The sequence below is a fragment of the Sciurus vulgaris genome, assembly GCF_902686455.1.
Source record: "Sciurus vulgaris genome assembly, chromosome: 1".
In the NCBI taxonomy this organism is placed as follows: Eukaryota; Metazoa; Chordata; class Mammalia; order Rodentia; family Sciuridae; genus Sciurus; species Sciurus vulgaris.
The window spans coordinates 122,502,346-122,566,775 of record NC_136461.1 but is presented as its reverse complement, the minus strand read 5'-3'; the positions used below and the strand labels follow the sequence as shown (position 1 = coordinate 122,566,775).

At 47.3% G+C, this 64,430-nt stretch overlaps 9 protein-coding genes and 1 long non-coding RNA gene across 20 annotated transcripts; 5 read left to right on the top strand and 5 right to left on the bottom strand.

The window, feature by feature from the left end:
* The first annotated feature begins 607 nt into the window (after window positions 1-607).
* Window positions 608-1,935, top strand: APOA2 (apolipoprotein A2). The gene is made up of 4 exons (XM_079123810.1): window positions 608-690; window positions 860-934; window positions 1,205-1,337; window positions 1,718-1,935. Exons 2-4 carry the CDS (start codon window positions 883-885, stop codon window positions 1,836-1,838), a joined length of 306 nt encoding a protein of 101 aa, XP_078979936.1. The 5' UTR covers window positions 608-690; window positions 860-882; the 3' UTR covers window positions 1,839-1,935.
* A 2,355-nt stretch (window positions 1,936-4,290) lies between these two features.
* On the bottom strand, window positions 4,291-7,528 carry FCER1G (Fc epsilon receptor Ig). The gene is made up of 5 exons (XM_079108812.1): window positions 7,369-7,528; window positions 5,414-5,505; window positions 5,221-5,256; window positions 4,794-4,814; window positions 4,291-4,649 (listed from the first exon to the last, which is right to left on the bottom strand). Exons 1-5 carry the CDS (start codon window positions 7,415-7,417, stop codon window positions 4,587-4,589), a joined length of 261 nt encoding a protein of 86 aa, XP_078964938.1. The 5' UTR covers window positions 7,418-7,528; the 3' UTR covers window positions 4,291-4,586.
* Window positions 7,529-8,013: 485 nt separating this feature from the next.
* On the bottom strand, window positions 8,014-17,319 carry NDUFS2 (NADH:ubiquinone oxidoreductase core subunit S2). Its single transcript, XM_079108398.1, has 14 exons — window positions 17,172-17,319; window positions 16,456-16,562; window positions 14,698-14,888; window positions 12,235-12,355; window positions 11,928-12,040; window positions 11,499-11,573; window positions 11,251-11,328; window positions 11,036-11,121; window positions 10,711-10,830; window positions 9,440-9,569; window positions 8,883-8,978; window positions 8,625-8,708; window positions 8,434-8,491; window positions 8,014-8,251 (listed from the first exon to the last, which is right to left on the bottom strand). The coding sequence occupies exons 1-14, from the start codon at window positions 17,264-17,266 to the stop codon at window positions 8,214-8,216; spliced, it is 1,392 nt and encodes a 463-aa protein (XP_078964524.1). The 5' UTR covers window positions 17,267-17,319; the 3' UTR covers window positions 8,014-8,213.
* A 3,214-nt stretch (window positions 17,320-20,533) lies between these two features.
* On the top strand, window positions 20,534-29,701 carry ADAMTS4 (ADAM metallopeptidase with thrombospondin type 1 motif 4). Its single transcript, XM_079141758.1, has 9 exons — window positions 20,534-21,608; window positions 22,707-23,030; window positions 23,283-23,415; window positions 23,916-24,086; window positions 25,182-25,468; window positions 25,576-25,762; window positions 26,234-26,409; window positions 27,589-27,764; window positions 28,445-29,701. Exons 1-9 carry the CDS (start codon window positions 20,931-20,933, stop codon window positions 28,869-28,871), a joined length of 2,559 nt encoding a protein of 852 aa, XP_078997884.1. The 5' UTR covers window positions 20,534-20,930; the 3' UTR covers window positions 28,872-29,701.
* A 4,862-nt stretch (window positions 29,702-34,563) lies between these two features.
* Window positions 34,564-36,059, top strand: LOC306666476 (2-oxoisovalerate dehydrogenase subunit alpha, mitochondrial-like). The gene is given in 2 exon segments (XM_079148615.1): window positions 34,564-34,821; window positions 34,824-36,059. Coding segments are annotated over 2 exon segments (984 nt in total). The 5' UTR covers window positions 34,564-34,697; the 3' UTR covers window positions 35,684-36,059.
* Window positions 36,060-39,608: 3,549 nt separating this feature from the next.
* B4GALT3 (beta-1,4-galactosyltransferase 3) lies at window positions 39,609-45,231 on the top strand. 3 transcript variants are annotated; one of them, XM_079108408.1, is made up of 8 exons: window positions 39,609-39,720; window positions 40,504-40,682; window positions 41,079-41,353; window positions 41,883-42,118; window positions 42,695-42,885; window positions 43,003-43,125; window positions 44,209-44,313; window positions 44,448-45,231. In XM_079108408.1, exons 3-8 carry the CDS (start codon window positions 41,092-41,094, stop codon window positions 44,716-44,718), a joined length of 1,188 nt encoding a protein of 395 aa, XP_078964534.1. In that variant the 5' UTR covers window positions 39,609-39,720; window positions 40,504-40,682; window positions 41,079-41,091; the 3' UTR covers window positions 44,719-45,231. The 3 variants fall into 3 exon arrangements, with proteins under 3 accessions (XP_078964534.1, XP_078964533.1, XP_078964535.1); XM_079108407.1 differs by having other exon boundaries at window positions 41,056-41,353; XM_079108409.1 differs by having other exon boundaries at window positions 39,668-39,720; window positions 40,608-40,682; window positions 41,056-41,353.
* A 96-nt stretch (window positions 45,232-45,327) lies between these two features.
* On the bottom strand, window positions 45,328-49,883 carry PPOX (protoporphyrinogen oxidase). Of its 8 annotated transcripts, none has more exons than XM_079108382.1 (13): window positions 49,746-49,883; window positions 48,796-48,889; window positions 48,507-48,641; window positions 48,251-48,366; window positions 47,934-48,066; window positions 47,562-47,706; window positions 47,271-47,461; window positions 46,494-46,554; window positions 46,199-46,317; window positions 46,015-46,125; window positions 45,766-45,915; window positions 45,591-45,633; window positions 45,328-45,509 (listed from the first exon to the last, which is right to left on the bottom strand). In XM_079108382.1, the coding sequence occupies exons 2-13, from the start codon at window positions 48,880-48,882 to the stop codon at window positions 45,367-45,369; spliced, it is 1,434 nt and encodes a 477-aa protein (XP_078964508.1). In that variant the 5' UTR covers window positions 48,883-48,889; window positions 49,746-49,883; the 3' UTR covers window positions 45,328-45,366. The 8 variants fall into 8 exon arrangements, with proteins under 8 accessions (XP_078964508.1, XP_078964509.1, XP_078964506.1 ...); XM_079108383.1 differs by having other exon boundaries at window positions 48,796-48,886; XM_079108380.1 differs by having other exon boundaries at window positions 48,796-48,997; window positions 49,746-49,880.
* Window positions 49,460-50,275, top strand: LOC306642971. The gene is made up of 2 exons (XR_013758760.1): window positions 49,460-49,598; window positions 49,763-50,275. It is a non-coding gene; the product is annotated as an uncharacterized lncRNA (long non-coding RNA).
* Window positions 50,276-50,306: 31 nt separating this feature from the next.
* USP21 (ubiquitin specific peptidase 21) lies at window positions 50,307-56,113 on the bottom strand (the record flags this gene model as incomplete). 2 transcript variants are annotated; one of them, XM_079108374.1, is made up of 13 exons in its annotated part: window positions 50,307-50,448; window positions 50,646-50,760; window positions 50,846-50,953; window positions 51,172-51,250; window positions 51,529-51,615; window positions 51,797-51,900; window positions 52,142-52,206; window positions 52,709-52,864; window positions 53,055-53,166; window positions 53,385-53,505; window positions 53,660-53,719; window positions 54,489-55,109; window positions 55,911-56,113. In XM_079108374.1, 12 exons carry the CDS (start codon window positions 55,086-55,088, stop codon window positions 50,358-50,360), a joined length of 1,698 nt encoding a protein of 565 aa, XP_078964500.1. In that variant the 3' UTR covers window positions 50,307-50,357. The 2 variants fall into 2 exon arrangements, with proteins under 2 accessions (XP_078964500.1, XP_078964501.1); XM_079108375.1 differs by lacking the exon at window positions 55,911-56,113 and adding an exon at window positions 55,831-55,893.
* A 618-nt stretch (window positions 56,114-56,731) lies between these two features.
* Window positions 56,732-60,874, bottom strand: UFC1 (ubiquitin-fold modifier conjugating enzyme 1). The gene is made up of 6 exons (XM_079108730.1): window positions 60,680-60,874; window positions 58,412-58,479; window positions 58,115-58,178; window positions 57,701-57,777; window positions 57,386-57,476; window positions 56,732-57,179 (listed from the first exon to the last, which is right to left on the bottom strand). The coding sequence occupies exons 1-6, from the start codon at window positions 60,800-60,802 to the stop codon at window positions 57,099-57,101; spliced, it is 504 nt and encodes a 167-aa protein (XP_078964856.1). The 5' UTR covers window positions 60,803-60,874; the 3' UTR covers window positions 56,732-57,098.
* Window positions 60,875-64,430: the final 3,556 nt, after the last annotated feature.

Genomic DNA, 64,430 nt, shown 5'->3' with positions numbered 1-64,430 from the left:
GGAAGGGCAGAGGCTGTTTTCTGAATCTGTTTTTATTGGGGGAAGGGTATGCTCATTGATCAACAACCAGGAGGTCATTCTGGGCTCCAGGTTGTTTTCTCCTCCCGCCTCATTACACATTAACTGAAAAAAGGACAGAGTCAATCCTGCCTGCCCTCTGACCCTGACTCTTATTTCCCTAACCCCCATTCCCTTCACTGCTGCCCCTAATTTCAACTCCTTTTTGCTTTTTCTTTTCCACAATACTTATGTTCAAAGTTGCAGTGAAGACAAGTAGGGTTGGGAAGATGAAATCTACTCAGAAAAGAGATAAAAAGATCAAGGACCAAGGGCTTGATGTCAGAGCTTTTCAGAGAAAGGATTAGGAATCTTGCTTCCCTGATGCATACAAATCCAAAGATTAGTAGCCCTGATCCCAAAAGAGTAAATCTTAAACAGATTGACATGTACACTTGTGACCTTCGCTAAAGTCTGTATCCTCTGCTTCTCATTCCATCACCTTGAGTTCCTCATTGCTTGTCCTCTCCTCCCCCATTTCTCCAATCTGTTTACTCCCAATGGTCCCTCCCCCACTCCAGATCTCCCCAGAGTCTCTATCACCTGACAGGGGGTGGTGAGATGGACAGGTATATAGCCCTTGCCTTTCCAGGCAGGCCAGGAACAGACACCAAAGACAGAGACGTTGACTAGGTATGGTGAGAGAAAAAGAGGTGTGGGCAGCATGTGAGGAGAACTGGGCTTTGATGATAGAAAGGGAGGGAACCAGGTTGGAGTGGGCATCTGGATGTGAGATCCCTGGGGAGGGGATGAAGCCTATTTGGCTTCAGCATCCTTCCTCACCACCAGCATTATATTTTAGGCCACCTTTCTATTGTCACCACTATGAAGCTGCTTGCAATGACTGTGCTGCTTCTTACCATCTGTAGCCTTGAAGGTATGATATGGAGGGAGGGGGGCAAAGAAGAACAGGAGGTGATGGTCCTGGCTACCCATTGTCTGTGTTTCTGTCACATAGTCTGGCAAACACAGGGCTCAAAAGGAAGATTATTTTCTCTCTGAAGTCCAGAAAAACCATCCAAAGATTTCTCTAGATACCTATTTGGAAAGGGGGCTGAGAGCTGGGGTGGGGAATGGCAGAGGTGTGGTGGGAGACCAGGACTCATTGCTGGGGACCCAGCTGAGAAGAGTGTGCCTGTGTATCTAGGGGCTTTGGTTCGGAGACAGGCCGAGGAGCCAAGTCTGCAGAGCCTGGTCTCTCAGTACCTCCAGACTGTGACAGACTACGGGAAGGACCTGGTGGAGAAAGCCAAGGGCCCAGAACTTCAAGCCCAGGCCAAGTAAGTATCAGGGGTAAGAGTGAGATCATGGAAAGAAGGAAGAGAAGATGGGAAGTCTCGCAGGAGACTGAGTTCAAGGGTGGGAGGTAAGAAGGATTAGGCTTAAACTGGAGAGAAAAATTCTTCCATTGCCCATAGATCCCGTGTACGTTTTAGACAGGGGCAACAGGAAGTGATCCCTGTATTTCAATCTCTAGGGTCTATCATTCTGTTCAGTGGAGGGCTTATTCTCCTCCTAGGTGCTTTACCATACCAGGATTGACCAGCATCTAAGTTTAGAGACCTAGGTCATTTTGCTCTGACTTCCTACCACCAACAAGACCCCTCCCTGCCAGTCATTAGGTTTCTTCACATTGACCTCTAATCCCTCCCCTATCCAGGGCTTACTTTGAAAAGACGCAGGAGCAGCTGACACCACTGGTCAAGAAGGCTGGAACTGATCTGATTAACTTCTTGAGCAATTTCATGGACCTCAAAAAAACACAGCCTGCTGAACAGTGAGGTGACCCCGCCATTTCTTCCAGCCCCAGGGACCAGGCCTAGTGTCCCTCTCCCTACCTATTCCCCATTTTCTACAATAAACGTGGAAGGAGTTGAATTGTGAGCCTCATGTATTCGGGTGCCTGGAAAAAAGAGTTGGGGAGGAGTAAGAGGAAGGAAAAGATAAATCTGATTCTAAAAGGAGAAGGGTTTTGGCATGGAAGGATGGAGAAAGGGTTGAAGAGACAAATGATTGAAATGACAGAGCAGTGGTGTATGGTGTGCCTGTGATTCTTCCCCAAACCCAGAAAATCCCCTACAGACCCAGTCATGGTTCTATTGTGGAGTTACAGTGCCACTGTATAGATATGGAACTTGTGAAAGAAAAGAAGTATTCATAAACTCAATCCCTAGATTTCTGAAGTTTATAGGAAATGAGAGCACCCTTCAGAATTTTCCCTTAATTCTTCTATGAAGAGAAAAATTTCTCCCAAAATTGAGTCCAGTGATGTAACCCAAGGCACTTTCTTTCCTTATGAGTTAGGGGAATATTCTGTTTCCCCTATCTCACAATAAACGAGAAACCTAGTTTCACTCCTTTCCCCAAAAATGTTCTATTTCCTCCCTCCATTCAAAACCTCTGATCTGGACCCATTCCAAGTCCTTCCCCTACCATTATCCAGGCACTAAGAACTGCCCTAGTAGCCATCTTAGAGCCTAGTAGCCATACTAGTAGCCATTAGTAGCTATTTAAAGACCTGACAGTTATCTAACTTGGTGTACATAGTAGAGTAGAGAAACTGTGATAGCTGGATTAAATCAAAATGAAATGGATATCAGACTGGGTTGACAGGGGGAGATATACAATCCTAAAATGGAGGGTCTGGGGAAATGAGGTATTTTCCAGTAAAAATGTATTCCCACTTTATTTATTTACAGTACAAGGAACCAAACCCAAACTTGTCACACATACTAGACAAGTATTCTATCACTGAGCTACAACCTCAGCCTCCTACTTTAAAACAGTTATTTTCTCTATTTCTAGCTACTCAGAAGGCTGAAGTAGGAGGATCACAAGTTTGAGGTCCGCCTCACCAACTTAGCGAGACTCTGTCTCAAAATAAAAAATAAAAAGGACTAGGGTTGTAGCTTAGTGGTACAATATCCAGTATCAAATTAATTAATTAATTAATTAAAACAGTTACTTCCCTACCCTGACTCATTTCACATAGACCATCTGAAGTCATCTTTCCCCTGGAGAATGGAAATGGCTCCAGTTTATTCTATATATTGATCAACCTCCTTAATCTGTCCTTCAAGATTCTCGTCATTTGTAATGGTTCCCCTACTCTTTTTTTTTTTTTTCAAAATATCTACCTTTTCTCTTATGGCCAAATGTAAGAAATAAAGATTTCTTAGTCTATCACTTGCAAGTTTGAGAAGTATAAGTTACTACCCAGTACAAAGTGCTGCTCAGGACAAGGGGTTACTGGAAGCTTGGAAACCCTAGACCCATTCAAGAATGACTGCTGCATTAAAGGTAGAACCGGCAGCATCTCAGGAAGTTTAAATACTTCCAGGCAGAGCTTCCTGGCAGTTCTGGAAACAGAACAGGCACAAACAGGGATTCCTTAGTCACCCGCCCATGTGCTTAGGGGAGATGACCTCTCATCTGGACCCAGTTTGTTTCCCTTTGCCTTAACCCATCTCCAATCCCTATTTGGCCCTTTCTCTAAAGTCCCTTGTTATGTGTATGTGCTACTAGGGATTGAAGTTAGGGGCGCTCTACCACTGAGCTACATTCCCAGATCTTTTGATCTTACTACTTAAGTTACCCAGGCTGCCCCAAACTTTTGATGCTCCTGCCTCAGCTTCCTGAGTCACTGAGATTACAGTAATACACCACTGCATCTGACTCTCAAAGTTTCCTTTAGCCTTGGAGTCCCCCCAAAACTCAGTTTCTATAAAACCTTCTATTAGGAGCTTCACATAACCCTGGTTATTCCATTCTTTCTTCACGTCTGACTTTTCAGATGTGCTACTTCCCATGGGCATATACTGGATTGGTACTATCTTGATTGGTGACAATCTGAGATTAGACAGACAGGCACCCCCCGCCCCGCACCCAACAATTGTCAATTGTCAGACACAGAAAGCCATGTTGTGTACAGAAGCCATTTCTTAAGTTCTAATGTCTCCAAACATGCCTACATTCCCAACACAGAGTTGGTATATAGGGAGTGTACTCCCTGCTCCAGCTCTATCTCAGAGCATCTGGGGGTCAGAGTTCTCACCCCTCACCCACCTACAGTCAATATTCATCCCTCGTTTGAGAAAAGTAATTTTAAGTTCATTAAACTGTGAGTTCTATAAGGTCAAGAACTGAATTTGCTTTACTCAAAACTGTTATCTTCAGTATCTTGCCTAGTGCCTAGTAGAGGCTGAATAAATATAAGATAAACAAATGAACAAATAGAGTATAGTCTGTGGCAGCTTTATTGAGGATCTCCCTTCCCATTGTTTAACAGGAGTTGGGGATGGGGAAGGGAAAAAGGGTGGGGCAAGGGAGTGAGACTAAAAAATAAACACCAATGAAGAGCATCTGAGCATAAGTCTTTAAGAGGGAGGAGGAACCGCTGGTGTATATTAACATGGGGACTAGCATCATTTTAGGGGTAGTCAGTTGACATTAGGAGTGTGGAGGCATATGCAATGCTGACAATGAGGGCTGGGAAATGAACTGAAAGCCACAGAAGAATGTGGCTAAAGCTATTGGGGTGGTTTCTCATGCTTCAGCGTCTCATATGTCTCCTGGTTCCGGGTGCTCAGGCCCTGAAGGTGAGAGTCAAAGGATTGTCGGGGGTTGATCTCACCCCAGGAACCCCACCCACCCCATAGATCTGGTCCCTCTCCAAGGTCACCCCAAACCCCACTCTCTTCTGCAGATACTGAGATGGGGAAATCAGGCTCACTCACCGTGTAAACAGCCTCTGATTTCTGTAGAGAGGAAAGGGGCAAGGGATTACAGACTCATATCTCTTTGAGGACCCCTCAGCATCTTCTTTCCCACATAGGGAGATATCTGGGTCAGGGTCAGAGTCAGGGTTCGCTGCCTAAGGCTAGAGGTTTGGGACATGAATGCACATTTGCCAACATGAATACAAATACAACCTAACACACAACTCTCTCACGCATTCATTATCACCCTGTGCTTGATTCTTCCCTGTCACCTGTCAGACATTTAACTTGTGGCTTGGCTAACTGGCAGGGTAGGTAGTGTAAGGTACTCAGGTGTATAAAGATCAGTACAGGAGATGCATGCCCTCCCAAAGGACTCAGACCCTAACTCGAGAAGGGGAGAGTTTGAAAAAATTTTAACACCCAGGTGTGGGAGGGTCCATACCTCATAGCTGGCTATAGCTGCCTTTCGCACCTGGATCTGAAGTGGAGGAAAAGTAATCAGTAAAGAGGAAATTAGAGGCCAATCCCCTTCCCTCCAAGCTTTGTGGGAGAACCCCTTGGGTTCCCCTTCCTCCAATCCATACTGCTGCCACCCTCCCACTTCTCCTTCCAGCCCTCACCCCACTTTGCCTTACCTTGAGTCGACAATAGAGCAGGGTGAGGACAATACCATACAAGAACAAGATGGCATCCAGTATATAGCAGAGCTGAGGCTCTCCCAGGGCCGCTGAGGGGATAGAGGGTGCCAGGGGGTCAGGGACACGGTGGTAGGATCTGGTGCTCAGAGGAGAGAAGGGAAAGTGCTCTGGGAAGTAGGACAGACTTAGAGGGGATCCCTTTTAGGAAAGAAATCTATGTTCCTCTCTGGACTCCTATTTCTCTTATTTTTCCCTTACCATAGACTAGGGATAGGATAGAAAGCATGAAGTGTTCTATTGCAGTAGGACTTACATGCACCAAGAGTTGAAGATTTCTCCCTCAACCCCAACACTCTTCAGCACTGTGGTTCTTTGGGCACCATTGAGCACTTCATCTACCTCAAGGACCCGTTTGAGTTCACTGGGCTGAGACAAAAACCTCAGCCCAGAGGGGGAAGGGGAGGGAGAGGCAGTGGCAAATTTCAGCTTAAGAAACCACAGTCTCCGCTAAGTCCTGTGACCTGTGGCTGAGAGCTGGACAGGAAGGATGTGAGCTGGGGAAGGGAGGGAAGGCAATTACTCTATTATTGGTCATCTCCCAGGCTCAGCCTCATTGCTTTCTATCCCACAAGACACTTAAATATGCAAAAAACAAAGTGTCCACTTTGCTATGCCTACCACTGTCCCTGCACATGGAGCTGGAGAAATGACCACAGGCTCAAGGGAATGATCACAAACTAAATGCAAAATATGAATTCCTCCTCCTGCTACTCAGTTCTGTTACTCACTGTGGGCCTCTCAGAGGGGAAATTTTGTATGAGTTTAAAAAATCACATAGGGTCTGGGCTTCCAAGACTGTTCCCAGCCCGTATCAGAACTAATACCATACATATGATTAATATGGGCCAGTACTGACATCAGTACTTTTTATTCTGTAACAATATTGCATAAATCTCAAAACTACCTTGTGAAGGAAACATCACCATTTTATGGATGATGAAACCCAAGCTTTTGGAAAAGCTAAGTAACTCATTCAGGGTCACAGTTAAACAAGAGACTGGAACTAAGATCTATGATTTTCTGCCTCCAAAGCTTTTCCTTATGCCCTGGGGGTCTGGCCTCCCTCTTCATTCCATGACAGCAGATAAACAGCTCACTCCATCCTCTTCTCTACCTCAGCTGGGCTAGTGGGACTCCTCAGGGCCCTCTCTTTGGAGAAATTTAAAAATTTCTCCAGTTTCCCTGAAATTAACCAACTCCCTCCTCCCCAACACCCAGCTGACACAAGCTCTGTTCAAAACAGAGACACCTTCCCAGCATAGACACCCCAAAGTAAACAAAAAGTGAGAGTTCTTCAGTCAACTATAGTCTTAGAGCTAGAACCTTGTCATTTGTGCCTGTATTTCTCAGCTGATGCTCAGGTCTCTATAAACAGGCCTTTCATACAGTCCATCTTCCTATCAGCTGGTGCTGCAGTGATGATCCACCAAAACAGCAATTATGCCTGTTTATCTTGAATACCCCTTGCCTTGTTCCCAAACTCAAGGACAGGCCTCTGCTCTCTAAGAGGGAGCTTTGTATATTTATAACTAACTAGAGACCAACTCCCAGAGAACAAAACTAATGACACCACAAAGGTAATGCCGATCAGGGATAATGGAGCTTTTTCCCAGACCAACTCATCAAGCCACACAAATACCTGCTTTCCTACCAAACTGACAGTTTCAAAGCAATCCTGAAGTCAGTCTGGAATGAGGTAGGAAAGGTACTAAAATGAAGGAGTACCCTGGGTGGCACCTGGACAGGACCAGCCTCAGGATCTCTGTATCTCAGCCTTGTGTCCACATGCCTACCACGGACCTCCCTCCTCCCGACCCTGACTCTAGCGGTCCAATACATGCCCATGATTCTCATACTGAGGCCCAGCTCAGTGACCCTCACCACACTCTCACCTGCTTGTTCAACCAAAAGGAACAAAAGCAAGATCACTGCTGGAATCATCTTGGGCCGGAGTCTGAGGGGCCCAGAGCTGGGATCGGACGCTGACAGCACTGCGCAGCTGTGCTCTGTGAACAGTTCCCTGACCACAGAGTTCCCCCCTTCCTGCCACGCCTTCCCCCATGCTTTGGCCCCTTCCCCTTCCTGCACTAGAGACTGGGCGGCTCCCGGAAGGGCCAACTAGGGGAGCTGGGAGATCTGGACTAAGCCTCAGCCCTTTGATGATCAACCTCTTAGCCCACGGAATGAGGGCACTCTCATGCTTGGGAAAGGCTGTCTACACTTTCACCTTTCACTCCGCCCCTGTTCAGAGACACATCTGTATCTGACATGATAAACTGTCCTTCAAGCTTCCCTCTATACCCTTTCCTTCCCACTTGAAACTATACCCAGTCTTGACTTAAGGGGTTTACCATTCTGTGTGGACATTGAGGTTAAGGCAGAGGGAACTGAGGGAAAAAGAGGAAATGAGGAATAGAGAAGTGGAAAGGGCAAGAGTCAGCAAAGGGGTGGAGATGAGCAGGAAAAATTGCTAAGGCCTAAGTGTAAAAGAAAAACAAAGTGAAAGACAGTAAGATACTAAAAAGACATACCAGGGGCATAGGGGCCGCAAGGCAGCTAATTTATTATAATTTTTCCTTTTTAGTACATGCATAAAGTCTGTACAGATATATATGTGTGTGTGTACACACACACACACACACACACACACACACACACACACACAGCCCCATTTTCAATGAGGGACAGGATCCACAGAGGAAGCTGATAAGCAGGGCAGATCAATGCTGTTTCCCGCTCACCGATCTACTTCTCCAAACACAATATCTTGAGTCCCTAGGTCAGAGGATAGAGAGAAGTGATGTTACCAAACAGCAAGAACTCATTACTAAGTCTAAGAGACGGAGGCCTCAAGTCCATGCCACAGTCTATGCTGAACAGGGAGTGTTTGGTTTCCCAACCAGAGCCTGAAACCCCTTATCTAAGATACCTCCAGTAAACAATAGGATGCCTCATACCTATGATGGCAACGACATCTGCCAACATGTGTCCCTTAGACATCTTGTCCAAACCAGCCTGGAGAGATGGAGAGAGCAACAGTGTGAGCAAGAGTAGAAGGAGATGGAAGGAGATTTCATAAAATCTCAGCCAAGATCAATAAATTACAGATTAATTTATTAACATTAGAATCACTGGGATTGGTTCTTACCAGGTGGGCAAAACCAGGAGCCTTGATCTTACACCGATAAGGGCGGCTACTGCCATCAGACACCAGGTATACCCCAAACTCACCCTGTGCAAGGAAGAAGGTTGAGTGCCTCTGTTAATAGGAAGAACATTCTTTCCTGCCAACAAAACTTCTCTGTTCATCCTCACATCTTCTTACTGATGAGTGAGCATTCTGTTGTATGTTGATCTCTGGCTACTCACCCTACATTTGGTCTTTCCCCTCCCTTCCTCTCCTCACCTTGGGGGCCTCAATAGCAGTATACGTGGCTCCTGGAGGAACTTGGTAGCCCTCAGTATACAACTTGAAGTGATGAATCAGTGACTCCATGGAAGTCTAAAGGGAGGAAAAACACACCAGTAGTAAATCAGACAAAAATTCTGTCTCTTGAGCCTTCCTCTGGCACAGAAAATAATATGCCCTCAGGGAGTCTAAAAACCAACATGGAAGCAGAGAAAACAGAACAAAAGGGCTACAAGAGGCTCAGAATCTTATACAATGTGCCAGGCCTGGTGGTACACGTCTATAATCCCAGCAACTCAGGAGTCTGAGGCAGGAAGAACACAAGTTCAAGGTCAGGCCTTTGTCTCCAAATAAAAAATAAAAAGTACAGGGGAGTAGCTCAGCGGTAGAGCACTCCTGGATTCAAACCCTGACCCCCAGTACTAAAAACAAAGCAAAGAAAACTTACACAGTGAATTCTTTGAAAAAGCAAAAATAGAATTGAATCTAAGGCTATTCCTCCCAGGCCACTGATTCCTTCCTGATACCCCACTCTCCGTTTCCCTGCAGCCAACCTTCATCTCTGCTCGCTTAGGTGGAGACACTTTAGCATCATCAACCTTGATCTCCCCAGAAGGCATCTTGTTCAGACACTGTAAGATGATTCGAAGGGACTGGCGCATCTCCTCCACCCGACACAAGTACCTGAAGTAAGTGAGACAGACCCAGAACAAGACCCAGGTTGAGGAACAGATATGGGCCTGGAAAGATGACCTCTGGTTGACCTCAAGATAGTCAGATAAAAGGTCCCCCCTCTTTTCTCCTAATACAGCATCTCTGCTTCAAGTGGTTATTCATATAAATCCTGTAGTATTTTGACTCTACTAGAGTCTTTCCCCAAATCCTCTTTATTTTCTCTGATGATGGGCTGTAGTGTTTCCCTCTTTATCCTCTTAAACACTTTCTTAGACTAAAGAATGGAGGAGATGGGCACAAGGGCAAATGCCTGTAATACCAGCAACTTGAGGCTAGAACCTTGCAAGTTTGAGGCCAGCTTTTACAATTTACCGAGGCCCTAAGCAACTTGGGTGCCCTGTATCAAAATAAAAAGGGGGCTGGGGCTGTAGCTCAGAGGTAGAGCACTTGCCTAGCATGTGTGAGGCACTGGGTTCAATCCTCAGCACCACATATAAATAAATAAAGGTATCATATCCATCTACAACTAAAAATATTTTTTAAAATAAATAAATAAATAAAATAAAAGGGTTGGGAATATAGTTCAGTGGTAAAGTTCCCTTGGATTCAAATCCCACTACAAAAAAAAAGAAAAAAAAAATGGGGGAATCAAATGGAAAAACAAGCAAACAAAACAGAAAAACAACAGCAGCAAATCTTACTCAGGGTCAGTGAAGAGGAGTGGAATTTGAAGCTTAGAATCTAGTGGAAAGAGAACGGGATCAGGCAGATTCTAGTCTTAACCACTACTAACAGAATAATCCCAAGCTAATCTGTAACTTTTATGCCTTAGATGTCTCAGTCATAAAATGCAGCCCAAACTAGTTCTATCTAAGACAGGAAGTATAAGGGTAAGATAAGGTGCCATGTACGTGTAATCTAGTTTGGGGATTTTTTTGTTTTTGTGTTAGGCACTGGGGACAGAAACCAGGGCCTTGGAAATGTTGAGCAAGTGCTCTCTCCCTGAATTACACTTCCAGCTCAAGCAACTTAATTTGACAGAGGAGCTCCTACAGGTACTGGAGGTAGAGTAAAGAAGAAAGTAGCAAAGAGAAAAGTTAAGCAGGGACAATGAGCTGGACAAGGAACTGAGAAAGGATTGGGGACTTACCTATCATAGCAGTCTCCTCGAGAACCAATAGGAACATCAAACTCAACCTGGTCATAAACATCATAGGGCTGAGTCTTCCGCAGGTCCCACTGGATGCCTGAGCCCCGGAGCATCACTCCACTATAAAATAAAGAGCATAAGGACTACTCTTCACAAACCAAGAAAGGAGACACATTATTCCTTAGTCTCCTCCTTCCCTCCTGCACATTCTGGGTGTGGGATACAAATTCAGAAAATGGCAAGGAGGGTGCCAAACATTCTTTCAAGCCACATACTTGAACTCCCCACTCCCATCTCCACCCCTAAAAAAACAGTATTATCCTACCTAAAACCATAGTTAAGTGCGTCTTCTGCTGTCACAACCCCAATGTCAATAGTTCGATTTCGCCAGATCCTATTGTTGGTCAGCATCTATTGATCAAGAAAACTGATGCATTAATGCTCTTTATAACAATCTTATTTTCTTTACAATTGGAAACTAAAATCCCACATGCCCTTTTAGAGGGAAAAAGATTTTTTCCCCATTGATTTCTATCTTACCTCCTCTACCTCATCAATCCGAAGAGAGAAATTCTTAGAAAACTCATAAATGTCATCCATAAGTCCAAGGGGTAGGTCCTAGAAGACAAATGAAGGCAATACTGAAGAGTTCAGTCTCCATTAAGGAGAACCAGATAAGCAACTCACCCCCAGGATTAGGTTCCATCAACCAGCACTGCCCTCCAGCGGCCACAGAGGGAAGAGGCCTATACTGGAGGTTTGGGAGGCAGGGAAGCCCACCCACTTACCTGGTGCACTCCTCCTGGGCGGATATAAGCAGCATGCATTCGGGCTCCGGACACTCGCTCATAGAATTCAAACATCTTGAAAGGACACACTGGGAATTAGTGACCCCTAAGTCTAACAACATGATGGCCCACTATACCACCACCTTCTTTTTTTTTTTTTTTTTTTTTTCCTTTTTCTCAGTGCTGGGGATGCCAAGTAAATGCTCTACTAAAGCCACATTCCCCAGCACCTACTACCCCCATTTTCTGCCTTTTTTTGCCCGACTAACCCTTGTGATACAGAGTTCCTAAGAATATAACTCACGTAAATATACCTTTTCCCTCTAAATGTTCTCTCCATGTTGTTTCTCCTTTGAATATCTTGTTTCCTTCATGCCCTCCCTACTTTGTGCTCTTCCTCCCCTATTCCTGTCCTCACCTCCCTCATACCTTCTCCCTTTCTTCAAACATCCAGAAGAAAGGGGTCATGGCCCCAATGTCCAGGGCATGTGTGGTTACAGCCATAATGTGGTTCAAAAGTCGTGTGATTTCTCCAAACAGCACTGTGGAGAGGCAAAAACAAGGAGAACAGAAGGATAGAGCAGCCAAGGATTCATCCTGAAAGCAGTCTGGGCAGAGCCTGGGGTCTGAATACTGAATACGGAGCTTGGGTTCAATGTTCTTAAGGCAGAGAAGGGATAGGGAGAAGGCATGTGCCTTCTCATAGTGGGCAGCAAGAGTAAGTGGCAGAGCATACCTCGGATCCACTGTGCCCGGGGAGGAGGCTGGATGTTTAGTAACTTCTCCACAGCTAGCGAATAGGCCTGTTCATTACACATCATGGACACGTAGTCTAGTCGGTCAAAGTATGGAAGGGCCTAGGCAGAGGGAGTAATCTAGGTCATATCTAACAAGCCCAGGAACCCATAGTATGGCTGCCAGAAGCCTTCCTTCCAGTGGACAGGAGCCCCAGCAAGGCAGGATGAGATAACCCAAAAGCTAGTTAGTATGCTGGCAAATGTTTCAAAATGGCTTTCCAACGTGAGGGGAGGACCCTGATTTGCCATGTTTGTCAATTTCCAGAGTGAAAATATTTCCACTTTTAAGATATCAACTATGTAACTGAATGCAGCATTGGGAAGAGCAGTATATGGCATTTCTAATACAGAAACTCAATAGTACTTCAAAGGCAGTCCAGTAAAATGTAGTAATAAAAAAATAATGAATTTCGAGTATTTCTTTTCTTTTTATTTTTTTTTAAATTAGTACTTTTTAAAAAATATTTAAAGATATTTTTAAAAATATCTTTGTTGTATTTATTTATATGTGGTGCTGGGGATCAAACCCAGTGCCTCACACATGCCAGGCAAGCACTCTACCACTGAGCCACAACCTCAGCCCTCTTTTTAATTTTTAACGTATTTTATTTATTTACTTTTGGCATTGGGGATCGAACCTGGGTGCTTTATCACTGAAGTACATTCCCAGTTCGTTGTATTTTTTTATTTTGAGACAGAGTCTCACTAAGTTGCTGAAGGCCTAAGTTGATGAGATCAGTCTCAAACTTCAAGTCCTCCCGCTTCAGCCTCCTAAGTCCCTGGGACTTTAGTGTACCACTATGTCTGGCTTAATGTATTTTTTAACTAATACACAAAAACATAAAAATCGTATACATTAATAAGGTATAATATAATATTTCCATACGTGTATGTCTTTAATTAATAAATTATCATAAGATTAAACTTCTTTAAAAATCATGTTATTTAATTTTTAATAATGTCTGTGTTCAATAACTGGCTCACAAAATTCCCTGAAAATTTAACAATCAGTCTCTTGCTAGTCAATATTAGCTGGCACCAGTGCACCATTGTCAACAGTCCTCTGGCCCAAGTGACACTCTGCCAAAGAGTGGCCTAGACTACTAACTCTGTCTGTTTTCTCTTAAGTCTCTTAAAACTGAGCTGGGCACAGTGGCACATGCCTGTAATTCCAGATACTTGGGAAGCTGAGGCAGGAAGATTCCAAGTCCCAGGCCAGCCTGGGCAACTTAGTGAGACCTGTCTCAAAATAAAATTTAAAGAAATAAAAAGAGAGAGAGAGAGAGAGAGATGGGCAAGGGATGTAGTACAGAGGTAGAGCGTTCTAGAGTTCAATCCCCAGTACAAAAAAAAGAAAAAAGAAAAACTGAGATGTTGAAGGAGAAAGATAATCAGTTTTAGGAATATTTGGGAGCAAGAGATTTAAGAAAAACGGAGCACCAGTTAGAAATAGTCCTTCCCCCAGAAGGCCAAGAAACTAAGTCCTAACTGTCTGCTGAACCATCTTCAGCTTCCAGGAAAGAGGTGGAGCTAAAGTATCTCTTGTTGGGACAGCCTGTTCTTATCCTGATGTCACTGTGACGTGGGATAACGGTACAGGGGTTAACCCATGGATGCTGGAACGAGAATCCATCGCTGCCTATGATTCTCTAGAGGCATCATGTTCTAGTCACTGTTCATCCCAACACAGGGCTGAGTCTAAATCCTAACCCCACCATTATGTTTTCAGGACTTTTCTTCATGACAGTAAGAAAAAAACTTCAGATTCCCAGATCCAACTCCTTCAAATTTGACCTTCACCACTTAGGTCACACGGTTCTCCTAAAAATGGCAAACTGTCACAAATCCCCTCCCAGTGACTCACTCAGTGTTTCTAAAACAAACTTAGACAGCTGGAAGATACAAGAATCAGCTGTTAATCCTAGAGAGCTGACGTCTTTCTCCTCTTTCTCTGCCCTTTGGGACACTAGCTTTGACGCACTAGTATAAGATCAGGGAAACTGAGGCATTAGGGTACTAATGGTCAAGGGGTGAACCAAGTTACCTATAGAAAAATTGAGACTGTGGCTCCAGGCCCAAAGCACTGCTGCTGGACAAGTCAAATCCAAATGACTCAAGCATTCCCTAACATCATCCTCCATCTTCCCAACCAAGACTATCCTAAAAACCTCAATGCAGGGCTGGGGAGATAGCTCAATCGGTAGAGTACTTGCCTTGCAAGCACAAGGCCCTGGGTTCAATTCCAAGCACCACCAAAAAAAAAAAAAAAAAAAAAAAAAACACCTCAATGCACTACCTTCCTCAACATCTTCCTTCTCTGAAGTTTTGGGGCAGCAAACCCTGCAAGGTCCCAGGCTAGAACCCAGATCCCATCAACAGACCCCTGCTCCCCCTCTCCACACCTGTAAATACGTCTTGTATTCAATGAGCTTCTCAGTGCCTCGATGTAGGAGTCCAATATGAGGATCACACTTTCGCACCATCTCGCCACTCAGTTCCATCACTAGTCGCAGTACTCCATGGGCTGCTGGGTGCTGTGGCCCAAAGTTCAGGGTCAGGTTGGACACCATTTTGTCCTTTGGAGGGTCCACATCTGAGAAGTGGCAAATGGTTCAGAAACAAATGATAATTCCCTTGGGAACCTCCAACAGACAACAAGGACTTACTCTCTCCCTATAGATCTTCCATCACACTGTCCCATACCTTGTTAATTTACTAATCACCAATAGAACTAGGAAAAGGACCATTAGAAGGGGAAAAAGGGAGATCTAAACTTTCCAACAAGAAGGATCATGAATCACACTGGGTATGATAGAGTATGCTTGTAATCCCAGCAACTTGGTAGGCTAAGACAGGAGGATCACAAGTTCAAGGCCAGCCTCAGCAATTTAGATAGGCCCTAAGCAACTTAGCAAGACCCTATCTCAAAATAAAAAGGGAAGGGATGTAGCTCAGAGTAAAGTGCCCCTGCCCCTGGGTTAAATCCCTAATATAAAACAAACAAACAAACAATGAATCTCATTTTATGTCTCCTAGAACACATATTTAATAAGTATAGAAAATAGTTACATAACCCTTTTCTACTTCTTCATTTTTTTTTCTCCCTGGTACTGGGGATTGAACCCAAGGGCATTCTACCACTAAACTACATCCTCAGCACTTTTTATTTTTTATTTTGAGACAGGGTCTCACTAAGTTGCTTAGGGCCTCACTAAATTGCTGAGACTGGTCGTGAACTTGAGATCCTCCTGCCTCAGCCTCTCAACTCTCTGGATAACAGGTGTGTACCACGGCCCCCAGCCTTGATCTGGTTTTGATCTCCCTATACCATAGTTTCCTCACATTTGGGATAATACTCTCAAAGGACTATTGTCAGGATTAAATGAAATAGATATACAAAAATGCTTCACAGCTGTGTATGGTGGTGCATGCCTGTAATCCCAGGTACTAGAGAGGCTGAGGCAGGAGAATTTCAAGTTAGAGGCCAATCTTAGAGGATAACTGGATAGAGGACACCATCAGTGGCAGAAACCCAAATAAGTAGATTCCTAAGATAATTAAGGTCTAATACAATATAAATATGAAACAGAGTGATAGCAATGAAAATTAAAAGAGAGAAATGACCTGATATGAAATATTATGAAAGAACCTATGTAATTTGATGACTTACTAGACAAAGATGTAAAAGGCAAGAGAGAGAAAAGTCCAAGATGACTAAAAAGTTTCAATTCTGAAGGACTAGGAGAAATGAGGGTATCACTGATCAGAATTTTAAAAAATAAAGAAAAGAACTAATTTCGATGGGGAAAAAATATGGTTTGTATTCAAGTAGGTTACATTTGAGTGCCAGTGGGGAAACTAACTTGTCCAGATGGAAATGTATTAAACCTGGAAAGAAATGACAATAAATATTGAAATTTGGTAGGAACCTTTGGGTAATAACTAAGACCTACTCTTTCTTTTCTTCTGGAATATCTTTCTTTCTCTTCTCTACCTGACAAATACCTGTTATTATCACTAATACGTTTGTTGAATTGGGTAGTGAAAGAAGCAAATACGTAGAGGCTAAACTTGCCTGAGACAGAGGGCTCAAGAGCACTTAAGAGGTCAGCATGGGGCAGGGATGGGTGTGGCTTGAATCAGTGGTTCTGGATACTCACCATTCCAAGGTGGAGGCTTCCAGTGTGCTGTTTCCTTGGTGGGGTACATGACAGCTCCCCCAAACTGCTCAGCCCATTCCACATCTGGCTGCCATTGCCGAGCGCCTCTGGAAGTTAAAGACACATTTTAGACAAAGTGACCCATGATTGGTTCCTCTGTTCCCATTCACTCTCAAGTAGGCCCTAGGAAGGGTGTCCTGGATTCTACAATGCCCTAATTACTGACAGAGATAGTGTAGCTTTGGCAAAATAAGGTAGAACTTTAGAGGTTCCGCTCCTACTAAGACTTATTTCTGGGCTCATTCCACCCAGTGTATGCAATGTTGGGGACCCTGGCTCCTTCATATTTTCATCACATTCACATTCCCTTGGATGGGTTTATTCAAAGTCAACGTAAGATAAGGGGGGGGGGGCAGCGGTAAGTGAGGCGGTATTCTGGTTCCGTGGCTGTGCTCTGCTTAGGTATGACAGGAGAGATGCAATCAAGTTGTCTCCCACACCACTATTTTCACCGCTGGCACAACGAGCTGAAGCCCCTTCCTCAGCCGCAGCGGGAGCCACTACATCTCGGAGCCTGAAAAATAAGGTCCGGGCAAGGGGATCACAGGCCTGGGTCATTCTTTCCTAGGCGGGGGTCACTGGACCCATGGAGTGTCCTCATCTTTCAGAAACCCTATCCTTGAGGAGAACATATCGAGGACTGCCCTCGGTCTCACCTGCTGGGCTGAATCGGCAGACGAACCCCAGCCCCGGGCCGCAGCGCCTGGGTCCCGACACCCCGGAGGCTGCATAGGGCCCTCAGCGCCGCCATCTTACCCTGTTGCGGACTGCGGGAAGGAGAACCGGGCGGAAGTGACTCCTGCGCGCCTCCTTGTGGGCTTCTGGTCTATTGGCACAATAGATCCACCATCATGGAAGCTGGCAGAGCCCTCAACTACGAACCTGACAATATCCGGGTTTTGCGACTTGGCTTCACTTGCGTTTAAATAACGGTGAATGTCGCCATGTTTACTTAGGGCGGTTTCTCCCACGGTACTTGGTTGGCTTTTCGGGAAGTGAGAGAAAGAAACTTGCAACTCTAGCAGGGGCAAAGTTACATTTCGTCCTTTCTGGCAAAGCCCGCCTACGTGTACCTTGGAAAATGCCCACTTGGCTCCGACCCTGGCTCACCCTCGCGTGGAGGTTCCTTCCACCTTGGCTGTGGTCCTGCTGTTCTACTCTGCATCCTGCTATCCTGGGGTAGCCCCAGGCTTTGCCAATAACCTCCTTATCACGGAATGCAGAAGATTTGTGACAGGGAAAGCCAACTAATTTCTATATGTCCCAAATGAGGATAGGGATAGGGGCCCAAGTGCGCCTGGGTAGGTCCAAGAGCTCCCGCCAAATCAAAACAAAAACAAAAAAGGAGTAGGATGCCAAGGCCACCAGCATTGGTGGAGGGGGATGCCCGGGTATGTAGAAGCCACCTCGTCCCTGATTGGGGAGGGAAGGTCCTCCATGGATGACCAGATATCCTCTAAGCTTTCTGAACCTACAAAATCACGGACCCACAAAGCTCCCCTATAGATGCTTCATACCCCACTTCTGTTCTGTCAGTCTCCCCCCCACCCCATGTCTTTCTGTGACTCAAGCCTCGGTAGTAGCCAAAAGCATAGAAATGTAATTGCATCAGGACTCTGATTCCAATTCTGTATGGACAGAGTTTTCCCATCTTGGAGTCTGGTTCCTGTCTCTCCCTCTGCCTCCAAGCCCAGTTCCAGCTGGGCCACCCACCCTCTGAATTTGTACAATTTCCCACCCTGAGAGTGGAAAGAAGCCTTCCCCAGATCTCCCTTAGGCAGGGTCCCTGGGACACAGCCCACCAGCAGTGCAGCAGGGTGGAGCAGACAGACCAGGGGAGTGGCAGAAACAGAGAATTCTTAGCTGCAAAGAAAAAGGGGAAAGCCAGACTTTTAGCATGAAAATTGACCTATTGGGAACTGTACCAAAGGGTGGGTCCAGATCCATGGCTGTGGGAACTGTCCAGGACTTAGGATGGACAAGGCAGCCCCTGAAGAATCAGAACAGAGTCTTGGACCCCTTACCCTCCACATTCCTCACCCTTTTCTTTGCCCTTCTCTCATTCTGTAGTTGAAACACGAAATATGTTGAGGAGGAGTGGGGGTGGGGGGATGCTATATTTATTTGCCTTAATCCAGTTTAGGAGAAATCAGGATAGACTCTGGGCTGTTTGGCCCTGGGGACAACTTGAGCTGGGACTGGGGTGACTGCTCCTGGGGGGCTGCTTAGGACACTGAATCTTTTGTGCCTTCTCTTCTGCGGTCAACACCCCCCCACACACTGCTGCTGCCACTCTAAGGCCCTTTGTCCTTCACTGCTTAGTCACCCCCTTTGTCTTCATCTCAGATGGGGGGATGGAAAGTAGCAGTAGGAGCCCTCTGGTGATAGCTCCTCTTGCCCCTGCCCCTTCTAGTCTCCCATCCCTTGTTTGATTTCTCTAGCCCCAGCCCCTTCCTTCCCCTAGGATCAGGGAGGGTCAGGGCATGTGGTGGGTCAAAAGATGGGTCTTGCAGTTACTATGGGGTGGGTGGTACAGGAAGTGATAGGCACCAGATCAGGTATTAGTGACCTGGGCAGGAAGGGAGGAGGAGAGGAAGTATTCTGGCGGATATGATGTGGGGGACAGGAGGTGACATGGCAGAAAGTGATGAAGGGAATGGGAGCAGGGGGAAGTGATTCCCCTCTGGGAAAGGGAAGGGACTGCTGACTACATTCTCCTTCCTGGGGATTTCCTGGGGAAACAAGTGGCCATAGGGTGGGATAAGCAGAAATTGCCCCTACTTCTGAACCCTTCACTTCCTTGCCTTAAGAATTCACCCTAAGACCCCTCTTCTGAGTCACCTCCAATCCAGAACCAAAGAAGTAATTTGCTTCCTTTCTCTAACACCACCCCTCCTCCCCAGCCTAGCCTCTCTCCTTATCCCAGACACACTTCACTCTTTCCCCGCCCCATGGAGAATGAGAAATCAAAGATTACTAGATATTCCAGGAACTATTGGGTTTTCAGGGCAAGGTGGGGACAGAGAAGAAAGCCAGGTGGGGATTTCCTAAGGTTGACACAGGATAATTCTGAGTTCTTGAGAGAGCAAGTCTTGCCTATGCTAGGGGCTTGCTGACTTGAAGCCAAGAGCCTGGGGGAAGCTACTGGGAGCTGGGCCAGGGAAATGGGGAGTCAGGAAGCGGGGAGGGGGGTCCTGAGGAGGTGGAGATGGAATTGCTGCTCCAGGCTTTGTGGGGGTAACTCAGGAAGGGGGAACCTGAGGAAGAAGAGGAATAAGGTGCCACTCTGGATCCTCTTTCTATAGAAAGAAAAGTTGTTAACCCTTTCTGCCTTGTTGTCTACCTCTTATATATGTCCATTCCAGCAGAAATCATTCTCTTTGGACAGTAAGCTCCCTGATCACTGTCTCTTTGCCTCCCCCATCTCTCTGCCTCCTCTGCTCTCTCCAGATGTTTGATCCTATCCTGAACTTTGTCAAGCCACCTCTTTTCTTTGTTCTTCATCCTTGGTGTTTCCTTGCCTGTTCCCCACCCTCTTTCTTCCAGAGAGCCTACTCAGTCCCCTTAGCCCTGGAAATCAGCCCGTGGGGGCAGAGGGCAGCATTGAGGGAGCCCTGAGAAAGGGGAAGCCAGCCAGGTCAGACAGTAGGAGCGGGAATTCTCCCAGGATATGATTCTATCTGTGCGTGTTGGCCAGTCTCTTTCCCTTCGCTCCCTACCTCCCTTGGGGCTCTGTCCCACCAAAAAGGGAAAGAGACAGCTGAGGGCTGATTGTGGGGTTTGGGAAAAGGCTATGTCATCAGCTGGCTCAGTTCCTATAATCCATCCGGCTGCTAGAGATTCCCCTCCCCTGGGCAAGTCCCATTTTTTTTTTTTTTTTTTTTTTTTTTTTTTTTTAAGGAAAACAAAAATTAGGATTTTGGGAAGCAAAATCTGTGTCCCACGGACAGAGCTCCCGGCTGAGTGGCTTACAGATCAGCCAATCACAGAAGCTCTAGATGGTTAAAAGAGCTGGCGGGGAGAAAGGCTGGGGAGAACCCACAGGGAGACCCACAGACACATAGACACAGGAGAGACAGGAGGAGAGAGACAGACAAAGGCACAGCGGAAGGAAAGAAGGCAGAGACAGGGCAGGCCGGAGGAGAAGCCAGACAAAGTTTTACAGAAGGAGAGGCCAGAGAAGCTTCGGAAGACACTGGCAGGGAGAGACAAAGATCTTTGAGAGGAAGGCACAGGAAGGGAATTTGGAAGAACCAGACTCCTAGGCACCTCTCCTGAGTCTAAGGGTTAAGTTTTCTCCATCTCCTCCGAAGGTCCTCAGTCCCTCTGAAAACTGCCTCTGTCTGACCTTGGCACGAATCCTAGACCCCAGGCTTTAGAGAGGGGCTTTCCACAGCTAAAGTGTGGAGGACTTTATGCTCCAGATGGCCTCAGTTCCTCCCAGCTGCAGCACCAGTGCCATGTCCCGGACAAGCTCACATCCCGGGAGGGGCTTGGCGAGGTGCTGGCTGTGGGGAATCCAACCCCGCCTGCTGCTCCCCACTGTGCCCCTCTCTGGGCTGGTGTGGCTGCTTCTGCTGCTGCTGGCCTCCCTCCTGCCCTCAGCCTGGCCAGCCAGCCCCCTCCCCCGGGAGGAGGGGATCGTGTTTCCTGAGAAGCTCAACGGCAGCGTCCTGCCTGGCTCAGGAGCCCCTGCCAGACTATTGTACCGCTTGCAGGCTTTTGGGGAGACCCTGCTACTAGAGTTGGAACAGGACCCTGGTGTGCAGGTTGAGGGACTGACGGTGCAGTACTTGGGCCAGGCATCTGAACTGCTGGGTGGGGCAGAGCCTGGCACCTACCTGACTGGAACCATCAACGGAGATCCGGAGTCAGTGGCATCTCTGCACTGGGATGGGGGAGCCCTCTTAGGAGTGTTGCAGTACCGGGGGGCTGAACTCCACCTCCAGCCTCTGGAGGGAGGCACCCTTAACTCTGCCGGGGGGCCTGGGGCTCACATCCTACGCCGGAAGAGTCCTGACAGCGGCCAGGGTCCCATGTGCAACGTCAAGGCTCCTCCAGGAAGCCCCAGCCCCAGCCCCCGAAGAGCCAAGGTAGGCAACCCTGGAATCTGTCCTGCAGTGTCCTCTCTCCATGTCTGTCCTACTGACCTCTATTCACCCTCTCTCCACCCACTTCCACTTCTGGCTATTCTGCTTCCCTCCTTTCTGTCTGCCTTTCCTCCCTCCACTAGCCTCCTTTCTTGGGAAAGTTCTTTTCTCTTTCTCCCCCAACCCTTCTCTTAGCCAGACCACTGATCCACTCTGAGGATTCCTGGAGGTGGGTCAGATACTTTAGGCTGGAAATGGCTGCTTCCCCTTATCCCACCCCCCATACCCCTGCTTGGCTTTGGCATCTCCTACTGGCACAGTCCCCAGAAATAAAACTCTTCTAACAGCCCCATGGCCTTGGTTCTTTTCTCTGCCTCAGTGACTTTTTCACCCCCACACTCAGCTAAAGAGTGAGGTTTGAGTCCCAAGGGTTTTGTCTCTGGCTTCTGATGCTGCCTTCAAACTTGTTCTGGCAAACTGCAAACTAGGACAAGAGTGGGCAGGGGAAGAAAGGCATCCCAATACCTCCTTCTGGTCAATCCCCTTCCCACACTGCGGACTGACTGTGAGGCTGCCTGAGGCTCCATCCTTTCCTCCCTCCCACTCCTGTCTCCCCCTTCTTCCCTTCCTTTCTCCTCCCTCTCTAGCTTTAATCCAGACCAGACGCTCCCTCCACACCCGCCACGCTGAGATCTGGCCCTGGCCCTAGCTGCTGACTGAATTGTTCCTCCAGCCACACAGGGCAGACACGTTGCAGTCCAGCCCTCTAGCCCTAGTCCCACAGGCCCCAGCCACACTCAGGCCTAGGGACCCCAAAACACCTCCTGGCAGCAGCCTAGTTGCTTTTCACCTCTGGGGCCCACACACTCCCAGGACATGGCATCCCCTTCTTCTCAGGACCAACTGCTGATTCCTCAGCATTCCCACAAAAGCCCTCGAATTTGGGACTGGGGGGAAGGCCCAGCTCAGCCCAGGAACTCACGGGGTACGTGGGGCCCAGCTGGCTCTGCTGAGTTCCAGACCCAGGAAATGAGGGAGGGGAGAAGTGATCCATGGGTCTGAGAATCTATTTCAGGATCCTCTCTCCCTTTTTCTCTCCAGCGTTTTGCTTCACTAAGTAGATTTGTGGAGACTCTGGTGGTGGCAGATGACAAGATGGCAGCCTTTCATGGTGCAGGGATAAAGCGATACCTGCTGACAGTTATGGCAGCAGCAGCCAAGGCTTTCAAGCACCCAAGCATCCGCAACCCTGTCAGTTTGGTGGTGACTCGGCTAATAATTCTGGGGTCAGGTGAGGAGGGACCCCAAGTGGGGCCAAGTGCCGCCCAGACACTACGAAGCTTCTGCGCCTGGCAGCGTGGCCTCAACACCCCTGAAGACTCAGATCCTGACCACTTCGACACAGCCATTCTGTTCACCCGTCAGGTGAGGCACTACTCAGCACCCCAGGCCAGGCCCCACATAACACCAAGAGGCACCACTAAGTAGATGTTGTTGGAAATAGTGCCTGGAGTTTTGCAGCATGGTGCCCGGCCCCAATCACACTGCCATATGTGGCTATCTGGGATTTGACAGTTCTTAGGTACCCAGTGCTCAGGTCCCCACTAATCTGGGATTCATCCTAACAGACCCAAGTGTCTTCACTCTCCATGCATCTTCTATGATCCCTCTCCACAGGACCTGTGTGGAGTCTCCACTTGTGACACTCTGGGCATGGCTGATGTGGGTACTGTGTGTGACCCTGCTCGGAGCTGTGCTATTGTGGAGGATGATGGACTCCAGTCAGCCTTCACCGCTGCTCATGAACTGGGTAAGGAGGGAATGGGACCATGGGGCACCTGGGATGGATAGAAGAGTATCTTGGGACAGTGAGCTCATGGGAGTACAAACAGGAGTCCTAAGGTATTCAGGACAATAATGTTCTCAGCTCTGGATGTAGACTAATAATTTTCCTATTCAAATAAGATAGTATACGGAAACCTATTGTAAACTGTACATGTGTGAGTATGTGTGTGTGTGTGTGTGTGTGTGTATGTGTAGATGGGAAGTCAGTGAGGGAATGGAGGTTCAGGATTGGGAAGGCTGGATGCAATGAAAAATGAATAGGGAAGGGTCTTTCCTTTGGAGTAGGGGAGATAGAGCAATGCAGGTTACATGTTGAGAAGCTCTCATAGCACCAGAAGGGAGTGGGGGGCAGGTTGGGGTAGGGAATGGATCTGATATCCACAGGTGCAACCAGATTAATAATGGAGCTCCCTGAGGGCACAGGGCTAGAACCCTTAGTTATTAGCAGGACATCTGCCCTCACAGGCCATGTCTTCAACATGCTTCATGACAACTCCAAGCCATGTGTCAGTTTGAATGGGCATGGGAGCACCTCCCGCCATGTCATGGCTCCTGTGATGGCTCATGTGGATCCTGAGGAGCCCTGGTCCCCCTGCAGTGCCCGCTTCATCACTGACTTCCTGGACAACGGATATGGTAAGCAGGTGGCACTCATCTTTCCCTGTGTAGGATTCAATTTCTGCCCCCACTGAACTCTCACTTCCGCTACATTCCCCATGGACCACATTGACTCTTCTAAATATGCTTCCTCTGCAGTGTGGAATGGGCTGAGAAATGCTGCTGTCTTTGTGTGCTTCCTACGTCCTTTGAGAATAAATAACACAACTAGAGAAGGCAAATTTTGGCTCAACAGAATTAGAACTGACCTAAGGGCTAGAACCATCCCACAGTGGAATGGACTAACTATTGAAGGAAGTGATTATCTTGTCCCTGAATGAAATATTCAAGAACAGCAGGATGACTCACTAGGCAGAGGTTGGTTGATAAGAAGCAGACTCTAGAATCCTGTGGTGGTAAGAATAGGTGGAAAGCTGAGCATGGTGGCTTGTGCCTGTAATCCCAGCTATTAGGAAGGCTGAAGCAGGAGGTTCACAAGTTTGAGACCAGCCTTGGGATGGATGTAGCTCAGAGGTAAAGGACTCCTGGTTTCAGTCCCTCTAACCACCTCCCCCCAAAAAAGGTGGAAAGACTGTGCTTTGGGCTTTTATCCTGCTTCTTTAGTTGTATGCAGATGTGTGCTGTAAGTTCTTTCACTTCTCCATGTTTGTATCTGGTGTATAAAATAGGTATAATAATGGTAACTACCTCATAGTATTTACAATGATTAATTGTGATAGTGCTGGTCAAGCATTTAGCTAATGCTCATCCAAAAATAAACATTCAATGAAGTGTAAATGCTATTTATTTTATCTTATATGTTAGTATTAGGGATTGAACCCAGGGGCACTTCACCACTGAGCAATATTCCCAGTGCTTTTTATTTTTTATTTTGAAACAGAGTCTCACTAAATTGCTTACAGCTTCACTAAATTGCTGAGGCTGGCCTTGAATTTGTGATGCTCCTACCTCAGCCAATGGGGTTATAGGCATAGCTGCAATTTAAAGCCTCTTACATCCCTGGGATTTTTTTTTTCTAGGATCCCTCAGCCCAGATAGCATAAGCTTTCAGCTGGCAATCCTGAATTCTCTTCACAGTCTCTTGCTGACTTTGTACCTCAACTCCCTTTCCAGGACACTGTCTCTTAGACAAGCCAGAGGCTCCCCTGAATCTGCCTGTGACTTTTCCTGGCAAGGACTATGATGCTGATCGCCAGTGCCAGCTGACCTTCGGTCCCGACTCACACCATTGTCCCCAGCTGCCACCACCCTGTACTGCCCTTTGGTGCTCTGGCCACCTCAATGGCCATGCTATGTGCCAGACCAAGCACTCGCCCTGGGCTGATGGCACCCCCTGTGGGCCTTCACAGGCTTGCATGGGTGGCCGCTGCCTCCATATGGATCAACTCAAGGACTTCAATGTGAGATTCCAGGGCTGGAGTTGGATAAAGGACCTGGGTGAAGGGGACTGGCCCTAAGCCCATGAGAGAGTATACTTATCCTATCTTTCCATTCTGTGCTTCTTTAGGTTCCTCAGGCTGGTGGATGGGGTCCCTGGGGATCTTGGGGCGACTGCTCTCGGAGCTGTGGGGGTGGTGTCCAGTTCTCTTCCCGGGACTGCACAAAGCCTGTTCCCCGGAATGGTGGCAAGTACTGTGAGGGTCGCCGTACCCGCTTCCGTTCCTGCAACACTGAAAACTGCCCAACTGGCTCAGGTGAGGGGTGGGAGGGATGGAAACTCTTTGCAAAAGGATGGTAAAGAGCAGGAAGGACTGTCCCAAGAGGTGTTGATTGCTCCTGCTGCTGGGTGGGGGGTGAGTGACTTTGCTCTGTAGGAACTGTCTCTCTCGGTCTGTGCGGAAAAGAGGTGCCATGCAGTTTAAGGTGCTAGGTGGAGCCAGGCACAGTGGCCCCCACCTGCAATCCCAGCAGCTTGGGAATCTGAGACAGGGGCATCACAAGTTCAAAGCCAGTGTCAGCAACTTAGTAAGACCCTAAGCAACTTAATGAGATCCTGACTTAAAAAACAAAAAGACTGGGAATGTGGCTCAGTGATTAAGCACTTCTGGGTTCAATACCTGGTACCAAGAAAAAAAAAAAAAAAAAAAAAAAAACAGATGCTGGTGGAGGGTTTCATGGGACAATGTGAGGAGGGAGGGGCTCTGACTGTCCATTTCACCCCATAGCATTGACCTTCCGTGAACAGCAATGTGCTGCCTACAACCACCGCACTGACCTCTTCAAGAGCTTCCCAGGGCCCATGGACTGGGTCCCTCGCTATGCAGGTGTGGCACCCCGGGACCAGTGCAAACTCACCTGTCAAGCCCGGGCACTGGGCTACTACTATGTGCTGGAACCACGGGTAAGGACCAGGCACCCCCCAGGCCCTGTCCATGCTCACATACTTCCCTGTGATCCTTCTGCTTAATGATAGCAAAGATCCCCCAAAATAGCACCATTGCTGGCATTGCCAAAGCAGGCGAGCCCATGGGTCCAGTCAGATTTATCTGTTCATGGGTATTGGGAAAACAATTTGCAGATCGGCCACTCTAGACTGTCCCCATTTCCCTGCTTCTTTCCCTCTCTCTTTCATCTTCTGCATTTGTTGAGAATGGAAGTGTGTGATCTTTGGGCAAGTCTTCAACCCTCCTCCTTTCCATGGGTTCCTCTGTCAAATTACAGTGGTGACTTCATTAGACTGATGGATGATCTTCAATGGACAGGCATCCAGAAATGCCTGATGTCCCTGAACTACCTCAGTGTGATAGGGCGATCAATGGGTTGAAAGTGGAAAACAACCCCTAGCAGTATTTGGTTCCCTCCCTTCCCCCATCTGTGGAGAATTCCTACAGGCTGGCTGCCCTCTAGCGCCCATATGAAGACAGTACCATCTTCAGGTTCAGGAGTTGTGAGTGGGACTCCAATAGACCAAAAATTTCGGTCTTGGTTCCTTTGCATGCCATCTCTGAAATCTTTAGGCAAGTTCTTTGCTCTTGCTAAACCTTAATGGTCCATATCTTAAAACCTGAAATAACAGCTGAGAGATTCGATTTGAGATTTATATTCTCTCTCTCTTTTTTTTTTTTTTTTCGTTTTTGAAATTTTTGTGGTACTGAGGATGGAACCCAGGCATGCTCTTCCACATACCTACATTCCCAGTCCTTTTTATTATTTATTTTAAGACAGGGTCTCACTGAGTTTCCCAGGCTGGCCTTGAACTTGTGATCCTCCATGCCTGAACCTCCTTAGTTGCTGGGTTTCCAAGTGTGTGCCACTGATCCCTGCTTATTTCATGTTTATAAAGTGCTTAATTTAGCACACTGCCTAATGGTTAGTACTCTGAAAATGGTGACTTTTATATCAGTTGTTATGATTATCATCCCTTACAGCAGCTGGAGCTCACCCTACATACCATTCATACCCCCTACCTCTTCTAGCTCTTTTGACACCTCTGCCCTGTTGGGACCTGGGTTATGTTTGACTTACCAACCCCTCCTTACTTAGGAAGAACCTTTTACATCGTTCCTTCTCTTTTCTTCAGGTGGTAGATGGAACCCCTTGTTCCCCGGACAGCTCCTCAGTCTGCGTCCAGGGCCGCTGCATCCATGCTGGCTGTGATCGCATAATTGGTTCCAAAAAGAAGTTTGACAAGTGCATGGTGTGTGGTGGGGATGGTTCCAGCTGCAGCAAGCTCTCAGGCTCTTTCAGAAAATTCAGGTTCCTTCACTATTTATTTTTTTCCCTTTACCTTTGTGGATGCTGTTCTGGGGATACAGAAGTGAACTCGACACCATTTCTACAGTCTAGTGGGGAGACAAATGAATAGGCAGTTATGATGCCATGACCCACGTGTTCAAAAGAGGGTGGCACAGGGTGCTGTGAGAGCCTTTATGGGCATCAAGGATGATTTCCTTGGGACTGACTCTAAATTGAGTCAAGGCTGGAGAGTAGGAATTGGACAGGCATCAAAAAGGGGGTGGCTAGAAGGGCACCTGAATAAGAGGGTAATGGGTATAGCTGGGTGTGGTGGCACCTACCTGTAATCCAGTTACTTGGGGAGCTGAGGCAGGGGCAGGGCAAGTTTAAGGTCAACCTCAGCAACTTAGCAAGCCCATGCCTCAAAATAAAAATAAAAAGGGCCTTGGGGTACAGCTCAATAGTAGAGCATACCTGGATTCAATCCCTAGCACAGCTCCCCCACCAAAAAAATGAGGGTAATGAGTTTCAATGTCCAGATATATGGTTAGTAGGGAACACTTGCATGTAGACCTGATCTGAGACAGCTCATATTGATTTGAGGTGATGACCCTCTACAAAGGTACAATTAGACAAAAACAGCTTAGAAGACTGAGGAAATTCTGAAAATGCTGAGCTCCCCATCTATTCCTTCCACACAGGTACGGATACAATAATGTGGTCACTATCCCTGCAGGGGCCACCCATATCCTTGTCCGGCAGCAGGGAACCCCTGGCCTTCGGAGCATCTACCTGGCCCTGAAGCTTTCAGATGGCTCCTATGCCCTCAATGGTGAATACACGCTGATGCCCTCTCCCACAGATGTGGTATTGCCTGGGGCAGTCAGCTTGCGCTATAGTGGGGCCACTGCAGCCTCAGAGACACTGTCAGGCCATGGGCCACTGACCCAGCCCTTGATGTTGCAAGTCCTAGTGGCTGGCAACCCACAGAATGCACGCCTCCGATACAGCTTCTTTGTTCCTCGACCAACCCCTTCAACACCACGCCCTGCTTCCCAGGATTGGCTGCATCGCAGGGCACAGATCCTGGAGATCCTTCGGCGGCGCTCCTGGGCGGGCAGGAAATAACCTCACCATCCCGGCTGCCCATTCTGGGCACCGGGGCCCCAGACTCAGCTGGAAAAATGAGGGAGCTTCTGCAGCTGCCTTCCGCTAAGACACAGTGGGAAGGGGCTGTGGGAGTGAACCTGCTTCTCCTCTCTGCCCTAATGGGCAGGCTGGCCCTGCCCCAGTTTCCCGCCTGGGAGGCAGTGATGAGTTGGTGGATGGAAGGGACTAGGAGACAGTCCCTTATCTAAACTGCTCCCTCAGCCCTGCAGGTCACGGGAGGGAGGGGGAAGGCAGGATGGGCACCCGGCCCAAGTTGTATTTATTTAGTTGTATTTATTTATATATATTCACTTTTACTTAGTACCAGGGAAGGGGAGGACTCTGGTCCTGGGGAAACTGACCCCCACCCCTCAGAGCCCTCACCCTGGCTAGGGACTTGAGGGTGGCAGTGATAAGAATGAATGATCTGTGTGTGTGTGTGTGTGTGTGTGTGTGTGTGTGTGTGACTGTGTGTCTGTGTGGAAATCTATGTGTATTTTCCATGAGTTATAACCTACCTTGCGTTCCTCTTCCTGAATTTTATTTGCTGGGAAAGGAAGAATCAAGGGTAGGATGGGTCTTCAAGGAGTGAGGGTTTATCAAGTTTTTAAAATACAAGTTGAATTCTGCTATTTATATACTCCTTTTGGAGTCAGACAGATGTGGGTTGCACCTTGGCTCCATGTCTCTGAGCATTAGTTTTATTCATTTGCCAGTAATAATACCTCCCTTAGAAACGTGTTGTAAGGATTGAATGATGTAAATAAAGAACTCGCATAATGCCTAGCACTTGGTAAGTGCTCAACAAATGGCAGCTGCTGTTAGTTATTATCATCTTTCTGTTCTCATCCACCCTCTACAAGGTCTCCAGTGTGCTTGAAGGTGGCAAAGATCCACATCAATGGTGCCTACCCTTACCCCCAGGCTTAGCTTCTTTGGTTGGCAGAACCCAATCCTGAATTCCAAGGGACTACTGAAGAAAAGACATTCTATCCCTACCTCTAGTAGAATTTTCTTTTTTTTTTTTTTTTTTTTGTGGTGGTGTTGGGGATTGAACCCAGGGCTTTAGGGCATTCGAGGCAGGTACTCTACCAACTGAGCTATGTCCCCAGCCCATCTCTGTAGTATCTTAATCACAATAAACACATGGCAGGGGTGTGTGTGTGTGTGTGTGTGTGTGTGTGTGTGTGTGTGTGTGTTTGAGCACTTGCCTTGTATGCCCGAGGCCCTGGGTTCAAAACCTCACACACACACACACACACACACACACACACACACACACACGCACACACACACACAAAGCATCTGGCAAGTATAGCCAATAAGAACATGAAGGTGCAAAAATAAACAAGAACTAACTACATCAACACAAAACAGCTGTTTAATAGCAGCAATAATAGTTGAGTGGGTCAGGTCATGGAGGACTGTTGTAATAGAGTCCTGAAGCAGGAGCTGATGAATCCAAAAATGAGCTGGAGTTCAGCACCTTATTAACTGGGTGGTATTGGGTAAGTCACTGATACAGAATTTAGATTATTTATAGGTGGAATGGGTCTAATAGTACCTGTTCCCAGAGGGTTGCTCCAGGAGCAAATGTTTAAACATTTTCAAAACAATTAAAGCGACAGCAATGTGAGAGGTTACACTCATCACTATTGAGTGAGACAAGGTCCCCAGAATCAAACAATATAAACCCAGCAGACTTCTTTGAAGATGTGAAGTTAGAAGAGAATTCAGGTCAGGCATAGTGGTGCATGCCTATAATCACAGAAAGTCAGGAGGCTGAGGCAGGAGGATCACAAATCTGAGGCCAGCTTTGCCAACTTAGCAAGGCTTTAACCAACTGTGAGATTCTGTTATCTCAAAATAAAAAAAAAAAAAAAATAGAAAGGACTAGAGATATAGCTCAGTGGTAATGCACTACTGGGTTCAATCCTCAGTATTCCTCCCACCCTAATAATGTAATTCAGTATGAGGAATTAAAAAAAAAAAAAGTTGGGTAGGAGCCAGGCATGGTGGTGCAAGTCTGTAATCCCAGTGACTTGAGAGGCTGAGGAAGGAAGAGGAAGGAAAATTGCAAGCAACCCAGCAAGGACTTAACCAAGACCCTGTCTCAAAATAAAAAGGGCTGGGAATGCAGCTCAGTGTTAAAGCACCCCTGGGTTCAATCCCCAGTATGAAAATAATATGCAGTAGGGATAGGCAGTAAGGCAAAAGGAATAGCATAAAAAAGGCTCTTAGGTGAGGGGAGTCAGTTGTTCAGTGGTGGCAGAGTACTTGCAGAGCAGTAGGGTGCAAGAGCATCTCTACTTTCCTGTCTATGCAGGCAATTTTGCTTGAGAAAGAACCTGGGTATTCCTGTGTATGTCATGGATGGGACGGGGATGGCAAGGGTAGCAAGTGGGCCCTGTAAAACTTGAGTTTTGAGTGTCAGAAGCTGGATTGCTAAGGGTGGGGGAAGGACCAAATGTGAAGGAAAGGAAAGAATTATAGGTAAAGAATACTCTGAGGTGAGGGGGAAGGGGGCAATGGAGGAACCAAAGACACCTCATTCTGCCATAACAGTCCTTGCTGGGCTACGAAACATGGCTTGGGATACAGAGCTGGGACTCTGGGGCTGAGGCAGGCCATGGAGGTTGCAGCAGTTGTGTGTGCTATGCTCACTGATACTGGGCTTTGCTAATCAAGTTCAGTACCAGGCAGAGACTTACACAATACCCTGTGCTTTGCACCATCCAGCACAGTGTTTGCTCCCACTGCATCCATGGGAAAATGGCTACCTACACTTTTCTCTCCAGCAAACATGTCTTGCACTGCTGTGCTTGAATGCCCTGACCCTTTCTTTGGTACCAGACAAGCATGAGGAGGTAGGAACAGGACAGTGATCAAGATCAGAAAGATCTTCAATTGTTTCATCAAGCTAACAAAATTGGATCACCAATAATATGTTCATGGATCTTCATATTGTGAGCTCATGGTACACTGAGCAGAGATCTGTGGTAAATGAATGTGAAGTACAAACATGAACAATATATTTCTGTGTACTAAAGGAGTTCACATTCAACCTGGGGAGAAGGTTGTGAACTAGACTTCCACAAGAGAAACAGTGGGACAATAGAAGAGACTGTAAGATAAAGACAAAATAAACTGTGCAAAGACTGAGCTCTGGAATCATGGCTTATAAGGGTTAAGAAGGGTGAGCCATGGATTTGGTCCTGGGGAGAAGGGCTCTTTCTTTCTTTCTTTCTTTCTTTCTTTCTTTCTTTCTTTCTTTCTTTCTTTCTTTCTTTCTTTCTTTCTTTCTTCTTTCTCTCTCTTTTCTCCCTCTCCCCCCACCTCTTTCTGTTAATTACTAGATTTGAACCTCTTTACCACTCTGAGCTACGTGTCCAGCTCTTTTTTTATTTTTTGAGAGTGTGTCGCTAAATTGCTGAGCCAGGCCTTGAACTTGTGAACTTCCTGCCTCAGTTTCCTAAATTGCTGGGATTACAGGTGTGCACCATTGCACCAGACTCACCTTCAATGCTCTTTGCAATTCATTCTTTGTAAATCACTTTCATATGTGTTATTTTAAGAAAATTTCTGCCAATGTAATTCAGTAGTAGAGCACCCCTGGGTTCAATCTCCAGTACTGTAAAATGAAAGAAACCCTTTGCTCACTGGGTAGGGTTCTCACTGGCATACAAAAATATTTTCCAGCTAGGAGTAGTGGTGCACACCTGTTATCTCAGCGACTCAGAGACTGAGATAGGAGGACTGCAAGTTCAAGGCCAGCCTGGGCAATTTAGTGGGGCCCTGTCTTAAAATAAAATTTGAAAAATAAAGGAGGGAGCTGGGGCTGCCATCATTGGCAGAGTGCCTCTGGGTTCAATCCCCAGTACTGCCAAAAAAAATATTGTTTTCCAGAAAGGGACTGAATTCAGAGTTTGCCTCTATGATTGTTAGGTGGGTGGGAGCATAGAGTGAAACGGGGACAGAGAGAACTAGCATTTCAATGAGAAGTGATGTGTGTCCCATCCCTCAATCTCAGGCAAGGCCTGACCCCATTCTGGAATGACCTTCTCCATACCATCCCTCCCAGACCCAGATTATAGGGTTCACCTGATATCCTGAGGTCAGGAGGCTAAGAAGTTGTTGACAGGAGTGTGGGGCATATACCTCCCTATAAGTGCCAGGATGAGCTCTGTCTCCCCAGTCTCTTTATTTAGCTCATGGGTCTAGCTAGGGTGTGGGCATATAGGCAGGAGCAGAAACAGGAATAACAGGAAGAAAGAAGGCATTAAAACTTTTCAAGTTTCTGGTCTTAAAGGTGAAAAGAGGGAATAATGAGCTGGAAAAAGAGGAGGCAGTAACTGACAAGGAAGTAAGCTCCCTGTCCCTACAATTCAAGCAGCATTTGGACAACCATGTTATGAGATGTCATAAGATGTCAGTTGTGCATGACTGTTTAAGGTAGAGATGGAGTTTGAAGCAGTAACTGAGTTGGTACAATTTCTTTAAACTCCTCCTGCCCCCAAGATTCTCAGCTTCTGTGGTTACAAGAGAGGAAATCTGGGAATTTTTCCAACTACTACTTTTGTGGTGGATGTGAGAGAGCCAGACTTTCTAGGGGGTTCTGTGGAATGGGCATTTATACTTCCACTCCATCTCTAGTTCCACTTCTTTCATCTTCATTCATTATTACAGTATTTTTTTTTTTTTTTTTTTTAATACCAGATTGGCAGTTAAGTGACAAAACCAGAATCTCATTGGTCAGGGTTTGTGGGGGAGGAAGGGACAAGGAAGTTGATTTCAATGTCTTAACATTTTATTGGCTAAGAGGATGCTTCTGGGCCAATTGAATACCTTCCCTGTTGACTGTTGCTGGGGAGAAGCCAGAATCATTGGCAGCAAGAGTAACCAGCTGACAGCTGGAGGAAACCACCAGTTCTAAAAATGCTCTGAAGGAGGGGGGTTGGGGAGGTGAGGGAGCAACAATACTGAACAACTTCCCCAGACAGGACCTTATATGGGGGCAGGCCCAGAGTACTTAAGTAGCCTTGGGAAGGAAAGGGAGGGGAGCAAGTAGATGTAAGCATCCCTCACAGTCTTTTGGTCAACCAGCAACAGGCCCCACAAACCTACACATACAGTGACACACATTGCATACACACATCCAACTTCATAGAGATACAGCAGCACACTCTTGATAATTGTTAGAAATACCGAGATGCCACAAAAAATCAAAACATATGCTTGAAAGTGAATGGGCAAGGCAAACTTTATTTCTGCCAGAAGAGGATGCTATCGGAACACGGCTAGCTAGCGAGCGTTACCTGGATGGGTAGTCTGCCTGCTTATATTCCTAATACAGCACTGCCCTTTGCCCTGATTGGAGGAGCTCAGGGGTATGATCTATGTGATTGGCTAATTTTTAGGTTAGGGCGGCAAAGGGAAGGGCTATAATTAAAATGACTACAATTGGATCCAATTAAGGCTATATTCTGAAAATGGACCACCAGGACTTTCTATTTCTCACATAATGTAGATATAAATGAGCATTATAGGGTTGAAAAATATTTTAAAATTGTCCTGAAAATGACTCTGAAAAGTAGAATATATTGACGAGGCCTGGGCCAGGCTGCCCTCTTGTTGCTCGGGGTTCGGGGATTGGCTAGATTTCACCCTCTCAGGCAACAGCAGCAGCAGCAGCAGTTCTCTTCCCTGGACGACAAGCCCCAGTTCCCAGGGGCCTCAGCAGAGTTTGTAGACAAGCTCGAGTTCATCCAGCCAAATGTCATCTCCGGGATCCCTATCTACCGGGTCATGGACCGCCAGGGCCAGATCATCAACCCCAGTGAGGACCCCAATCTGCCCCAGGAAAAGGTGCTGAAGTTCTACAGGAGCATGACACTGCTCAATACCATGGATCGAATCCTTTATGAGTCCCAATGACAGGTGTATTGATGTATCGTGACTACCCCCTGGAGCTGTTCATGGCTCAGTGCTATGGCAACGTGAATGACCCGGGCAAGGGGCGCCAGATGCCTGTCCACTATGGCTGCAACGAGCGCCACTTTGTCACCATCTCCTCTCCACTGGCCACGCAGATTCCTCAGGCGGTGGGGGCAGCCTATGCGGCCAAGGGAGCCAATGCCAACAGGGTTGTCATTTGTTACTTTGGTGAGGGGGCAGCCAGTGAAGGCGACGCCCATGCTGGCTTCAACTTTGCTGCCACTCTCGAGTGCCCCATCATCTTCTTCTGCCGGAACAACGGCTATGCCATTTCCACGCCCACCTCCGAGCAGTACCGAGGGGATGGCATTGCGGCACGAGGCCCTGGGTATGGCATCATGTCAATCCGAGTGGACGGCAATGACGTGTTTGCTGTGTACAATGCCACCAAGGAGGCCCGGCGGCGGGCTGTGGCAGAGAATCAGCCCTTCCTCATTGAAGCCATGACCTACAGGATTGGGCACCACAGCACCAGTGACGACAGTTCGGCATACCGCTCGGTAGACGAGGTCAATTACTGGGATAAGCAGGACCACCCCATCTCGAGGCTGAGGCTCTACCTGCTGAGCCGTGGCTGGTGGGACGAGGAGCAGGAGAAGGCCTGGCGGAAGCAGTCGCGCAAGAAGGTGATGGAGGCCTTTGAGCAGGCTGAGCGCAAGCCGAAGCCCAGCCCCTACCTGCTCTTCTCGGACGTGTATCAGGAGATGCCCACCCAGCTCCGCAAGCAGAAGGAGTCCTTGGCCCGGCACCTCCAGACCTATGGGGAGCACTACCCCCTGGACCACTTTGACAAGTGAGATGCTCCCCAACTACTCTGAAAGGTACTCCGCCCTGAGCAGAGGAGGGAGGGCTGGCAGGACAACCACCCGCAACTGCTTCCTCAGCCAGCTCTCCTAAAGTACTGGCAGCCAGGATGTGCCTCAGACTGTGATGGGGTGGCTCCCATTCCCATCCCTCTCCTCCAGGCTGCTACACTTGCGGGGCCATGTTTGCAGCAGTGCTGAAACTTGGTCAGCTGCTCCTCTTCGCCTGTTACAGAGCTTCTCCCAGGGGCTGGGGCACCTAGGAAGCAGAAGCCTCCTCTGGTGGATGGGGTGGGATGGCAGGGTGGCCTGTGGAGCCTACTCAGTGATGGTTGGTCAGAGGAGTAAATAAACTGTGGCTCTCCAGCAAAAAAAAAAAAAAAAAAAAAAAAAAAAGTAGAATATATTGATTGACTTAATTTATCATTGAGAACTGACTACTCATCACATTTGTTTCTTCAATAAATAAACCATTCAATTGTAAACTGTTGTGATCATGCTCTCACAGGATTCGGAAAAAACAGAATTTTGGAGTCAAACTAAACTCAAACCCTGCTACTTATGTGTCCTGATGTGATTTTTTTAAAAAAAATTTTTTCTGTTGTTGATGGACCTCCATTTTATTTATTTATATGTGGTGCCGAGAATCAAACCCAGTGCCTCACACATGCTAGGCAAGCACTCCACCACTGAGCCACATTCCCAGTCCTGATGTGATCTTAAATCACTGGATCTCCACAAACCTTGCTTTCCTTATCTGTACAATGGATATGCTACTATCTGCCTTGTGGAGAGGTTGTCAGAATGTAACAATGTAAATGGTTGGCAAAGTCTTTGGCTTCTAGTAAGTGATCAGTACATGCTGATTCATTCTCTCCCCCCCCCCCCACCCCCACCCCTCTCTCTCTCATTTGGGATTGAATCCAGGGCCTTGTGCATGCAAGGCAGCACTCTACCAACTGAGCTATATCCCAAGTACATCTCTCCTTTTGTCTTTCCTACCTTCCAATCCCTGCATTAAAATGAGAAAATAATCATACAAACAAACTGTCTACATCAGATCTAACATGGGCTTTTTGTAGAATTTGTGCAAAAGTTCTGGGCTACATTCAGGGGACATTAAAAAGAAAGACATGGTCCCCATCCTCAGAGAGTTCATAAAATGAGCCATACATGACTAAAATCCCAGTAACTTGGGAGACTGAGGCAGGGGATCCCAAGTTTGAGGCCAGCCTTGGCAACTTAGTGAGACTCTGTCTTGAAATAAAAATTTAAAAACAGGGCTAGGAATGTAGCTCAGCTGTAGAGTGCTCCTGGGTTCAATCCTCAGTACCATAAACAAATAATCTGTGGCTGAGACAGTCAAGTAGGACAAAAGTTCTAGACCTGTATGATAGGTGCTGTGATAGAGGAGGGGCACCTAGCACAGAATAGGGTCACAGTAGTGTTCCTGGAAGCCATTTCTGCCTCTTTTTCCAGAATAAGCTATAAGGTTGCAAGGAACCCCATGGAGTCCCATAGGATGAAGGATTGGGAGAAAGAATTTCTGTTTGCTAGATCAGCCTAGGAGCCTTTCTGCTATGTAAAAGCAAGTGAAATAAAGGGAGCAGACCTGAAGTTGGAAGATAAAAACTGTGGAACTGAGTGAGATTGTATGAGGTATTTTTGAGAAGTTACAATCCAGGTGAAAAATGTTGAATAAGAGAGAGGATTTAAAAGTCATTAGACTAGCCAGGTGTGATGGTACATGCCTGTAATCCCAGGATTGTGAGTTCACAGCTAGTCTCAGCAATGTGTGTAGTCATTTGACTACACATCGAAATATGCTCCCACCCTCCCCCTCTCCCTGCCTGTAATGTTTGAGAAAGGAAGTAAAGATTTAAATAACTTTAGTGGTTTTATTTATTTATTTTGGTACCAGGGATTAAATCCAGGAGTGCTCTACTACTGAGTTATGTCCTGAACCATTAATTAATTAATTAATTTATTTATTTATTTATTTTTTATTTTTTTGGTACCAGGGATTGAACCCAGGGGTACTTAACCATTGAGCCACATTGCCAGTCCTTTTTCATATTTTATTTAGAGACAGAGTCTTGCTGAGTTGCTTAGGGCCTAGCTAAATTGCTGAGGCTGGCTTTAATTCATAATCCTCCTGCCTCAACCTCCTGAGCAACTGGGATTATAGGCATGTGCTACTGCGCCTGGCTCTGAACCCTTTATTTTTTATTTTGAGACTAAATTGTCTTCACTAAATTGTTCGGGCTGGCTTTGAACTTGCCATCCTTCTCTCTCAGCCTCCCAGTCACTCAGATTACAAGTGTGTGCCACCACACCCAAATTAACTTGATTACTACAGTGTGTTTCTTCTGTGTTAGGTGTTATGACTGGACCACTAGGGGGCTAAGGGTTTAATCGAAATATAGACAGGATGTTGTGGTGGAAACCAACATATTCCAACCTGAGTTTTCAGAAATGTAGCAGTTATAGATGATGACTAAATTCAGGGTGTGGCCAGGGTGAAGGTTTTTGAAAACAGACACAGAGGGGGATAGAAAGTACAAGAAAAAAACACCAAGGTGGGGCAGAAGCTCAGAGAATCACACTTCAGTAATCTGTGTAAGTCTGTCCTTCCTGCTACAGTTTGAGTCCCTTTAAAAAAATCAGGGCTCTTGTTCTTTAAATGGTAGCACAGGGCTGGGAATGTAGCTCAGTGGTAGAGTACTTGCCCAGCATGCACAAGTCCCTGGGTTTGCTCCCTAGCACAAACAAAACCCCTCACCATTATCTACCCTTTGGTTCAAATTAAAAATTAAGGAGTCATCTTGGAGTCCTCTAACTTCAAGACTTGGCATATACAGTGACTGAGTCTAGTTCTGTTTGCCTCTAAAAGTTCTCAGGGTAATTTGATCCAACCCGAATTATTTTGGGGGTGGGGTGCGGGGGTGGGGGGGTGGTTCTGGGGATTGAATTCATGGCTTTGCACATCAAAATCTATCATTTAGTTACATCCTCAGCCCCAAAACTCTTTTAAATTCTAGCTTTATTTTTCTTTTCTTTTTTCATCTTGCTGGTGGTTGTATACATATTGAGTCCTGGTATAGGCAGTTTCCCCAGCTGACCAGATCCCAGGTGCTTTTACATGGCTCCTATTTTGTGCTCAAATTTCAGATGTATTTAATATCTGCCACCGGCTGGCACTTTTCCATGGTTATTATAACAAAACCTCTTAAGATAGAGTTTATTTTACAAATGAAACCTAGAAAGGGTATTGCTCAGTTATACCGCCAATGGGTTTTAAAGCTGATGTTGCATTCAAATCCAGCATTATATCATTTTTACCCTCTGTAGTCATCTCAAACTCATTAAGTACAAATTTCTCATCTTCACCCTTTCTCCAAATATGTAACACTTTTTCCTCCACACTACGTTTCATTGTTTTATTCACTGCTTCTATTTCAAGGCCTGCAGATACCGCTGGGACACAAAATGCGCTACAGTAGTCCGCAACACTGTAGCCTGAGCGAGAAACAATTTTGATACTAAGTGGCCCTACACCGCAAGCGGCGTCATTGACACACTGGGAGAAGTGCTCAGGCTACCCGCGGATGATAATGAGATCGTCGAGTGCACCAGGTCACTGCACCAAAAACAGTCCCTCCGGCCTCTAGGACAGTCCCTTTTGGCCCTATAGAAAATGAAGGGTTGAACAGCTGTCTTTACAAATCTGAGAGATGAGAAATGGACTCCCGATACCAGACTGTGAGTTGAGAGCCCTGCTCACTTCGCGAGGTGTAGAACCCTTCAGTTCTCTTCGCCCGCACAGCAAACCAGCCCTGCCTCCCCCGATGCCCTACAGCTGAGGGCTCCAGGCTACGCGGTGCTGGAAGATTGCGTTTCAACCGGCGGCTCCACCCCAAGGCCCCGCCTGGTGACGCGAGGTCCCGCCCCGCAGCGCCCGCTTCCAAGATGGCGGCAGCGATGCCCGCCCAGCTGTCTGGGTGGCGGTGACGAGGTAGACATAAGACCAGGTATGTGGGCTAGGGACCGTTGAGACAGAGGCCTCTGAGAAAGGTTCGATCGGAAGGGAGGGAAAGGTTTTGGGTTAGGGCTGGACACAAGCTTGAGCGGGGACAAGGTTCCAGAGGGAAGTGTGGACGGGGGCCGGGTGGGCTCATTTTGCACGGTAGGGCAAAAGCAAGAGGAGCTTGCGATGGGGTGGGCGTGCTCCGAAAAGACTGGGTTTTAACCCCAGGCAGAAAGCCGACCACGCCCCTCCAGGTGAGCCCGCCTAGGTACTCCCGACAGTCTCTGCCTCAGCCCTCCCTCTCTCCCGACTTCAGCAGTAACACTTCTCCCCAGCCCTAAAGGCGGAAAAGGTAGAGGACGCCACCCCCACCATACTCCCCGCCGCTCCCCGGGGCTGTTTGCTTGCAGCTCCCAGGTGGTCATTCCCCTACACCTGAGGAGTTAGCTCCCTGGCTTGTGAAAACGAAGGAACCTATTTCCTACCTCGCCCCGAGTTCTCCCGAGGCTATACCACGGTCCTGTCACGACTGTCTCGCCTCTTAAACGGGTTTTTGGCGTGGGGAAAAAATGTCTCCATTAATTTCCCCGTCCCCACTCCCCAAACAAGTCTGTCCTGTTGTGGTGGGGTAGCGGGTGAAGTGCCACCCTGACAGTATCACACTAATTCACAGTAGCCTGAGAGAAAGGCCAGTGACCTGTCCATCTGCTGCTACTCCCCTTTCCAACCACTTTTCCTCACTTCCCCTGATGGAAAACTTGCTTTACTCTGATCTCTGCCCATGCAGGTGGCTGGCTATTCTTCACTACTTCTGTTCCAGTTGGTCCCAAATTCGTCGTTGGAGTGCTAGATGGAGCCTTTCTCTGTCCTCTGTGACATTTCCAATTTTAGATAATGCCTCACATCTCTGCCCCCCTGGGACCCCCTGGAGCCCCCATGATCTGGAAGAAGACAGCTTGAATCTAGGTGAGTCTCTGTTCCTCTCTAAAATTGGAGGGGTTCTCTAGAGACTCTTCTGAAATGGACGTGGGACTTGAATGATGTAATAATATTCTTGGAGGTGGGGTCTGAAAGTAGATGGTAGGAGTGGTTTGAGGGGAGGTGGACCAGAGTGAAACTTGGGCTGGAAGTGACAGGTGGTGGGGGCTGTTGGTGGTTACATTCTATGTCTTTTCCTTGTGTGACCAAACATCTGTGTGGTCCTTCCTATAACTTTGTTCTCTGCTTGTTTTTCTTTTCTTTCTTTCTTTCTTTTTTTTTTTTTTTTCCTGGCATCACCTTCATTCCTCTTTACTCAATGATCTCCCTGCTGGCTTGCTCTTTTCTGGCCTACTCCCAGAACTCCCCTTTCTCCCTCCCCAGACCTCACCTCAGGATGTTGCGGAGGCTGCTGGAGCGGCCCTGCACGCTGGCCCTGCTTGTGGGTTCCCAGCTGGCCGTTATGATGTACTTGTCACTAGGGGGCTTCCGAAGCCTTAGTGCCCTATTTGGCCGGGACCAGGGGCCTACATTTGACTATTCTCACCCTCGAGATGTCTACAGTAACCTCAGTCATCTGCCTGGGGCTCCTGTAGCTCCAGGAGGTCCTTCAGCTCCTCAAGGCCTACCCTACTGTCCTGAACGATCTCCTCTCTTAGGTGAGTGCAAAGGGAAGGAGGAGGTGAAGGAAAGGACAGTGTGTGGGGGCAGGGAGCCTTGGGTAGGTATGGAGTGGGACTTAAACAGATTACTCTAAAGGTGGGCTGAGATTGAGATAGAGTGTACTCTAAATTCAGAGTTTAGACCAGGTTCTTAGATTGGGCCACAGGCTCACTGCCTTCCCATTTATGGTCTCTTCCTACCTCAGGCTAGATGTAGATGGGCCCTTGTTTAATTAGTTGGTTGGAAGTCCTGTTCTCTTCCTTCCCCAACTATAACTTCAAACCCTGTGGGGCAGGAGAAAGTTATAGAACCCAACAATAAGAAGGCAGGCTAGGTAAATACCTTCCAGGCTTTGAAGAGTTGTCTGATGAGAGGAAATCCAAAGCTTGTGAGATTTCTGAGTGAGCCCTGGGGAGTACTGAGCCCAGAACCAGACTGCCAAGGCCAGAGGTATTCCCAGGCCCTGATGCTTATTCTTTTCTCCCTGCACCTCCAATCCCTAAATGTGACATTCCCTCCCAACAGTGGGTCCCGTGTTGGTGTCCTTTAGCCCAGTGCCATCACTAGCAGAGATTGTGGAACGGAATCCTAGGGTAGAGCCTGGGGGCAGGTATCGCCCAGCAGGGTGTGAGCCCCGCTCCCGGACAGCCATCATCGTGCCGCATCGTGCCCGGGAGCATCACCTACGCCTGCTGCTTTACCACCTGCACCCCTTCCTGCAGCGCCAGCAGCTTGCTTATGGCATCTATGTCATCCACCAGGTATCTCCAATCTCTATGCTACTCTTTCTTTCAAGTAAGGAAGGCTCAAGTAATTCCACTCCACTCTCACCTAGAATAATTTTAAAAGGACAGACTGCAGTGTGGAGAAGCACCTGACCTTTCTCTTCTAACCTTAGTCCCATACTTCTTTTTCTTTTAGGGTACTCCCACTGTCCTCTATCCTCCTATGATTTTTCCTTTGTTGAGTGGCTTGTGCAAATTTGAAATTGGGCAGATCTGGGCTAAAATTCTAGTTCTGCCACTTGTTATGTGGGTGACCTTGAGCAAGATACTTAACCCTCTAAAATGAGGCAAAGAGCAATAGATTACTAATATACCATCTGTTCCACCTTGTTGTTGGTTGTCAGGATGAAATGCTAAACAGCAGCACCTAAATGTCAGACACATACTAAATGCAAGAAAAAATTGTTGAACTGACTAAATGAAAAAGATAGTTTGTTTTCCCCTTCATTCACCTTGCCCGGTATCCCACTTAGATTTCCCTTTTTTTGCTCAAGCCCACTCTTCTTCATGCTACCTATAGACATAGACTGGTTCCTGTCCATTATCTTCTAGGCTGGAAATGGAACATTTAACAGGGCAAAATTGCTGAATGTTGGAGTGCGGGAGGCACTGCGCGATGAAGAGTGGGACTGCCTGTTCTTGCATGATGTGGACCTCTTGCCAGAAAATGACCACAATCTCTATGTGTGTGACCCCCGGGGACCCCGCCATGTTGCTGTTGCCATGAACAAGTTTGGATACAGGTAAAGGGCATGGAAGGATGCTAGGAAGCAGGAAATTCAACCATCCAGGGGAAAGAGGGCAACTAAGGGATGTCTTTCCAGAAGACCTGTGGAATGCAAGGATCTTTTTCTCCCTAGCCTCCCGTACCCCCAGTACTTCGGAGGAGTCTCAGCGCTCACTCCTGACCAGTACCTGAAGATGAATGGCTTCCCTAACGAATACTGGGGCTGGGGTGGTGAGGATGACGACATAGCTACCAGGTCAGAATTCTGTACCACTTCCCTCCTCACCCCTAACCATAGCCTTTCAATAGTAACCTTTAGCTCCCTGGTCCTACACTGAATCTATTCCTTTCCCTTTGTCTTTTCAGTCTACTGACAGCAGGCTTTGCATACTGCTGCCCATTCTATCATCTTTCAGTTTTCTAGATCTGGTTATATATCTGAAAGAAGAGGAAAGATCATCAGGAAATATTATCATGGGATTTTTTTTTTTTTTTTTTTTGGTATCAGGGATTGAACCCAGAGGTGCTTAACCACTAAGCCCCAACCTTTAAAAAAAAAAAATTGGAGACAGAGTCTCACTGAGTTGCTTAGAGCTTTGAACTTGTGATCCTCCTGTCTCAGCCTCCTACGTTGCTGGGATTACATTCACAGTGTCTGGCTAGGATCACATCTTTATGTGAATTCTTATGTCCTCTGTGTATGTGTAAAGCACCGAACAAATTCTAAATGTCTGTTATTCTTTTAGCTCCTTCACAGGCCATCTTCACCCTTTGCTTCTGTGTCAGAACTGGAATTTATTTAAGATCCTGATTACCTGGTTCTGCTTTTTTTAAAAAATCATGCAGCAGAGGGTGAGGAGTTGAGGATAGCTCAGCTACTATTCTAAATAAGAATTGAATATGTGCTTAGCTTGTGCAAGGCCCAGGGTTCTATCCGTGAAACTAAAAAAAAAAGTTTGGGGTCTGCAATTCCCAGTCATGTCCTTTCACAAAATGGCCTTTCTCTTTGCCCCTCCCAGATTGTAAAAGCAGCTCCTGGTAGCTACTTAGGAAACAAAGGTAGGAGGGCGGACCTACCTACCTTTGCCAATTATTTAAAGGCCCCAGGATGCATGAGGCCCTGAGGATTTGGACATTCAGCCTTTACATTCTCCTCAACTCTTTCCTTCTTGCTGTTTGATTTTCTCCTACCTTCTCATACTTATGCATTTTTTAAAAACCTGACTAGTAATAATTATTCCTTGTGTATAGAAACATGCAGTCCCTTCCTTTTCTTGTTCACCTATCAGCAGCTTTTTTTCATTCTGGATCCTCCAAGATCCCCTCACTTTCCCCATAGGGTACGCCTGGCTGGGATGAAGATCTCTCGGCCCCCCACATCTGTGGGACACTATAAGATGGTAAAGCACCGAGGAGATAAAGGCAATGAAGAAAATCCCCACAGGTAGGAAGGGGAAACTGCCTGGTAATTGTTACTGAATTCTCAAGGTTACATACCCCTAGCCAGGAAACTCCCAAAGGTCCCTAGATTCCTGGCTGTTCCTTTCTGGGTCTTAGTATCCAACCTCTAACCCTTAGATTTGACCTCCTGGTCCGTACTCAGAACTCCTGGACTCAAGATGGGATGAACTCTCTGACATACCGATTGCTGGCTCGAGAACTGGGTCCTCTCTATACCAACGTCACAGCAGACATTGGGACTGACCCTCGGGGTCCCCGGGCTCCTGGTCCCCATTATCCACCCGGTTCTTCCCAGGCCTTCCGTCAAGAGATGCTGCAGCGCCGGCCCCCTGCTAGGCCTGGCCCTCTGCCTACTGCCAACCACACAGCCCGCCATAGTCCACACTGATTCCTCCTTGCCCACCTTAATCATGAAACTGAATCAGAAGGGTTGTATTCTCCCTACCCTCAGCTCCTCACTGCTCTTAGAGGGATGTTGGGGGGATTGAACTCTAGTGCTATGTTGGGGGGCAGGGGCCTCTCCACACTGCTAGAATGGAGCTGGGCTCCTCTAGACCTGGAGGTCCCTCTTTCTAGGGGACCGGCCAGGACTTATGACTGTGAATCCTTGATGTCATAATTTTATGTGACAACTCCTGGGAGTCCCCTGCCCCTGGGGTAGGAGCAGGGCTGGACCCCAAGTCCCTTCCTCTTCCATGGAGATCACTCTCTTCCAAGAGTGATCTGGCTTCTCCTGGGACCTCTGTGAATATTTATTCTATTTATGGTTCCCAGGAAGCTGTTTGGTGAAGGAAGCCCCTCCCTGGGCACTTTCTGCCAGTGCTGGAGTAGCTCCCTTTTCTGGTCCTGGCTCAGGGGGCTGGGATTTTGATATATTTTCTAATAAAGGACTTTGTCTCGCTTCTGCTCCTGCTTTCTGCATCCCAGGCACACTTTACCTCTCCTTGAACCCCCCTACAGTCATGACCATAGATGCCAGAGTAGCCAGACCATGCTAAGCTCCAGTGACTTTTATTTTCATGGTAGGAGCTGAGGATCACCTGTTAGATTCTGGGCCCAGGACACTGATTGCCGCCTGGCGCCCACTCTCTATACAGTCATTGACAGCAACCCCCTCATAGGAGGCTCCAGCCAGAGTCAAGGGCAACTTTTGAGCAGCCAGGAATTTCATAGCTGACTCTGGAAGGAAAGGATAAAAGGAATTTTGTGGCTACAGGTCTGATTTCTTCAGCCCTCAGCCCAACTGCTTTCCAAACTTACCCAGTTTTTGCCAGTGGCCTAGTGTATACTGAGGGATGCAGTTCTGGGAAGAGGGGAGAGAATACAGTACAAAGTTTATTACTGATTTTCCAGGCCTTGGTTAACATAGAATGACAAATATACCTTGTATTCAAGGCCTCAAAAAGGGAACTGATATGAGTTTACCCCAACTCACCTTGTGTAGATGGACCAAGCAGTGACTCGGTGGCTCCTTCAGTCCTAATTGTGTGGCAACTGCTTCCTGTGCCTGCTGCTGGAACAGCTTCTGAGATAAGACACAGCCACTAGCCTCCAGCATCTGTAACCAGGAACCTCCCAACATCACCTGTGAAGGGAATATAGCACTAACCAGCTTGGTCTTGCCTACAATGGGGCACAGAGGAGCCCTTTGGAAAACCCGCTATACAACATGTCCTGCTCTCACAGTGACTCTGAGGCCAGGGGGGCTTCCATCCTGCTCAGGGAAAGCAACTGAGTCATACACGATTCCCAGGACACCTGGATCTTCTGAGGATGGTACCAAATGTCCAAATCCCTGGAGGGGGGAAAAAATCAGGAAGGAAAGTCTCCACCTGAGGCTATACCTTTCCTTCCCCTCCATATCATACCTGGACAGGCAGGCGAGCTCCTCTGTACTGCAGGTTTACCACAGCCACAGACACAGCAGTGATGGTACTAAGGACTTGAGCCAGTGGGGCCGCCTCTGTAGGGAGCAGCTTGCTGAGTCCTGAAGGAGAACAGGCCTGATTCAGGAGGCATTCATACTACAATTTTGTCAGCTCTCTTTGAGACTGGATTGCTTGGGGATGTTCAGCTTAGGGGCATGATATGATCCTGCTCGCTCAGGAAGAAACAATTATTGCTTCATGCTGGTTGGGGAAAGGGAGGAGGCTACCCTATTACCTGAAGCTGGAATGGCACTAATAATGTGGTCAGCCTCCAGACTGCTATCCCCCAGAGACACCTGAGAAGATGAAAACATTTGAGAACAAGCAATCATGGGTGAACTGAGATTTCTCCTGCACTGCTCTCGGTTTCCCAGGATGAAGACACTGAATGACTATATCATCTGCATAAAACTCACCTTAGGAAGTAGGCCAGAGGCCAGTGTGGCTGCTCTGGAGTGTTCAGTGAAGCTGGGTTGTTTCTTCCTCATCTCTGACTCTCTGACCACTTCCTACTTTTTGGGGGCAGGGCTAGAGATTGAACCCAGGGAGTCACCCATGCTAGGCAAGTGCCCTAGCACTGAGTTACATCCTCCTCCTCTGACTACTTATAACTACAACTTCTATTTACAGACTTGCATCAAAGGGATCTGACAGGAAGGTCCACAAATAAGGTCCCTAGGAACCTGGGGTAGCTCATGAATAAATGATTTCATTTTTATTTTTGCAATTCTGGGAATTGATTCTAGGGGTGCTCTGCCACTGAGCTACATCCCAACCCTTTTTATTTTGAGACAGGGTCTCACTAAGTTGCTCAGTCTGGCTTTGAACTTGTGATCCTCCTGCCTGAGGCTCCTAAGTTGCTGAGATTACAGGTGTGTGCTATCGGACCTGGCTCTGAATAACTTCTAAGGCAAGGAAACAATGAGTAATTCCAATTCTACCAAACTTGGCCTCGTTGAGCCACTTATAGAAACATCGACACGAGTTCATTACACCCCAGAAGGTTACCTACCTTCCAATGCCCTTCTGCTTGGAGAGTGAGCCCACAGACTGGCTGGCCTCTGAGAACACTGACCCCATTACTAGTGAGGTAGGTGTCAAGGGTCTGAGGCAACATCTCCATCCCTCCACGGAGTGACCACTGGCTCCAGCGCTCAGCCCGGGCTTGGCGAATAAGTGCTGAATCTGGCTGTGGGCTCTGCCCTGCAGAAGCAGCAGCAAAAAAGAATCATCAAACTAGCACCCCTTGCCTAACTGGCAGCCCTTAATATCTTCACCCTTTGAAACAATCCTGCCGCCTCACCTGCCCCCAGCAGCAGCCCCAGTATGATGGAACGATGGGTCTGCTCAGCTTGGAAGAGACTGGGAAAGCAGGACCTGATGCTGAGCTCACGGCTGTTGCCTGCAAACACTCCTCGGCAGAGACTGTCCATGGCTAGAGACGCCACCTTAAGGGTGAGACTGAGACTGAGAGGCCAAGGAATAAGATGCACTAAGTTTCCACTGCCCCTGCTTGGTAAGGAATGGCAGTAGGGAAGGGTTTGAGTTTTGAAGATTAGGGGAGACAAGAGGGCATCCCACATGACACAAAAAGAGCCCCCAGGAGTAGGTGTGAGTGGGGTATTCTGAAGCCGGTTTAGGACAGGAGAGGTTTGAGGCCTCTGAACAGTGTCACCTCAGGTCCAAGGCGGCGCTGGGCAAAACTATGCACAGTCTCATCAGGCTCTTTGCTCCGGGGCTTGGTCAACTCCCTCAGCCCAGCCCAAAGCAGAGGTCTGGAGAAGGGGGGTGAAGGACGGAATAGGCCCCTGTGTGGAGGAAGGCATAGTGAAGAGGAAGCTCCTGATTTACCTTCCCAGCCCCAGGGGCTCATTTTCATTCATTTGGCCCCTTTCTGCTGGAAGGGCTGACAGACACAGAGATGAAGAAATGGAAGGGCTGTGAGGATGGGGCAAAGTAAAAGGATGTGCAGTAAGGAGGTGATGGTGTTACCTGAGGCCAGAAGGCAGGGGGTGCAGGGCCCCATCTACATACAGGAACCTGTTCTGGGCAGCTGGGTGATCTCCCCGGACAGGCAACACTTCTGAGTCCAAGCCAAGCTCAGAAACCTGCTCTTCACATATCCTCAGAAAGAGGAGAAAATAAAGAAAGATCTGGCCCACCAAATATACTTCCTCCCCTCAATTCTACCCCCTTAGTAAAAGCCCACCTCTGCAACCTTTTCTTACACATTCCATAAGCCTCTCACCAGCAGCAGAGTGCGGGCTCCCAGGGCTCCGGCTGGCCGAATTCCCCGAGGTCCAAGTTCAAAAATCGCACCATCCGGCCCTCTAACTGAGCGGATCCAGCCTCCCAAACGCTTGCTGCCCTCCACCAAGACCACCTGGCGACAAGAAGGTGCCATTGAAGTACCATCTGGAGCCGCGGGGTGTGGGGGGTGGAAGAAAGAGCATCACACCGGCCAGGATCCACCCAGCTTTTGCTGGAAATGCAAGAGTAATAAATGAGGATATCTCTGGCATGCGTGAGGTACTCACCTTAGGTGGATGTGAGGCTCGGCTCAGATGGTAACAGGCGGCCAAGCCACTGATGCCTCCGCCCAGCACCACCACGGTCCGGCTCATTGGACTGCTTGGAGAAAGGGGGCGACAAGAACAGGCAGACTGGGAGGCACCCTGCGCTCCTGAAGCCCCGCTGGTTCCACGTTCCACCCTTGGCCACTCACTGATCTAGAAGAAACTAAGGCAGAGCGCGCGGATGGGCTGATGGAGAAGTGATGTCTTCGCCCAGGGGCCAGAGTTCATCCACGAGATAGGGACAAGAGAAAATGAGGTAAGAGAAGGAGGTGGAGGTACGGAGACCTATCTCCGCCGGCGACCCGCAGCGAGAGATAAGGGCCACGCCCACACTATCTGCTCTCGCAGGGTTGAGTCGGCAGGCTGGATGCCTGAGTTTTGAGGCGCTCGCTTCCCACGCCTCTGGAAACCAACTAGTGCTTGAGGTCCGCTAATCCCGCCCCCAGCCCTTTTTAGGTCTCTCGGACTCTCGGTCCACTTTATTCTGGCGGCACGCGACAGTCTCTTTCCGGCTTCTGGATTGGTGGGTCCTGAAAGACCCCGGATCACAGTCACCAATGAAAACTCTGAACCGGCAGTGACGTTACAGGCGGGGCGACGACATCTGTGAGAGTCGTTTTTGTGGACGGAACTGGAGATTGACCCGTTCAGTGCCAAGTTGAAGTGAGCTGTCGTGGCCCGGCGCTTTCCTCCCTAGGGCTCAGATGGCGAGAGTTGAATCCGGGAGTTGCATTCCCAGCTGAAGCTTCCCAGGCCCGGCTAGGGTGAGAACCCTAGAGGGATTGCCCCAGGAGCTTTGGTTGTAGAGAGAATAGATGGGGGCCCGTCCGTGGGGAGGCGGCTCTACAAACAGCTCCTTGATGTTAGCAACAGTTCGGGCCTACGGGAGCTAGGGCCGCCCGGCAACATACCTACTGTTTGTCCACAGGGGTTCTTGGGACAAGAACCTCGTCCTCGAGGGGCAGCCCCCATCTTCGGCAAAACCTGTCTTTCCAGTGTCTGCACTACCGTTTCAGGCTTCCCCGCAGCTCCGCCAATCTCAAGATTTGCCTGCTGCCTTCTTCCAATACTAAACCCTCCCTGCTTGGGCACGCACGTCCTGGTCCTGCTCCACTCCCGACCCCTCCTCCTTGGCCCTGAGGGCGCCCCCACCTGTTCAGATATGGAACTGGGTCCCAGGAATATTTCAATTGTACCCAATTCTGTATTTCCACCCCCAAGCACAAATAAAAATAAGAACATCACTTTTTTCTTAATAAATTTATTCACAAAAAGTAAGATTGCAGAGGGTATGGGGGCTGTACATGGGCAGGGGCCTGGTAAGCTCTGTACACAGGGCTGGGAGACAAGGGAGCCTCCAGGTGGAAGGGTACTTTTTAATAAAAAAAATAATGGGAGCTACAACCCCCCTCCCCCCTCCCCGATTAAAAAGACACAAAAATAGACGTCTCTGAGGTAAATGGGGAGCCTGGGACTTAAGGATGTTGAAAGGATTTCACAGGTGCCAGGGCATAAAGGGGGTGTCACAGGCACCGGGTTGGCTCCTGCATCAGTTGGTAGAACAGCACATAGCCTTCACTGGATGCCACTTGATTTTCGCTTATAGGGGAGACACTAGGAAAAAGGGAGATGGGGAATGGGTTGTAGTCATTCCTGTACATTCTCTCCTTCCCACAAGATTTAACCTCAGAGCATCCAATAAGAGATCAGGAAAGACCCCCACCTCTCCTTTCTCCGGGCTCTCTGCTCTCCTGGGGTTACACAGAAGGGGAGGGTGTCAGGGCTGTAGTGGGAGCAGGGGCTGTTCTCACCGAGAGTCATTGTAGACATGCCAACCAGTCTGGCATCGGCACAGGGCTGTGTAGTGGCCATAGTGGACACTGCCGGAGTGGTTGCAAAGGGCATAAAGCTGGTAAACAGGGCTTCCTGTGGAGTTAGAGATGATACAGTTCTATAACCACAGCTGAGCCCCCCTCCTAAAGCTCCTCAGGACCTTCCCCATCAAACTCACCGGCTTTGTCACTGGCAAAGTCCCCCAGGCTCAGTCTCTGCAGTGGAAAGTCTACACCTACTGAACTTTTCTTGATGGAGCCTCGAGAGGTGGAGAATCGATTCAGATCTAAGCCCTGGTTAAGGAGCATTTGGGAGGTGGAGGGTCTCTATGGAGAACTGCAGTCTTAAATGCTGTCCTCTCTCTTCCCCCAGAAGGCTGGGTGGCAGGCTTTTCCTAAGGAAAATTCAATTTCCAAATGGCCAGTCTATGTCAGCATAGAGGGTGAGAAAAGAGAATGTATGGGAGGTATCCTAAGCAAAGTAAGAATTTGAGGATTAGGATATGAAGCACGAGGATTCGGGGGAATCTTTGTACTGTCAACTTTTTGGTACTTCGTGTCTTCTGCCGACATCGGTCACACACCTGAATAAATGCCAAACAGTGTTAAGTTAATGTACTCTCTCCTCAGCTGGTTTTCTGACATCCCTAATCATACAAATTTAGAATGTTCTCCATTTCTTCTGTATCCTCTGGCCACACCCCTTTGCCCTCGAAGTACTAGGACATATCTGAGACCCCAACACAAATGCAGACATGTAATGATTATTTCCCATACTAAGGAAACATATGTACCCTTTTCTCCATATGGCGTTCCCCCAATTCTCCCGCCCTTATTATAGCCCTTGTGAACATCCACATACTGGGGCATTCTCTGACTCTAGCTCTTCTTCCTTGGTGAAAAGGCTGAAACAATCACGCAGAGACACCTTGCCCCCAGCAAATCCCTTCTGGGGGAAAAGGGAAAGTAAGGGTTAGCATGTTCTGCATTTTCTTTTCCTACTCTTCATCAAGCTAGGCTTCAGTTATACTCTAGAGACCCACAGGGTTCCCACCCATACTCTGGGGCTGGGTAGGTTTGGGTCATAGAACCTGTGTTCCTTCCACCCCTGGAATCCTCTGGAATCCCACCTTGGGGATGGGCAGGGACAGGTCACAAAAAACCTCGAAGGTCGTGGAGCGATACCCACAGGCCTGGCACTTGAGACAACTTTTCAACTGGCCCACAAACAGGTCTAGACAGAAGCAAAGGGGCAGGAGAAGAAGTCATTGTTGGGTACCTGAGATGCTTGAAATCCTGTCTCTTTATGCCCCTTTGCTTGACCCTCCTTTTCTCACTATCAATACTCCTAACAAACTCTTCATACCATTTCACATCTTCATCATCCAGTTTTGTTCCCACATACCACTTGAAGCATCAATTTTTTCCTCCAATCCCCAAACTAATTTTCCCTGTTGCTTTGTCCCATTTCATACCCACAATCTTGCTGTCCTCTCGCTCCAGGTAATGCTTCCACATTAGGTTGGCTCGATCATCATCACTATCATAGATCAGAGAAGTAGGGAGCACCCATGAGACAGCAGGAACACAAGGCACCACCAACACCACCAAAATGATACACAGAGCCCTGTACTATATCCACACCCCAACCCCTCCCCTAAATTTCTAGGTAAAATCAAAGGAGTAAATTTCTGGGGAAATCCAAGGCAAAAGAAAAGACTGGGACATATACCAGGGAAGAACATGCTATCTTCTTCCACCTAGCTTCAAGCCCTTTTTATGTACTTTGTTATAATTATCCCCTCCTCTTTTTTTTTTTTTAATTCTTTTCTTTAGTTTTAGATGGACACAATACCATTATTTTATTTATTCACTTTTTATGTGGTACTGAGAATCGAACCCTCACACATGCTGGACAAGTGCTCTACTACTGAGCCACAACCCCAACCCTACATCCCTAATCTTAACTACTTCAATTCTGTGAAGGAAGAAACACTGTTGGTAAACTACTGGGGAGAGATGGGAGGAGGAGCAACCCTTACCTTAACTCAGGTTCTTCAAGCAGAGTCCCTCCTCGGCGAGGTGGAGAGGGAGCTGGACCATTGGCCAAGATTGGTGGAGCCCGGCGACCTCGTCTGTTGATTTCAAGGTGTAGACGCTCCATGAGGAGTTTCAGGAACTCTTGGGCATCCTGCTGGCTACAGCCAGACAGAGAATATGGGAAACTGACCCCTTCCTTGTCCGCAGACACTATCCCCTGCCTAGACATGGTTCCTACTTTCTGAATGGAGAACATCTCAAGGCTCAGAACAATGTTGCGGGGGTCACTGCTTGGCACTACCCAAAAGGCATGACCAGAGAGAAATCTATACCCTCCAGCTCTCCCACCTGTATCCAGAGAAGGAGGGAACATATTTCTGGAAGACGGCTCGGAATCGAGTAGGATTCACAGCTTCACAGGAGTCAGGGTGCCAGAGGGCACCAATCACATCTGCAAAGGCTGTTGGGGTACGATTAGAAAAGGGAAACAAAGGTTAATGTCTGGAAGAGGCAGGCAAGAGGACATCTGGAAGGTAGAAAACAAACCCTAGGAAAGTAGGCAGTGGGGAAAAAAGGATACGACTGTCAGACTGATGGGCTGGAGGCCATGAGCACTGGCAGATAGACCTGCAAGAGGTTTGGGGAAAAGGGAACAGGAAGCAAGAGTTTTTGCCCTACCTTCAGTAAGCTCTTGTGCTCGGCCCCCTCCAGGCACCTCTTGCCGGAAGTCTCTTCGTAGACAGAAGTCTCTAAGAGGCCGAGTGCTGCTCAAACACTGTAGCACAGCATTCAGGAAGCACTAGGAAGCAGTAGGAACACTGCCATTACCTCTCCCAGAAACTTAGGAGAGCTTTAGTACTCTCCTTCTACATGCCTTCCCCAATTCACCAGGTTCTCCCCACCCCCAGTACCATTTCACATTTCCTTTTAGAGAGGAGCAGAATGGCTCTTACTGTATTTCCCAGATTTCGGAGGCCAACATGACCAGAGCCCAGAAGCAGCGTATGATGAGCCTGAAATGTCAGGGTACAGTCAGCAGTTTCCCATATAGCCATTTTAATCTTCTAACACCATGTTGCCTGCTGCCTCCCCCCGCCATACATGCCCAAACTCTACCCTCTCCCTCACTGGTCTCCCTACCTCACTGGTCATGAGCAGTAAGCCCATCACAGCTGAGTGCACCACAGACTCAGCCATAGCTGTCCCACCTATTCCCCACTTACTCCTCTGCCCAGCTAGCTGACGTCGCAGCTCCTGGGGCAACTCCCCAAGCACTGGCATGGTTGACCAGCTGCTCCTCACTCCCACCTTGCTACCTCCAAAGCTCCCTCCTGCCCCCGTGGCCCTTTCCTGCACCCTCTCTTTCGGGCACCAACTGCCGTCAGCCTAGCTCACTTAGTTTGGGAAATGGGCAACCACAGTAGCTCAGATGTTCTGAACCCATCCCTCTTCAACTCCAGAGATTAATTAGGCCTAGGCAAAGTCCTAAGAGAGAAAGTGCAGCAAGGGAAAGGAAGAGCCTGGGGACCCAAAGAAGTATTCGAAATAGTTGAGTTCATTCCCTGGGGACCAAAATGGCACACCATACTGGGGACTCACAGACAGTCCAGAAAATGGTTTAGAAGAGACCAGAAGTAAGGGAGAGGAGAGGATCCACTGCTATAAAGAATATGAGAAAGGAACTTAGGAAAAAAAGGGACAGGAAAGTCACATGATGACAAGAAAGCTGGAGGCATAAAGGAATATGAGCTTGGAAGGCCACATGTGTTGGCAATTCCTCACCATCTTGTCATCAGAGTAGAAAGGCTCAGAGGGCCGGGCAGATATCATGTGGAAGGAGCCATGGGAAGTGGGGGGCTCTGTCCGTATGCTGAGCAAGGTGGGGGGTCCAGGAAAGCCCCCAAGACGTCGGAGAGAAGTGCTACGTCTCAAAGTGGGTGGCTCAGGTCGGAGTGCCAAGCGGCTCAGTGCAGCCCCCAGCTCTGCAGTGCCACGTTGCCCTCCCAAGGCAATCCCCATTGGACGTAAGTCCCCACTGCTCACAGACTTGGAACGGGCTAGGTTGGTCCTGGATGGGATGGGCAGAGCCACAGTTGGGGGTGGTGAGCCAGGCAGGGGAACCCCATGATCTGCCCGAAGGGGGCCTCTGGGACGAGGGCCTGAGGTCCGTCCCCGTCCAAGCTCCAGTTTCTTGAGCCGTTCATCAGGGGGACCTGGCCGGGGAGGCAAAGGTCGTAACAAAGGGTTTGGCCCAGGGGCTGGGTTGCGGCGCTCCTTGCTGCGAGCCCGGGGGGCAAATTGTAGCTTAGATCCCACACGGGGTTGGACATTGACAGGTGGTTCTCGAGTCCTGCCCAGGCGGTGCTCAGAGGCCTGGGGCATTGCGGACACCACAGGCTGGACCTGGGAGGAGAAGAGGCGGTCAGCATTTGAGTTATTGAGGGGGATGAGACCCTAGGTTACCATATTAGTTTCCACATGCACTGAAGGCATGAATCAGGTCTATCAGATCAGTCTTGTATTCCCAGAACCTAGCAGTGTTTGCCACGATGAAAATATTTAGTAGCCCTTGGGTAAACAAATGAAGGAAAGAGCAACTCATGACTTTGACCCTTTCAACACCCCCACTCTCTCCCTACAGAAGACAACTCTACTGAAAAGCCTGCGATAAGTCTCTACCTCAGTTGTGTTGATAATCCATAAACTCATAAAAGGAGCCCTATACCTGGCTAGTCAAGTGGGGTGTGCTCTGGACCTGTGGTTAAATGCAAGTGTGGATGCAAGGATAACAGTATTCCACTCTCAAATTCCTTCCCCTCCGGGTTGCAAATGAAGCCGTCTAAAGGGGTGATTTCGACCCATTCCCTCCCCCACCTCCGATCTCCAACATGGTGTTGGGTCTCAGGGGGCAAAAGCTTAGAGACGCAGTATGAACAACTCTTGACCCCTAATCTCTGCTCCTCTCCCACCACAGCAGGGCTCTACCCGGGTCCGCCTCCCTCGAGGGCAAAAGGCCGAGACCGCTGATTGGCTACAGGGTCTGGCCGCGTATTCCCTGCGGTCCAGGAATGCTGTCCCTCTAGCCCAGTTCTCCCAGGCCCCGCAGGGGCCCATGAGCCTCCGCCTTTGTGGAGAACGTCCTCTGGGGTCTGGAGCACTCTTCCCTCATCTTCCCCTCCCCCGCCATAATGCCCCGACCCGTACCTGTCCCCCAGCGAGGTGGCAGGGGAGGCCAGCCAGGGCCAGGCTCCAGCTCAGGGTCACCCCCTCCTACCCCCGTGCAGCCCCCCCGCCGGCCGGGCTGCAGCTTTAGCCGCAGCTGTTTCCCAGATCGCTCCCGCCGCAAGGGCCGCCGCCATCTTTGTTGGTCCCGCCCGGCCACCGGCAACCAGCTTCACCGTCTCTCAAGGCGCCTGCGCACCCACACTCTGAATCTTCCCACCCGCCCCCTCGGCGCTTGCGTGAGCCCGCCCCCACGGCTCCACGGGCAGACACCATGGAAACGCTGCCAACTTTAGAACCGCTAGTTCTCAGCCCTGCCCTGAGTGGTCTTTAAATCATTGCTCCAAAGCAAGTTTCGAGATCCAGGCTTCCGTCACCCCGTCCTGTGACCTGAAGGAATGTAGATTTGAAAATCCGGGAATGGCCACGAGGATTACAGCACAGATCAGGACGGGTGCCAGTGTGACAAGCCGCAGGACTAGGTCCAGACAGCAGACCGCGGAGAAGCATTTAGTACTCCACATACGGATAGGAAGATTCTGGGAGGGCAGGGAATGCCGGACCTGCAAAACCATTCCTCACCCTCCTTGCAGTCTTAAGCAGTAGGGCAAAGCATGGCTTGCTGTTAAAGGACAATGGAGATCTCAGCAGCAGGGAGAGCAGTCAGATTTTCTTTCATTCTCCAGCTCCTGACCAGAGAATACTCCACTATCCACTTCCTCCCAGCCTACTATGGCTGCTCAATGTGCCTCTGGTTTTAGCTGCTCACCTTCTGTTAACAGCCACCAACGAAAATGACAGACTACCATGGGAAGCAGCTTTTATTGATGGGTTGTCAACAGAAACCAAAAAAAGGCTATGTACTCATTTTCAGCTACTCCCTATGCCACCAGGATGGAGGCCTTCATTGCTCTACTTGGGAAGGGAATATAAATTGCCTCTTGGTTTTCTAAAGTAAGTCTTTCCCCTCTCTGTGCAGCCTAACTTAAAAACTCAGTGGCAATACTATGTGTTTGTTGTTTTCATCAATAATGTCTGCTGCAGCAACTTAGAAACACCAGAGGTGGAGAGCTATAGGGGGAAGTGATCAGATGAGTAAGAAGAGTGATGCACAAGAAAGGAACGTAGCCTATCAAAGGTCCCTCTGTCCTGCCTCAGTGGCTTGATCCTTCACTGGTTGCATTTCTCTTTGTGCTGGATCACACCCTTCTGAATCAGATCAGGAATTTCCACTGCCAGCCACGGACCCAGCTGCAATACAAGGGAGACCCTGTGAGATTACTACCACCCAGTAAATGCCTCTTGTTCCATCAGAAGCTCCTTCCTGGAGAGAGATTCTGGGGGAACATGCCCAAGAGACAACATTATTATTCCTTGTTTACTCTGTTACTTTTCTTGTACTGCCCAGGGCCTAACCCTAACCCCTCCCCTTCCTATACCAACTGTACCAAACTTACCCCCAGGGCCATGAGATGAGCTAGTCCAAACTTGGGCACATTCCTGGCCCACAAAGGTTTGAAGTGATCAGTCAGGCATATTTTGCCACCCCTATGAGAAGGATAAGAGGAAGATATTGACATGCAAAATTCACCAAAATGCACAGCAGTCTCTGGGAGCACAAGAAGACCACTAGTACTCAGAACTGAGAATGAAGTCACAGTACTTTGCCCAGGTTTGAATTCCTCTAAGCCAATAGACTTTGAGGTTTTCTGCCTTGAGAGTTCTTCCCTAAGCCCTTCTCTGACTCTTTCCCATCTCCTATTCAGTCCTACCTGTACATCTTGGCTGTCTTTCCATCCAACTCAGGGACTGCAATTTCTGGAGCAGTAGTGGGATATGTGATAGGAATCTGGAGGAATTATAAAGCCTTAATAAAACAGAATTAGGATAGACAGGAACTATTCTAATCAAACATAAGTATTTCTTTCTTTCTTTCTTTCTTTTTTTTCTTTTTTAATCTTTCTTGATTGAATTTAAATGTTCAGCAAATTTCCCCAGCATCTTGGATATGCCAGAATTCTGGACATGGAGAGTAAAAGCTGTAACTAATGCTTGCTTCAAACTTCAATTTTCCTTTCCCATTTGTAAACTTTTCTTTGGCCTCTTCAAGAAAGGTTAGCTTGTTAATAATCATCTGATCTCTCCTGTTCTACTAACCTTCATATTTCCCACTCCATCACACTCACGTCAAACTCGATGTCAAACTCGTATTTGAGGAGGTCATGGATGTACCAACATTTTCCAAACCACCTGGAACAAAGACCAAACCTCAGTCAAATTTGCCCATCACTCTCATACTCAATGACATCTTGACTTAAGCCAAACTTGGGAGGCTCATGTAGATAGGAGTTGGGGCACTCTGGAGCTGTAGAAGTAGAAAGAGCTAACATGACCCAAGGCAGTTCCAGCAGTAGACTTTGGGATACCCAACTGTAAAAGCCAGGTAAGACTTCCACCCCACACTTCCCAGAGGGTATGCCTACCGGGTCCCTTCCTTGTTGGACTCCAGACGGAACCAATCATTATCTGCATTCTTGTTGTTCTCCACATACTAAAAGCAGAGAATGAGATCTTTGAGGGGGGAGTTGGAACCAAGAGTATTCCCACTCCCCTCAAAAGAAAACTATGATTACTTTCTCTCTCAGTATGTTTACCAAATTTTTCTGACATAAGCAAAACTAAAGACAAGGCTACCCTGGTAAGTTGGGGACTTGCCCAGAGCAGAGAATAGAAGACTTGAGTTCCAGTCAATTTAGCAGGCACAAAAGATGTGAAGATATCATCCGGATTCTTTTCTCATTTCTAATAGTGTCTGCCCTCAGTCCACAATTCACTTTATGGTATACTTCCTTCCTGCAGGGCCTCAAGCAGTCCTGGATTTCACTAGAACCCACATGCTGATGACTACCAAATCTTTATCTTTAGTCCAGATCTTTCCTTAGAACTTTGGACTTAAGTATACAACTGTATCCTCAAATTTCTACCTTTAATTTGAAGATACCAGAAATCTGGCACTTCCACCTAGAATTTATATTTCTTCAGACCTGTTTCTCATCCTGCATTCTCAACCTCAGGTTGAAGAGTTAGCATTCACTTAGTAACTGAAGACAAAAACCTGGGAATTTTCCTTGACCTTTCTGGTACTGAGGATTTAACTCAGGGTCACTTTACTACTGATCTACATTCCCAGTCCTTTTTTAATTTTTGAGATAGGATCTCACTAAGTTGCTTATGGCCTTGCTAAACTGCTCAAGCTGGCCTCAAACTTGTGATCCTCCTGGTTTAGCCTCCGAGTAGTTGGGATGACAGATGAGTGCCACCATGCCTGGCTGAATATTCTTCAAATCTACTTTTCCTTTTTATTATGGCCACACTGCCTCATTTAGATCATCATCTCTCTTTCACTTGGATTAATGACAAGCTCCTAATTTTTCTCCTACCTTTAATCGTACCCCTGGTCAACTGTATTTTTCATCTGTTACTGACCTAAACCCAAATCTGGTCATGTTACTCCTCAGCTTAAAATCCTTTAAAGGCATTCCAACACCTCCAAAATAAAATTTAAACTAGAGTGGTGGGTGGCACACACTGGTAATCCCAGCTACCTGGGGAGGCTAAGGCAGGAGGATGGCAAGTTGTAGGCCAGCTTGTGTAACTTACAGAGATCCTGCCTCGAAATAAAAAATAAAAAGGACTGAGGATGCCACTCAGTGGTAGAGTGCCCCAGGGTTCAATCCCTAGTACCACGAAACAAAATTCAAATGTTTTCAAATGTGCTCAAATCTATCTCCCCAGCCTTGTTTACCACTCCCTGTCTCACATCTGAAGCTCTAGCAATTCTGAAGTACTTGTTTCTTCATATACATCTGCAACATCTAGCTTATATTCCTTTGCTCATGCTGTCCTTGTGCCTTGAGCACCCTTCTCCCACCCTTATATTCTCTCAGATCAACTTATGTTTTCCTTTAAGTCTCAGCCCAAGCATTACTGCTTTCAGGAAGCCTTCCCTAACCAAACTCAAGCTAGATGAGGTATTGCTTCTCATACTCTCAGAACATCCTGGTCATTTCTCTCTCACTCTCCACTTAAATACTGTATGATAATGTTTCTGTCTACCACAGTTTAGGCTTCACCTTATTCGGTTTTGTATTCCCCCTTTAGAGTCTAGGAGCAATAATGATACTGCGATTTTACACACACAGAGTGAAAGAATACATGAAGATCTGCTAAGAACACTACAAGAGATTTTCTTCTCTTCTCATTATAGGAAGATTAGCTGATATGATGGCTCATTTCTAACCGTTAGTTCCACGACCCAACTCTCTACAACTAACACCTACTTGAATTTTCAGCCCTAACGTGTCTTCCTTCTTTAGGAAGAGTGAAAGAGAGGGCAAAGAGATGCGTTGGGGTTTAGGGCCTCAACAAGTACTTCTGACCCCCCTTTTACATCCCCTAGAACAAACACCTGGAGCCATAGAGACACGTCACCTTCCGGGAAGGCGTAACTTAAAAATACTGCTGCTGTCTTTAATTACAAGGTCTAGTCCCACTTTGTTCCTGACCTGAGTCTCTTCAGCCTACTTCCCCTCATCCTTCCTTAATCTCCCAGCCCCGCAACCGTCCCATTTCTCTGAATTTGTAAGTTAAATTAAAAAACCGGAAGCAGCTTCCACACGGAGCCTATTCCTTAGAACACACGATTGCCCGCAAACCCTCCGCTACGCGGTCGATTATAAAGCTCAACTGACCCGGATAAGAGACTGATATTCCTCCTTTAATCGCTGCACCCACAACTCCCGATCTCGGGGTCCAGCGTTAGTCTTCAGCACTGGAATCTCAGACACCACACGCCGTGTGGCCTCATCCGCCATCTTGGATCAGGGCGCAAGAGAAATGCGGAAGTGGTGTTGTCTGTAACTTCGCTCAGGGCGCTGCCATCTTTATTATGGGAAGAGAAGGCGTAGGGTTGCCTTAAGACTTCTCTGAATGCAACCTTTATTTTTTTCTTGTAACGACGACAAATTTGCCATCTGGTTACCCGCTGGTGATGCATCGGGAAGAACGAAATGGACACGGATTACTCCGTCCTGAATTTGCCACCTATCATTAAATCACCAGAGATGACTCAAAGAGGGACTTCCGTTGGTGCTCAGAGAAGTAAAGTAGAAAATCCTCCCAGAGACCTCCCCAAACCTGGAGCGTTTTTAGAATTTCAGGCTCTTCTAGGTACCCTTCCAGGAACTGTCTTCCCAAAACACGCGATTCAAAGCTTCCTTTGCTTACATACAGTCCAGCTGAGTATCAGAGGCCAAAGCAGTTATCCAATAGAAGTGTATGGAACTGATGATTACTAGAAACCATGCACAAAGTACTATATACAGCCCCTGCCCTTAAGAATTAACAAAATCGATTTAGAGAATTCAAAAGTTGGCTTTTTTTTCGTAATTAACTCATCCAGGGAAGAATTGTGTTTCTCTATATCCAGTGCTAAGCACACAATAGTTCTCCTTAATCCTTAGCAAAATTTTTATTTTCAGTTGATTTGAAAACCCAAACACATGAATTTTGGCTTTAAATAGCTTAAGTGAATCAGTCCAGCCTGTGGCAGTAATTCTGGATTCAATTCTATAACTCATCAAATTATATAGTCCAGTGGGGTGGGGGGAGGAAAAAATAACAGAATGAATCAAACACCATTACCCTTTGTAAATGTATGATTACACAAATGGTATGCCTTTACTTCATGTACAACCAGAGAAACAACATGTATCTGTTTGTTTACAATAAAATTAAAAAAAAATTATATAGTTCATCTATAAATGTGCTAAGCATGCTGTATCTTGTCTAATTGCCCTAGCTGAAACTTCCAATACAATGTCGCACATAAATGTTGAGAGTAGACATGTTGGGCTGGGGAGATAGCTCAGTTGGTAGAGTACAAGCCCTGGGCTGAATCCCCAGTACCGCCAAAAAAAAAAAAAAAAAAAAAAGAGAGAGAGAGTAGACATCTTTATCTTGTCCTGATTTTAGGGAGAAATTCAATCTTTTTTCTAGTATGACTTTAGCTGCAAGGTTTTTTTGTTTGTTTGTTTTTTTTGGTTGGTTTGTTGTTTTTGGGTGGGGGACAGGAGGGGGGCTGGGGATTGAACTCAGGGGCATTCAGCCCCATCTTCAGCCCTATTTTTTGTATTTTATTTAGAGACAGGAGCTTAGGCCTTGCTTTTGCTGAGGCTGTCTTTGAAATTGCTATCCTCCTGCCTCAGCCTCCAGAACCACTGAGGTTACAAGGCGTGCCACCACCTTCCCGGGCTAGCTTCAAGTTTTTCATAGACATCTTTTACCAGGTTGAGAAAAGTTCCCTTCTATTTCTAATGTGTTGAGGTTTTGTTTTGTTTTGTTTTTTAAGTCACAAATGGATTTTGGGTTTTTTCAAATGCTTTTCTGTGTTCCTAGAGATAATAGGTTTTGTCTTTTATTAGTATGCTGTAATGTCTTACAAAAATGTCAGATATTGGAGAGATTCAAACTAAAAAGCTTTTTCTCAGCAAAGGAAACAATAATGTGAAGAGAGATCCTACAGAGGGGGAGAAAATCTTTTCCACACACACACACTTCAGACAGCACTAATCTCCAAAGTTTATAGAGAACTTAAAAAAACTTTACACCAAAAATACAAAGTACTCGATCAAAAAATGGGCTAAGGAACTGGACAGACACTCACAGAACATATACAGGCGATCAACAAATATATGAAAAAGGGCTCATCATCCCTAGTAATTAGAGAAATGCAAAATAAAACCACCCTAAGATTTCATCTAATCCAATTAGGGGCTGGGGAGATAGCTCAGTTGGTAGTGCTTGCCTTGCAAGCACAAGGCCCTGGGTTCAATCCCTAGCACCGAAGGGGGGGGAGGGGGACGGACTCCAATTAGAATGGTTATTATCAAGAACACAGCAATAATAAGTGTTGGCGTGGATGTGGGGGAAAAAGACACACTAATACATTGCTGGTGGAGTTGCAAATCTCAGAACACTTATAATGGACCCACCATTTGACACAGCTATCTCACTCCTCGTTTTATACCCAAAGGACTTAAAATCAGCATACTACAGTGATGCAGCCACAACAATGTTCTTAGCAGCTCAATTCACAATAGCTAGATTGTGGAACCAATCTAGCTGCCCTTCGATTGATGAATGGACAAAGAAACTGTGGTATATATACTCAATGGAATATTACTCAGCCATAAAGAAGAATAAAATTATAGCATTTGCTGGTAAATGGATGAAAGTTGGAAAATATCATGCTAAGTGAAATAGGCCAAGCCCAAAAAACCAAAGGTCAAATGTTTTCTCTGATAAGTGGATGATGATATATGAGAAGAACGAAGGAGCTTTGGATGGTGTAGAGGAAAATGGAGTGGGAGGGGATGGGGGACAGAAAGATAGTAGAATGAAATGGTATTACCCTATTTATATATATGATTACATGAATGATGTGAATCTACATAGTGTATAACCATAGAAATGCAAAGTTGTATCCCATTTGTGTACAATGAATCAAAATGCAGTCTGTAAAAATAAAAAAAATTTAATAAAAAAAGTCAGATATTGGATGAAGCTAAGGCAAAATTTTGTAATACTAGAGAACTCTCTCCTATGTTTAATAAAGTTTTATTCAAATTTTGATATAAGCAGTGTAGTGTGGAAAGCAGATATTTGGAATGAAACTTTGCAATTTGTCATAATAGTTTGTAGTTACTTTAATTGTGACTACACTTTCTCACCTACAGGAGGATAATAATGTTAAAAGGTTGTTATAAAAGCAGGGTGAGGTGGTGCACTCTTGTAATCCCAGAGACTCTCTGGAGGCTGAGGCAGGAGGATGGTGAGTTCCAACCCAGGCTCAGCAACAGCAAGGTGCTAAGCAACTCAGAGAGACCCTATCTCTAAATAAAAAATGCAAAAAAGGGCTGGGGATGTGGCTCAGTGGTTGAGTGTCCCTGAGTTCAATCCCTGGTACAAAAAAAAAAAAAAAAAAAAAAAAAAAAAAGTTATGACTATATATGCAATGTCAAATTTCATGAAATAGGCTTTCAGGATGAAATTCAGATAAATAAATGACAGTAGTTTTCAAATAGCAATGATCCAGATTCACAAACAAAATCTTACTGGGAATCTCAAAATATAAAAGTGACCAATGTAGAACTGCTCTTTTAAATATGCATGTTTTATTTCAATATTTGGAAAATCACCTCATTAGACCAGTTAGTAAAGAAAAACTCAAATGTATGATAATATAAAGGATAGTCTCTATATAAATATAGACCTGCCTCTATTAAGGGCACAGTTGCATCTATATATATTTCTTTTAGAAAAATGTTTACCTTAAAATTATAAATTTACATGAAAATTATAATTTAGCTTATTCATGTTTAATCTTTACAGATCAAAATCTGAAATTAAAAAAAGCTAGAGAGAGTATAGACCTGACTGACG

What these genes read in the sequence shown, in the direction of transcription:
- APOA2 (XM_079123810.1), top strand. Translation starts at nt 883, where the DNA reads ATGAAGCTGCTTGCAATGACTGTGCTGCTTCTTACCATCTGTAGCCTT. An exon ending in TACCATCTGTAGCCTTGAAG is followed by an intron (nt 935 to 1,204) that starts GTATGATATGGA and finishes CTGTGTATCTAG; the next exon opens with GGGCTTTGGTTCGGAGACAG. An exon ending in GAACTTCAAGCCCAGGCCAA is followed by an intron (nt 1,338 to 1,717) that starts GTAAGTATCAGG and finishes TCCCCTATCCAG; the next exon opens with GGCTTACTTTGAAAAGACGC.
- FCER1G (XM_079108812.1), bottom strand. Translation starts at nt 7,417, where the DNA reads ATGATTCCAGCAGTGATCTTGCTTTTGTTCCTTTTGGTTGAACAAGCA. An exon ending in TGCTCTATTGTCGACTCAAG is followed by an intron (nt 5,257 to 5,413) that starts GTAAGGCAAAGT and finishes CCTCCACTTCAG; the next exon opens with ATCCAGGTGCGAAAGGCAGC. An exon ending in CAGCTATAGCCAGCTATGAG is followed by an intron (nt 4,815 to 5,220) that starts GTATGGACCCTC and finishes TCCTCTCTACAG; the next exon opens with AAATCAGAGGCTGTTTACAC.
- NDUFS2 (XM_079108398.1), bottom strand. Translation starts at nt 17,266, where the DNA reads ATGGCGGCGCTGAGGGCCCTATGCAGCCTCCGGGGTGTCGGGACCCAG. An exon ending in AATACAAGACGTATTTACAG is followed by an intron (nt 12,356 to 14,697) that starts GTGTGGAGAGGG and finishes CCCTCTGCCTAG; the next exon opens with GCCCTTCCATACTTTGACCG. An exon ending in TGTTTGAAGAAAGGGAGAAG is followed by an intron (nt 11,574 to 11,927) that starts GTATGAGGGAGG and finishes TGTCCTTTCAAG; the next exon opens with ATGTTTGAATTCTATGAGCG.
- ADAMTS4 (XM_079141758.1), top strand. Translation starts at nt 20,931, where the DNA reads ATGCTCCAGATGGCCTCAGTTCCTCCCAGCTGCAGCACCAGTGCCATG. An exon ending in CACCGCTGCTCATGAACTGG is followed by an intron (nt 23,416 to 23,915) that starts GTAAGGAGGGAA and finishes CTGCCCTCACAG; the next exon opens with GCCATGTCTTCAACATGCTT. An exon ending in ATCAACTCAAGGACTTCAAT is followed by an intron (nt 25,469 to 25,575) that starts GTGAGATTCCAG and finishes GTGCTTCTTTAG; the next exon opens with GTTCCTCAGGCTGGTGGATG.
- B4GALT3 (XM_079108408.1), top strand. Translation starts at nt 41,092, where the DNA reads ATGTTGCGGAGGCTGCTGGAGCGGCCCTGCACGCTGGCCCTGCTTGTG. An exon ending in ATGAACAAGTTTGGATACAG is followed by an intron (nt 42,886 to 43,002) that starts GTAAAGGGCATG and finishes TTTTCTCCCTAG; the next exon opens with CCTCCCGTACCCCCAGTACT. An exon ending in GATGACGACATAGCTACCAG is followed by an intron (nt 43,126 to 44,208) that starts GTCAGAATTCTG and finishes CTTTCCCCATAG; the next exon opens with GGTACGCCTGGCTGGGATGA.
- PPOX (XM_079108382.1), bottom strand. Translation starts at nt 48,882, where the DNA reads ATGAGCCGGACCGTGGTGGTGCTGGGCGGAGGCATCAGTGGCTTGGCC. An exon ending in GAGCCCGCACTCTGCTGCTG is followed by an intron (nt 48,367 to 48,506) that starts GTGAGAGGCTTA and finishes TGTGAAGAGCAG; the next exon opens with GTTTCTGAGCTTGGCTTGGA. An exon ending in AAGCAGAAGGGCATTGGAAG is followed by an intron (nt 46,555 to 47,270) that starts GTAGGTAACCTT and finishes TCATCTTCTCAG; the next exon opens with GTGTCTCTGGGGGATAGCAG.
- UFC1 (XM_079108730.1), bottom strand. Translation starts at nt 60,802, where the DNA reads ATGGCGGATGAGGCCACACGGCGTGTGGTGTCTGAGATTCCAGTGCTG. An exon ending in AATATCAGTCTCTTATCCGG is followed by an intron (nt 58,480 to 60,679) that starts GTCAGTTGAGCT and finishes CTCTGCTTTTAG; the next exon opens with TATGTGGAGAACAACAAGAA. An exon ending in AAGACAGCCAAGATGTACAG is followed by an intron (nt 57,477 to 57,700) that starts GTAGGACTGAAT and finishes TCCTTCTCATAG; the next exon opens with GGGTGGCAAAATATGCCTGA.